General features: G+C 39.1%; 3 protein-coding genes across 5 annotated transcripts; 2 read left to right on the plus strand and 1 right to left on the minus strand.

The window, feature by feature from the left end:
* Window positions 1-25,006: 25,006 nt before the first annotated feature.
* On the plus strand, window positions 25,007-27,754 carry LOC121872903. Of its 3 annotated transcripts, none has more exons than XM_042376003.1 (4): window positions 25,007-25,320; window positions 26,172-26,328; window positions 26,668-26,732; window positions 27,438-27,754. In XM_042376003.1, exons 1-4 carry the CDS (start codon window positions 25,318-25,320, stop codon window positions 27,600-27,602), a joined length of 390 nt encoding a protein of 129 aa, XP_042231937.1. In that variant the 5' UTR covers window positions 25,007-25,317; the 3' UTR covers window positions 27,603-27,754. The 3 variants fall into 3 exon arrangements, with proteins under 3 accessions (XP_042231937.1, XP_042231939.1, XP_042231938.1); XM_042376005.1 differs by having other exon boundaries at window positions 25,014-25,320; window positions 26,090-26,328; XM_042376004.1 differs by having other exon boundaries at window positions 25,021-25,320; window positions 26,175-26,328.
* A 1,875-nt stretch (window positions 27,755-29,629) lies between these two features.
* LOC121872904 (meiosis-specific nuclear structural protein 1-like) lies at window positions 29,630-43,312 on the minus strand. Its single transcript, XM_042376006.1, has 10 exons — window positions 43,164-43,312; window positions 42,794-42,917; window positions 40,831-40,941; window positions 40,616-40,734; window positions 40,254-40,370; window positions 39,631-39,757; window positions 39,278-39,423; window positions 31,545-31,602; window positions 30,963-31,147; window positions 29,630-30,045 (listed from the first exon to the last, which is right to left on the minus strand). Exons 1-10 carry the CDS (start codon window positions 43,196-43,198, stop codon window positions 29,937-29,939), a joined length of 1,131 nt encoding a protein of 376 aa, XP_042231940.1. The 5' UTR covers window positions 43,199-43,312; the 3' UTR covers window positions 29,630-29,936.
* A 484-nt stretch (window positions 43,313-43,796) lies between these two features.
* On the plus strand, window positions 43,797-59,911 carry LOC121872905 (DNA excision repair protein ERCC-6-like). Its single transcript, XM_042376008.1, has 15 exons — window positions 43,797-43,942; window positions 44,659-44,731; window positions 44,916-45,264; window positions 46,201-46,330; window positions 49,954-50,099; window positions 50,878-51,218; window positions 51,731-52,942; window positions 53,519-53,694; window positions 53,966-54,111; window positions 54,746-54,862; window positions 55,340-55,435; window positions 55,579-55,680; window positions 56,104-56,282; window positions 56,929-57,150; window positions 57,725-59,911. The coding sequence occupies exons 3-15, from the start codon at window positions 44,923-44,925 to the stop codon at window positions 59,571-59,573; spliced, it is 5,058 nt and encodes a 1,685-aa protein (XP_042231942.1). The 5' UTR covers window positions 43,797-43,942; window positions 44,659-44,731; window positions 44,916-44,922; the 3' UTR covers window positions 59,574-59,911.
* The last annotated feature ends 10,371 nt before the right edge of the window (window positions 59,912-70,282 follow it).

The raw sequence follows: 70,282 nt of genomic DNA on the forward strand, positions 1-70,282 counted from the left end.
TCAAGGGAGACCTGAAGTTTAACCCCATTCCTTGTGTATGCTGTTCGGGGGAGCTGGGACTCCACTGTACTCGGGTCGACTTCACGCCACCATAAACTACTACTGCCAGACTCGTCGGAAGAGCTGCTATATTGTACCTGATGTTCAGGGGTTGACAGCTAATTATATTCTACTCGTAACTTGACAATAAAATTTATTTATATTTGCGTAATAATGTAAATTTTGTTTTTATGGATTTTTTTTCTTTAGCATCTCGGAATAGATTGGTCTACCATTATTAAAGATCCTGTTTGGTCTTAATTTACTATATAATGCATACTGGTTTACTTACAAGTGCACTAAAATGTTTAGATAAGAGAATGTTTTTACTGTGTTTGTAATATACTGCATTATCTATATTAATAAAACATTTTTCATAATACATTTAAAATATATTCTCTCCCTTTCTTGTTCATAAACCATTATTCATTATATAGTACTAAAACAACTTACCTTTCGACCACAGATCCTTAATCAGCGTGTCGAGGGCGACCTATGAAAGTTACTAGTGTTCCCTGAAGAATGCAGTGATGGGTAGGGAAACACTGTGTAACACTGAAGTCCGTTTATTATGGATGAGAGAAATACAAGTGGTGACTCGCGTGTGCCAAGCACGGTTCACACAGTCAGACTAAGGCTGCCTTGCCATATGGCAGCCTCGGGGCAATGTTGCCACATAACACGTGCAGTGTTGCCACGTGATAATATATATAAATGCTACTCGGCACAGTAGCTTATATACAGGGTTGCTACTCGGCACAGTAGCTTATATACAGGGTTGCTACTCGGCACAGTAGCTTATATACAGGGTTGCTACTCGGCACAGCTTATATACAGGGTTGCTACTCTGCACAGTAGCTTATATACAGGGTTGCTACTCGGCACAGTAGCTTATATACAGGGTTGCTACTCTGCACAGTAGCTTATATACAGGGTTGCTACTCTGCACAGTAGCTTATATACAGGGTTGCTACTCTGCACAGTAGCTTATATACAGGGTTGCTACTCTGCACAGTAGCTTATATACAGGGTTGCTACTCGGCACAGTAGCTTATATACAGGGTTGCTACTCTGCACAGTAGCTTATACTGTATACATAACCTACAACCTATACCGAAGTTCTGAAGAAATTAAATTTTGATCCAAAAAATCCAATTTGCTTTAAATCTCGGTTTATGTTATCGACGTACAGATTAAGGATCTGTGGTCAGAGATTGTGAAATAATGATTAAGTGTTCTCGGACCAATTGGCATAATTACCATAACTTGATTATCTAGGGTTCTATTCTTTGAGTGATTCATACACAACAGTTAAATTTTAGTAGTCAAGAGCAAGACGACGGTGTCCTGGCACCAAACAAGTGTTGACGTGTGAGAGAGCAGCGAGGCTGGTCAGTCTGGTGTGCTGAATGAGCGGCCACCAGTGGTAGTGGAGGTGGGCGGAGTATGGAGGATAACATGACACATATCCCTGGCGTCCAGACGTGTAGTTCTGGTGTGGGTGACGGTGGTTCATATTCTTCTTTGATGCTTTGCCAGATGTCACATGTCAGTTTATCAATGAAGCCTTGGAGAATGAACTGTGGAGTACAGGCTTCCAGAGACGATCATTTAAGTTGGGTGGTGAGATGACCAATAATGGCAAGTAGACATAGTCGCCGGCAATCCTATATGTCCGGTGCAGGTGTGCTGGTGCAGGTCTCTATAATGGCAGAAAAACATGTAATGACCTGGTCTATGAATTAGGCTTCTAAGAGTCCAGTGGGGCATCTGTGGTGGCAGCAGGAGTGGTATAGTTTGTGGTGGGGGCAGGTGTGGTATAGTCTGTGGTGGTGGCAAGAACGGTATAGTCTGTGGTGGCAGCAGGAGTGGTATAGTTTGTGGTGGTGGCAGGTGTGGTATAGTCTGTGGTGGTGGCAGGTGTGGTATAGTCTGAGGTGGTGGCAGGAGTAGTATAGTCTGTAGTGGCAGCAGGCGTGGTATAGTTTGTGGTGGTGGCAGGTGTGGTAGAGTCTGTAGTGGTGGCAGGAGTAGTATAGTCTGTAGTGGCAGCAGGCGTGGTATAGTCTGTGGTGGTGGCAGGCGTGGTATAGTCTGTGGTGGCAGCAGGAGTGGTATAGTCTGTAGTGGCAGCAGGGTGGTATAGTCTGTGGTGGCAGCAGGCGTGGTATAGTTGTGGTGGTGGCAGGTGTGGTATAGTCTGTGGTGGCAGCAGGCGTGGTATAGTCTGTGGTGGCAGAGGCGTGGTATAGTCTGTGGTGGCAGCAGGTGTGGTATAGTCTGTGGTGGCAGCAGGCGTGGTATAGTCTGTGTGGCAGGGAGTGGTATAGTCTGTGGTGGCAGCAAAGTGGTATAGTTGTGGTGGCAGCAGGAGTGGTATAGTCTGTGGGCAGCAGGGGTGGTATAGTTCTGGTGGCAGCAGGAGGTATAGTCTGTGGGGCAGCAGGTATAGTCTGTGGTGGCAGCAGGAGTGGTATAGTCTGTGGTGGCAGGAGGAGGTATAGTCTGTGGTGCAGCAGTGGTAGTCTGTGGCGGGGCAGAGGTATAGTCTGTGGTGGCAGCAGGAGTGGTATAGTCTGTAGTGGTGGCAGCAGGAGTGGTATAGTCTGTGGCGGCAGCAGAGTGGTATAGTCTGTGGTGGTGGCAGCAGGAGTGGTATAGTCTGTGGTGGCAGCAAGAGGCGTCTATGGTGGCAGCAAGAGTGGTATCGTCTGGTGTGGCAGCAGGAGTGGTATAGTCTGTGGTGGCAGCAGAGGGTATAGTCTGTGGCAGCAGGAGTGGTATTAGTCTGTGGTGCAAGAGTGGTATAGTCTGTGGTGGTAAGAGTGGTATAGTCTGTGCAGCAGGAGGTATAGTCTGTGGTGGCAGAGTGCAGGAGTCTGTGGTGGCAGGAGGTATAGTCTGTGGTGGCAGCAAGAGTGGTATAGTCTGTGGTGGGCAGGAGTGGTGTAGTCTGTGGTGGCAGGGGTGGGGTGGCAGTGCAGTGGTGGCAGGCAGCAGGAGAGGTATAGTCTGTGGTGGCAGCAGGAGTGGTATAGTCTGTGGTGGCAGCAGGAGTGGTATAGTCTGTGGGTGTAAGCAGGAGTGGTGGTAGTCTCGGCAGCAGGAGTGGTATAGTCTGTGGGCAGCAGGAGTGGTATAGTCTGTGTGGTGGCAGCAGGAGTGGTATGTCTGTGGTGGCGGCAAGTGGTATAGTCTGTGGGGCAGCAGGAGTGGTATAGTCTGTGTGGAAAGTGTGTCTGTATGCAGGAGTGGATAGTCTGTGGTATGCAGAAGTGGTAAGAGCTGGTGGCAGCAGGAGTGGATAGTCTGTGGTGGGCAGGAAGTCTGTGGTGGTGGCAGCAGGAGAGGTATAGTCTGTGGTGGCAGCAGGAGTGGTATAGTCTGTGGTGGCAGGAGTGGTATAGTCTGTGGTGGTGGCAGCAGGAGTGGTATAGTCTGTGGCGGGGCAGCAGGAGTGGGTATAGTCTGTGTGGTAAGCAGAGTGGTATAGTCTGTGGTGGCAGCAAGAGTGGTATATAGGCAGCAATGTCTGTGGCAGCAGAGTGGGTCTGTGGTGGCAGCAGGAGGGTATAGTCTGTGGTGGTGCAGGAGTGGTATTAGTCTGTGGTAGCAGAGTGGGTATAGTCTGTGGCAGCAGGAGTGGTATAGTCTGTGGTGGCAGCAGGAGTGGTAAGTCTGTGGTGGCAGCAGAGTGGTATAGTCTGTGGTGGCAGCAGGAGTGGTATAGTCTGTGGTGGGCAGAGTGGGTAGAGTCTGTGGTGGCAGCAGGAGGGTATAGTCTGTGGTGGCAGCAGGGTGGTAGTCTGTGGGGCAGGAGTGGTATAGTCTGTGGCAGCAGGAGAGTATAGTCTGGTGGTGGCAGCAGGAGTGGGGTATTGTGGCAGCAGAGTGGTAGATCTGGGTGCAGGAGTGGTATAGTCTGTGGTGGCAGCAGGAGTGGTATAGTCTGTGGTGGCAGCAGGAGTGCAGGAGTGGGGTCAGGCAGGAGTGGTGATAGTCTGTGGTGGCAGCAGGAGTGATAGTCTGTGTGGCAGCAGAGTGGTATAGTCTGTGGGGTGGTGGTGTGGTGCAGCAGGTGTGTATAGTCTGTGGTGGCAGCAGCAGTGGGTGAGTCTGTTGGTGGTGCGAGCACAGGGTATAGTCTGTGGTGGTGGCAGCAGGAGTGATAGTCTGCAGCAGAGTGGTATAGTCTGGTGGTGGCAGCAGAGTGGTATAGTCTGTGGTGGTGCAGGAGGTATAGTCTGGTGGTTGCAGCAGATAGTCTGGGCAGCAGGAGTATAGTCTGTGGTGGCAGCAGAGGTATAATCTGGGCAGCAGAAGTGGTACTGTAAGAGTGGTAGTCTGTAGGGTGGCAGCAGCAATGGTATAGTCTGTGTGGTGGCAGCAGGAGTGGCAGTCTGTGGTGGCAGCAGAGTGGTATAGTCTGTGATGGTAGCAGGAGTGGTATAGTCTGGGTGGTGGGGCAGCAGCAGTGGTATAGTCTGTGGTGGTGGCAGCAGGAGTGGTATAGTCTGTGGTGGCAGAGGAGTGGAATAGTCTGTGGTGGTGGCAGCAGGAGTGGTATTCTGAAGTCGGTGGTGTGCAGCAGGAGGTATAGTGTGGTGACAGCAGGAGTAGTATAGTCTGTGGCAGCAGAAGTGGTATAGTCTGTGGTGGCAGCAGGAGTGGTATAGTCTTTGGTGACAGCAGGAGTGGTATAGTCTATGGTGGGCAGCAGGAGTGGTATAGTCTGTGGTGGTGGCAGCAGGAGTGGTATAGTTTGTGGCAGCAGGAGTGGTATAGTTTGTGGCGGCAGCAGGAGTGGTATAGTTGTGGCGGCCTTCACCGGGGCTCCTTTGAACTCCTCAACACACCCAATTACACCGGACGCTCCCTGCCCAGGTCTGTATAGACGCCCTCCGGTTTGTCCTCAATCCTTTTCCAAGGAGTGGCAGGCCAAGACAGAGGATTGGATCGCCGAGCCGCCGAACGGTGTCAACGTCGTCGCCCGCTACAACGACCACGCCCGTCCTCTCCCCAGGTGGAGTGTCGGTACCCAAGTCCGGTCCAGGACCCGACCTCCCTACGTTGGGGACAAAGTGGTAGTCATGGGTCTCGGCAAGTCACGGGACTACCAGGTGCGGTTACCCAGTGGTCGTGTGGGAAAACCGCCGTTTTCTCCGCCCGTAACACCTTCCGCTCGTCACCAGTGCTGAGTCCCATTTCCCTCCGTGATCAAGACCTCGACGCTCATAACGGATCCACAGAAAGCAAAACAATAGGGGATATAGTCCGAGTTAGGTTGTGACTACGACAGTGGACGTAGCTGGCTGACGGATATAGTTCTCTGCACACCACGAATCTGACCAGACATAAATCGCTCTGTGTTGCTCACGTCAGCAGTCTCATCAGCCCAAGAAAGGTGTGTGTGAAGGTACTAGACATAATAACCAATTAAAACCTTGATAGCCTTACATGATCCCGAGACGTATATTAAGGCGGTGTTGGTGGTTAGGTTAGGTTAGGTTAGTTTAGGTTAGGTTAGGTTAAGGTAGGTTATGTGTGGTGAATTGATAAATAAAAAATACTCATATTTCGACCATTTTGTTACATATTACATTAAAATAAATATGGAAGGCGACAATGAATACGACACTGATATGGACCTAAATAAAGTGATATAGGCCTATGTTAATACTGTAAGCCTAAGTTAATAATGCAAGCCTAAGTTAATAATGTAGGCCTATGTTAATAATGTAGGCCTAAAATAATATTGTAGGCTCAAGTTAATACTGTAGGCCTAATTTAATACTGTAGGCCTAATTTAATACCGTAGGCCTAAGTTAATAATGTAGGCCTATGTTAATAATGAAGGCCAAACTTAATACTGTAGGCTCATTGTAGGCCTAATCTAATACTGTAGGCCAAAGTTAATACTGTAGGCCTAACTTAATATTGAAGGACTATACTGTAGGCCTAAGTTAATACTGTAGGCCCAACTTAATACTTTAGGCCCAACTTAATACTGTATGGGACTGCGTGTTGTCCTCACTCTGAACTCCCCAACACTAGGAAAACTTTACGTGTCACTAACTGGAGCGACGGCTCTCTGTCTCTCTCTCCACTAGATTAAGTGAATTTTCAGTGAAGGAGACAATAAATCAACCTAACTTAACCCAACCGAGTCATCGTTCTCAAGGGGTTGTCATCGTTCTTAAGGGGTCAAGTCATCGTTCTGGGGTTGTCATCGTTCTCAAGATGTTGTCATCGTTCTCTGGCGTTGGGTTATCGTTCTTAAGGGGTTGTCATCGTTCTCAAGATGTTGTCATCGTTCCCTGGGGTTAAGTCATCTTCTTGGGCGTCATCGTTCTCAAGATGTTAAGTCATCGTTCTCAAGATGTTAAGACATCGTTCGCAGGATGTTGTCATCGTTCCTGGCGTTGTCCATCGTTCCTGGCGTTGTCATCGTTCCTGGGCGTTGCTCATCGTTCCAAGGTTGTCATCATTCTCTGGCGGGTCATCGTTCTCAAAGGTTGTCATCGTCCTGGGGTTGTCATCGTCTTGGCGGCGTCATCGTTCTCAAGGGTTGTCATCGTCTGGCGTGTTTCATCATTCCGGGCGTTGTCATCGTTCTCAGGGTTGTCATCGTTCTCGCGTTGTCATCGTTCCGCGGTTTCGTCATCGTTCCCGGGCGTTGCATCATTCCGCTGTTGTCATCGTCTCAAAGGGTTGTCATCGTCTCGCGTTGTCATCGTTCCTGGCGTTGTCATCGCTCAAGGGTAATTCATCGTTCCCAAAGGGTTGTCGTTCTCGCGTTGTCATCATCGTTCTCGGGCGTTGTCATCGTTCCGGGGTTGTCATCGTTCCCAAGGGTTGTCATCGTTCTCAGCAATAATCCATCGTTCTCAAGGGTTGTCATCGTTCTCAGGGGTTGTCATCGTCTCAAGGGTTGTCGTTCGCGTTAATCATCGTTCCAAAGGGTTGTCATCGTACCCTGGGGTTGTCATCGTTCCTGCGGGTTGATTCATCGTTCTCAGGGTTGTCATCGTTCTCTGGGTTGTCATCGTTCTCTGGGCGTTGTCATCGTTCCTCAAGGGGTGTCATCGTCTGCGTTGTCATCGTTCTGCAGGTTAGGCCATCGTTCTCAAAGGTTGCTTCATCGTTCTCAGGGTTAAGGAGCATTCTCAAAGGGCTGTCATCGTTCTCAAAGAGTTATCATCGTTTAAGGGTGTCATCGTTCTGGGTTGGTCATCGTTCTCGAATAAGTGTTAAGCATTCTCAAAGGGTTGTCATCGTTCTCAAAGAGTCAAATGTTTTCAAGGGGTTGTCATCGTTCTTAAGGGGTTGTCGTTCTCGAAGGGTTAAGGAGCATTCTCAAAGGGCTGTCATCGTTCTCAAAGAGTTGTCATCGTTTTCGGGGTTGTCATCGTTCTGGAAGTTGTCATCGTTCTCGAAGGGTTAAGTGAGCATTCTCAAGGGCTGTCATCGTTCTCAAAGAGTTGTCATCGTTTTCGCGTTAAGTCATCGTTCTTAAGGGTTGTCATCGTTCTCGAAGGTTAAGTGAGCCTCAAAGGGCTAAGTCATCGTTCTCAATAAGTTATCATCGTTCTTAAGGGGTTGTCATCGTTCTCAAAGGGCTAAGTCATCATTCCTCAAAGAGTTAAGTCATCGTTCTAAGGGTAAGTCATCGTTCTAAGGGGTTGTCATCGTTCTCAAAGGCTGTCATCATTCTCAAAGAGTTGTCATCGTCTGGGGTTGTCATCGTTCTGGCGTTGTCATCGTTCTCAGGGCTGTCATCATTCTCAAAGAGTTGTCATCGTTCTCTCAAGGTTGTCATCGTTCTTAAGTTGTCATCGTTCTCAAAGGGCTGTCATCATTCTCAAAGAGTTGTCATCGTTTCGGGGTTGTCATCGTTCTATAAGGGTCATCTCTCGAAGGGTTGGAGAGCATTCTCAAAGGGCTAAGTCATCGTTCTCAGAGTTGTCATCGTTTTCTAAGGGTTGTCATCGTTCTTAAGGAGTTGTCATCGTTCTCGAAGGCCAAGTGGAGCATTCTCGGGCTGTCATCGTCTCAAGGGGTTAAGTCATCGTTCTGGGGTTGTCATCGTTCTCAAAGGGCTAGTCATCATTCTCAAAGAGTTGTCATCGTTCTCAAGGGGTTAATTCATCGTTCTTAAGGGGTTGTCATCGTTCTCAAAGGGCTAGTCATCATTCTCAAAGAGTTGTCATCGTTCTCGGGTTAAATCATCGTTCTGGGGTTGTCATCGTTCTCAAAGGGCTGCTCATCATTCTCAAAGAGTTGTCATCGTTCTCAAGGGTTGTCATCGTTCTAAGGGTTGTCATCGTTCTCAAAGGGCTGTCATCATTCTCAAAGAGTTGTCATCGTTTTCAAGGGTTGTCATCGTTCTGGGGTTGTCATCGTTCTCGAAGGGTTAGTGAGCATCAAAGGGCTAAGTCATCGTTCTCAAAGAGTTGTCATCGTTCTGGGGTTGTCATCGTTCTAAGGGGTGTCATCGTTCTCAAAGGCTGTCATCATTCTCAAGATGCTAAGTCATCTTCTTTGATGTTGTCATCGTTCGGGCGTTGTCATCGTTCTCAAGGCTGTCATCGTTCTCAAGGTTGTCATCGTTCTTATATGGTCATCGTTCTCAAAGGGCTAAGTCATCGTTCTCAAGATGCTGTCATCTCTTTGATGTTGTCATCGTTCCCGAGCGTTGTCATCGTTCCAGGGGTTGTCATCGTTCTCAAGGGGTTGTCATCGTTCCGGGTTGTCATCGTTCTCAAAGGGTTGTCATCGTTCCAGGGTTGTCATCGTTCCAAGGGTTGTCATCGTTCCTCAAGGGGTTGTCATCGTTCTTGGGGTTGTCATCGTTCTCAGGGCTGTCATCATTCCAAGATGCTAAGTCATCGTTTTCAAGATGCTGTCATCTTTCTTTGATGTTGTCATCGTCTGGGTTACCATGTTCTGGGGTTGTCATCGTTCCTAGGGTTGTCATCGTCTCGGGTTGTCATCGTTCCCGCGTTGTCATCGTTCCTGGGGTTGTCATCGTTCTCAGGGTTGTCATCGTCTTGCGTTGTCATCGTTCCTGGCAAGGTGTCTGCGTTTCAATGTCCGGTTGTCATCGTTCTCAAGGGGTTAAGTCATCGTTCTCAAAGGGTTAAGTCATCGTTCTCAAAGGGTTAAGTCATCGTTCTGGAGGGGTTAAGTCATCGTTCTCAAGGGGTTAAGTCATCGTTCTCAAAGGGTTAAGTCATCGTTCTGGAGGGGTTAAGTCATCGTTCTGGAGGGGTTAAGTCATCGTTCTGGAGGGGTTAAGGGACTACTACTATTACAACCACCACCATATTAACGTCAGGAGAATCGTGTTTTTTAGACGGTGAACGTGTCATGTCCCACAAAAGCCAAAGTCCCCAGTTAAAAATTACGCCCCTCGTCCAACCTGCGGGGTAAGTTTGTTTAGGCCGACGTGACCTGCACCGCTCAAGGAGGAGCTTGCTCGGAGTACACTTGGTGAAAGCCGAACTAAACCCGGGTCACAGGCGAGAGGACTTAACCAACCGACCATGGAGCTGGTCTTGTCTTTAGGCTGTACAGTACTCCAGTTTCTTCCTGTAATAAAAACTAACCTAACTTGACTTAAACCCCTAGTTGAATTACATTAACTAAACCTCCAGATAAATATAACACGTGTCTAATCTTCAAGAAATCCCAAGTTTGGCGTTAAAAAATAAATAACAATATAGAAAGCCAGTGGCCGGCAGTTGAAGTTCCCAGAATTACTTGGGGGCGTGGAACACCTTGACGGAGAGGTCAAGGGAGTGAAATAGTTTTGAGGACGCTACTCCCGGGAAGAGTAAGTGGAATCATAACACTTGAGGTGTGACTGGGTGAGTGACTCTTAGCCTTCTGTTCCTCCCCACCTCATCCCCACCTCGATAATCCCCCTCCCCTCACCTCGATAGCCCCCCTCCCCTACCTCGATAATCCCCCATCCCTACCTCTATAATCCTTCTCCCCTACCTCCATAATCCCCCTCCCCTACCTCCAGGTGGGGGATGGGGGTGTTCAGATTGGAGAGGGGTGTTCAGGAGGGGGGAAGGGGGACTAGAAATACCCTCCAGATATAACTTTACAAGCCCCCAGTTAACAAGAGTTGCAGCAGCCATACGAGTGATAAATGTACATAGACAGAACAGGTATGCAAACAATGTACAAATATGAAACTTTACACACAAACTAAACTGCCAAGGCCACCACACCTAATTCCATACCGATAGGCAAAGTAGGAAAGGAGGCGGAGTAACAATCTATGTCAGGGATAATCTGAAGTGTGAAATAAATATGGAAATAAAAACTGAGCGGAATACAGAAACAATTTGGATAGAATTAATCGATGCTAGGGAAGAAATAATCACAGGAGTAATATATAGACCTCCTAATCTTGATAGAGTTAATGAGCGACTTATTTTGGATGAAATGTGCAGGGCTTCCATACACAGCAAAGTCTATTTAGTAGGCGACTTTAACTTTAGCCAAATAGATTGGATTGACCTTACGGGTAACTCAGAATCAGAGGATTTTCTTGAAACAATCCAGGACTGTTTCCTTAGCCAACATATAACCGAACCCACCCGGGGTAATAATATACTCGATTTAGTTCTGTCAAACAGAGAAAACCCCATTAGTAATGTCGAGGTAGGGAACGAACCTGCTAACAGCAATCATAAAGAAATATGATTTCAATTAGAATTTCAGGGCAGCCTCAAGGAAAATTCCACTAAACTCCCAGATTTCAGAAGGGCCAACTTCCATAGTTTGAAGAGGCGGCTGAGAGAAGGGGTATCATGCTTAGGGGTGAATTACATGACCTCAAAAATGTACCTGGAGACCTGACGGTTGAGGATGACCTGATCACGAGATCTGAGGTTGACGAGTTCCACAACACTTTAAATAATGAGTTACTTAATACATAAAGGCAGAACATACCATACAGAAAACTCAGATCAAACAAAAATGACCCTAAATGGATAAATAATTATTTAAAGAATATTATTGGACAAAGGAAGGCAATAGGTAGGAGAATAAATCGTGGTGAAGTTATTGGCCAGTGGGTTTAAGACCGAGATAAGAAAAGCAAAGAGGAATAATGAACTGAAGGTAGCAAGGGAGGCGAAGTCAAATCCCAAGGGATTCTATAAAATGTATAAAACTAAAACACGAGAAAAGATTGGACCAATACAGTCAGATACCGGCGAGCTAACTGGTAACGACGGATAAATAAGCAATAATCTGATTAAATATTTTTCAACAGTTTTCATCACCGAAAATTTAAACATGATACCCGAGGCACCGACTCTATACAGAGATAGTGAAGAAAATAAATTAAGCGAGATAGCAGTGACTAGTAACGATGTTAGTAAGCAAATAGACAAACTAAAGCCTAATGAGTCACCAGGTCCCGATGAGATATTTGCCAGAGTATTAAAGGAATGTAAGGAAGAGCTTAGTACGCCCTTAGCAAAGTTGTTTAACATGTCCTTAAAAACAGGTGTAGTACCAGAATCCTGGAGGATAGCAAACGAATACCGATTTTCAAGAAGGGAGTTAGATCACTATCCTCTAACTATCGTCCAATCAGTCTAACATCAATTGTAGGCAAATTACTGGAAGCAATCATTTCAAACTCTATTCGAAATCACCTGGAGAAGCACAAGTTGATCAATGATTCCCAACATGGCTTCACAAGGGGGCGTTCATGTCTAACTAATCTATTAACATTCTTTTCATCTGTTTTCGAATCAGTGGACGAGGGGCACAATTATGATATGGTATATCTCGACTTTAATAAAGCCTTTGACAGTGTCCCCCTTCGAAAGACTAATAAGAAAAGTGGAGGCTCATGGCATTAAAGGAGATATTCTAAAATGGATTAGGGCGTGGTTGCAGGACAGGAAACAGCGAGTGAGCATTAACGGCACTAAATCCGATTGGAGCTACGTCACTAGTGGAGTTCCCCAATGCTCAGTACTTGGACCATTATTATTTATTATATACATAAACGACATAGATATCAGCGTAGACAGCAACATAAGTAAATTTGCTGATGACACTAAAATAGGGCGTGTAATTAATCTGACGAGGACTCTGCAAAACAACAGGAAGATCTAAAAAAAATTTGGACTGGTCTGAAAAATGGCAGATGAAATTCAATGTGGACAAATCTAAAGTACTCAGTATAGGAGATGTAAACAGGGAAACCAGTTACCAGATGAACAAGGATGTTATTGAGAAATCCGACTGCGATAAAGATTTAGGAGTAATGATAAGTAGGAATCTTAAACCAAGTAAACAATGTGTATTTGCTCGAAACAAAGCTAATAAAGTAATTGGGTCCATACAAAGTAGTGTTAGTTACAAGACTAGCGAGGTCATCCTAAAACTATATCTTGCTCTTGTGAGACCTCACTTGGATTACTCAATTCAGTTCTGGTCACAGTATTACAGAATGGATATAGAATCCTTGGAAAGAATTCAGAGGAGAATGACAAGACTAATCCCGGGCATTAGGAACCTTGAGTACAGAGACAGGTTAAAGCATCTTAATTTGCACTCCCTCGAGAGACGTAGAGTGAGGGGCGATATGATAGAGGTGTGTAAATGGAAGTCAGGGCTAAACAAAGGGGACATTACAGAGGTACTCAAACTATCCAACCAGGAGCGAACTCGTAACAATGGTTTTAGATTAGACAAATTTAGATTTAGGCGCGAAATAGGTCAATATTGGTTTGGAAATAGCGTAGTGGACGAGTGGAACAAGTTGCCAAATATCATCACTAACTCGAAGACGCTGGATAGCTTCAAACATAGGTTGGGTGGATATATGAGCGATAGGGGTTGGGTGTAAATGGGACTGCCCAGTATGGGCCATTAGGCCCGCTGCAGTTTCCTACATTCTTATGTTCTTAGAAGACCAGATCTCACCTGTAAAACAAAAAAATAATTGTTTCTTCAAAATATAATTCACTTAAACTACAGATCCTCCAACCTTGGGGCAAAGTACCTTAGCAGGAGAAGAATGAAGGAAGAGGACTAGAGGAGGAGGGGGGGGGGAGATTTACGACACTTCAACCATAAACAAACACATCTGATGGCTCCATATTTAACCTTTCTTCACGGTAGAGGAGAGACGGCTAGATCAGAGTCAGGTGTGGTAGAAAAACAACTTGATAACTCGTTGACACCTTATCAGACTTTGTTTCCCCGTCAGGTTAGATTTAATAGGAAAACAAACCCTAAAATAAGCCTGACCTAGAGATGATAATGGCTCACGCTCTTGAAATAAACAGGAAACTCACCTCTCTCTCTCTCTCTCTCTCTCTCTCTCTCTCTCTATAAAGGATATTACGGTGTAAGAAGGGTGGGGGGAGGGGGGAGCAAAATTTGACCCTTCAGTACGTCAGGTCACCTGGGATAGAATAGATTAACCTAATCGTGTTTTGAGGAGGTGGGAGGCCAGGTGTCATCTATCATAGGCGGACAGGTATACAGTATTCAGCTCAACCGTAACAACAAGGTGTATCGTGGCCAGTTGTGGGAAGGTTAGTGTTGGGTACGTTGTCACCTGAAGATTAGACACCCTTATTATTTCCCTTGAAGAGTAACTAACCTAACCTAACCTAACCTAACCTAATCCCCCCTGGTAGGATTAAAGTGGTTAATCTTCAGGTGAAATAAGAAGAGGTGACTAAAGTTCAGGTGAATTTTCCAGGATTCAGCAAATTACACACATACACACACACACACATGTCTTTAAACACTTTTATTTTATGGAGAAAGAGGGAGAATAAAAAGGCTAATAATTCTGAAATTAAAGAAGGGATGAAAAAGATATATGAAGAGACAAAGCTGAACTGACTGAAGGGCGAGGGGGGACTGACTCGAGGATGAGGAGTGGATGTGGTGTGAGGAGGGGGGCATGGGGTGAGGAGGGGGGGCATGGGGTGAGGAGGGTGCATGGGGTGAGGAGGGGGGCTGAGGAGAGGACATGGGTTCGAACAGTGTTGTTGTTAGGGGGAGGTGTTGCCATTTTTCATGACCCTGACTTATCGTGTCCTTTAACTGATCTCTGGCATATATATATAAACAATGTATTAATTGTGTTCCAAGTGTGTTATATGAGACGTGTTTACCTTCATTCACCTGTAATATGGGTGTTGGTGTACAGGTGCCTCAGGTACACCTGTTGAAACGTAAAGAAAAAGTGATTCATATGTATTAACACCAATGACCCGACAACAATACTAATAACAACAATAATAACAACAACAATAATAACAACAACAATAATAATAACAATAATAACAACAACAATAATAACAACAACAATAATAATAACAATAATAACAACAATAATAATGATAACAGCAATAATAATGAAAACAGTAATAATAACAACACCAACAACACAATAATAACACCGCCACCGACAACAGCACCAGTATTGCCTAACTAAAAGATCTACACTGTGTAAACTGGAACTAAACCCACCTCTGAAGGATTAACTTAATACCGTATTACATAACAGAGAAAATCACAATCAAATAAAAAATTATACACTTAAAAAATGCAACACAATAATAGAACACAGGACAGATGAGTATAAAATGGTATATATAAATAGTCTGTAACCTGAATTATATGTTTATTATACAGTTTTTACCATCCCTGTTAGGTGACTCCATTACACGCGGTTCCTGGATTTTTTTTTGTTTTAGTTTTGTTTTGAGTCATGGTTGAAATTTTCCTAGTGTGCAGGTGATCATAGTGTGGGGAAAGCCAAGGGGTGTGTGTGCAGGCAGGTGAAAATTTACTTGCCTGATATTCTGTTGTAATATGAGACCAAGGTTATCAAACTGAAGGTTCCAGGAGTGATTTTTTTTCAGTTCAATTGAGGATGAAAAAAACTTGCTGGACACTGAGTTATGACGGGCATTTGGTGTCGAAATCGGCAAACGACGACTCTTTGTGACATTCTGAAGTAAAGGCCTGTAGTTCTTATTTCACCTTAACATTAATCACCCTAACGCTAACGCCATATTAACCTAACCTAACGTTAACCTAACGTTAACCCAACCTAACCTAACGTTCACCTAACCTAACCTAACCTAATCAAAGTAAACAGGAATTTTCGTCTTCCGGACGAACCTATGAATTCAAGTCTTGAGTCACTTGTGGTCGGCCTGGCAGAATGCAGAGGCAACACTCCACTAGTCTCGACCGGTTCTTGTGGGCGTTCTTAAGCTTTACAGGACTTCCCAACTGACCTTCAATCTCACCACACACGCCCACAAGCGAGGTTTTTGTCTTTACCGTGTAGCAAGAACGATGATTATATTGAAATGTCTTCCTGTTGTCCTTTGATTCGAGCAGAACCTACTCTCTCTCTCTCTCTCTCTCTCTCATATGTCTCTCTCTCTCTCTCTCTCTCTCTCTCTAATCTTTGTCCCTATATATATATATTTTAACCATAAATATACAGAAAAGTTGTGTCATGATTTTTGAAGCGTAGCAATAACAGTATAACAAGTTTTGATAGTTATATACAGTACTGACACACACAATGTTAATACCGTACTTGTATTCATATATTTATAACCCATACCATCTACTTCTACACCATTTAATCTACTACCACCCATACGATCTACTACCCCCCCATCTACCACCATACGATCTACCACCATACGATCTACTACCCCCCATCTACCACCCGTACCATCTACCACCATACGATCTACTACCCCCCATCTACCACCCGTACCATCTACCACCATACGATCTACTACCCCCCATCTACCACCCATACCATCTACCACCAAATTACATTACCTAAATTTCATACTTCTTTTGATAGTCATAAGTATCAAGTGTAGTACAGGGAATAAAACTAAGTACTGTATTAATACACATCATTCATTATACAGTTCTTCATTCATAGTTTATTGAATATTATACATAGGAAGATTATATACTGTATTTATTATAGATATATTAATACATGTTGAGGAAGTGAGTCAATACTTCATTATGTTGAAGCGTCTTGAAAGTGATCAGAGTGTGCCGGCGAGCCACTCTTCCCCCGAGTTCACCTTACACTTGTTGTGGTTAGGAAGTAGTGATGATGATGATGATGATGATAATGATGAAGATAGTTGTGATGATGATGATGATGATTGCCCGGTGAGGTGGGTGAATAAGTGAGAGACAGACAAACAGACACTACAAAAGTAAGATAGATTAATGTGTGTAAATAAAGTGGGAGGGAGATTAAAAAAAAATGAAACGTAGTAAAACCATAATAACCTCAAGGCTTCCATCATGCAAGAATATAAATTCGTCCAGTTTTTCAATCGTAATTTCTTTCAATAAATGCCACCCCTACCTAAAGCAACTGCCAGCTTAAACTATTCAATAAGGATTAAGCTGTGATTGTGATGTGGAGTAGTATTAAGCTTTAGGCGTATAACATGGCATGATACAAATTAAATTCTCTTATACATGTTGAAAATTCACACGGGTTCAATCACAAAAACAGAGAGCCAATGGGAAAGCATGAAGAATTATAGATAAATCGCGTTTCCTGTGAAAATAAATCGCGCTACCCCGTCAAAATAAATCGAATTCCCAAGTCATAATAAATAGCGTTTCCCGTAAAAATAAATCCCGCTCTTTCTTAAAGACAGCAACCCTCTAGCGCAGGACTTCCCAATAGACTCCTAAAGGGTTCATGTCCTCAATTATTCAGGGCGCCCGTAACCGTCCTTCCGACACGCATAACGTTAACTTCTCGGAAAGGTATTACGTCGTCCTGAATAGAAAATACAGGGTGAGCATAAAGTCTTTCCCTGATTATGAAAAATCATATCTCGAAGACTATTCTAGATAGAAACATGAATGTTGTAACATTGTGTAGACGAATTCATAGATTTGTTTTCATGCATATTTTAAGCTGCAAAAAACTGTATGTTTGTACCTAGCATATGTTTTGTGCAAAAAATGTTTGTAATCAGGGAAAGACTTTATACTCACCCTGTATAACTATTTGAATATATATATATATATATATATATATATATATATATATATATATATATATATATATATATATATATATATATAATAAATTTCGGCCAGATTAGAATAGAGTTTGGTGATGATAAGGGTATGTCTCTCAGTCCAATGTACAATGTCGTCGTCTCAGTCAGTTTACCGCTTCAGGAAGAACCAGGATGCAGCTTCGTCCGTTCCTGTTTGCTCGCCTGGGTCACACAGCAACGTTTCTATTCTGTTTTACAATAATAATAATAATAATAATAATAATGATAATAATAATAATAATAATAATAATAATAATAATAATAATAAAAGCTTAAGTGGTTGCCCCTTGTACAATGAGGATACCCGGCCCAAGGGCCACCTAGGCGTGAATTTGTTTAAGTTGTAGATGCTGTCCCCAACACAACAACCACACCCTAAGGTAACGAGCTGCATGACCCAGTGTTTAAGGTGTAGAAGCTGTCCCCAACACAACAACCACACCCTGAGTTAACGAGCTGCATGACCCAGTGTTTAAGGTGTAGAAGCTGTCACCAACACAACAACCACCCTGAGTTAACGAGCTGCATGACCCAGTGTTTAAGGTGTAGAAGCTGTCACCAACACAACAACCACACCCTGAGTTAACGAGCTGCATGACCCAGTGTTTAAGGTGTAGAAGCTGTCCCCAACACAACAACCACACCCTGAGTTAACGAGCTGCATGACCCAGTGTTTAAGGTGTAGAAGCTGTCCCCAACACAACAACCACACCCTGAGTTAACGAGCTGCATGACCCAGTGTTTAAGGTGTAGAAGCTGTCACCAACACAACAAACCACCCTGAGTTAACGAGCTGCATGACCCAGTGTTTAAGGTGTAGAAGCTGTCACCAACACAACAACCACACCCTGAGTTAACGAGCTGCATGACTCAGTGTTTAAAGTGTAGAAGCTGTCCCCAACACAACCACCTCACCCTGAGTTAACGAGCTGCATGACCCAATGTTTAAGGTGTAGAAGCTGTCACCAACACAACAACCACACCCTGAGTTAACGAGCTGCATGACCCAATGTTTAAGGTGTAGAAGCTGTCACCAACACAACAACCACACCCTGAGTTAACGAGCTGCATGACCCAGTGTTTAAAGTGTAGAAGCTGTCCCCAACACAACCACCTCACCCTGAGTTAACGAGCTGCATGACCCAGTGTTTAAGGTGTAGAAGCTGTCACCAACTCAACAACCACACTCTGAGTTAACGAGCTGCATGACCCAGTGTTTAAGGTGTAGAAGCTGTCGCCAACACAACAACCACACCCCAAGTTAACGAGCTGCATGACCCAGTGTCAAGGAATAGTCCGAGAAGACCGGACAACTCGCCAACTGCACTGGCTAACCATTACCCCGGAACACGGTCCGCAAATTGATTAACATCCAGGGCCGGTATACACAAAACTTTTATGCTAATGACAAAATAGTACTGTTAGCTAGCAGTAAAATTTAAAAGTTATACACAAAGCTTAACTAGCAAACTTGTACCGCACAAATAGTTGTTTGCTAAGTACCGCTAAACAGCGCTAAAGATAGCAGTTCATCATATAAAATGGTCTTATGGCTGAATAGCCTCAATAACACTATGAAGATTAATTTGAATATGTACATTTATATACATTATGATCATCAAAATAAAAACAATCTGATCTTTGCTGTTTGAAGGAGGCTTTATTAACCAAGGATAGTGATCGGTGGCGTTTCCTTGCCGTGCTGTCTGTAAACAAACGTGTTATTGAGGAAATGGAAGTCTCAACCCCACGAAAGAAAAGGAAGCCCAACTGGACAGCAGACCAGACTTATTATTGGTGGATGCCACTGAAGAGAAAGGGTTAATATTGAATGACCGCTTGAAGACTTTCCTGAATAATGAAGACAAAAGAGGGGGGTATTTTTCGTTATCAACCCATCACCTTTTTACATTTTTTTTACTTACCATTTAGTAGATCTCATCGAGTAACGAAAAAATATATGATTAATTAAGCAGCGCATTCCAAAAATAAGCGCGATATTCGCGATTTATTACATGTAAAAATCACGAATTTTTCTAAGTCCCAATTTGATGTTATAGTGACACTTAGCGTCGCTCTCGTTTTGTTTTCCACCCATCACCTTTTTTAGTTAGGTTCGGTTACATGACCTAACAGGCCACGTCCTAACCTAACCCAATCTGACCTAACTATAAAAAAGTTAGGTTGGGTTACCTGACCTAACAAGCCACGTCCTAACCTAACTAAAAAGAGTGATTTGCCCCAAAGATAAATGTCAGAATCCTCTAAATCAGCAAGAAAACTTGCGATAAAATATATTTTTCCGGTGAAAAAAGGTGATGGGTGGTTAACAATAAATAACCAAAGAGGGTATGGCTGGAAATCATCATGAGAGTTAATGCTGCATTTCCTGGTGTGGCGAGGTCAGTGGCAGTGTGAGACACGCTGATTGTCAGTCTTGTCCAAGTCAAAAAAGGTCTCGGCTATAAAGAGGGAATACACACAATATATTCACACTATATTTAATATATCTCTCCTTTCCGATAAATGCCTTGCCGCTGTTGTTGGTTCTCCTTGGTATCAACTAACAAACGACTATTATGGGACTTAAAAGTGCTCTCGAGGTCTTTTAACTTAACAGAACTATTAAGGCCCCTAAAAGTTTTGTGTATGTACTATTAGTACTTAAGAGAAAAATGTCAGCCTTAACAACTGTTTGCTAGCACTTAAAAGTTTTGTGTATACCGGCCCTGGTTCCCAATTACTGCTGGGATGACAGTGACAAATGGATTAAAGAAACTTGTCTATAGTTTCACCCTACCCGGGGATCGAACCCGGGTCCACTCTCTTGCGAGGCGAGCAAGCTCACTGTTAACTGGATTATGAAACCAATTTTTAATAACGCCTTAAAGAAACAGAGTTAGGCAGTATGGTAAACGAAGACAATTCATTGAAATCTCCACCTGTCTTGGCCGCAGCTAACTGGTTCCTGGCCCCGCAACAGCGGCTTGCCAGGATCTGTGCAAGACAAAAAAAAAAAAAAAAAAAAAAATATATATATATATATATATATATATATATATATATATATATATATATATATATATATATATATATATATATATATATATATATATATATATATATATATATATATATATATATATATATACAATCATCAGACTGTCCCTGAAGATGTGAATTACACGAAAGCGCTTGGGAACTTGTGGTTATCAGCATATACCTAGATCACGCGCACCTACAGTGATTTACTTGTGTATATATATATATATATATATATATATATATATATATATATATATATATATATATATATATATATATATATATAAACACTTGAGTAGGTAATCCTAGTCTGGCTCAGGGAAGTACTAGGCATGCATTGGCTCCTGAATGTATCTGAATCTGCTCCAGTGTTGGTCAAGCCTGGTCTTGAAAGAGCTCACACTCGGTGTCGTCACAACACTCTCTGGCAGATTTTTCCAAGAGTTCACAATTCTCACTCCAAAAAAGTTACCCCTCACAGTTTTGTGGACACGTGACTTCTTCAACCTTGAGCTGTGACCGCCTTGTGGGGCGAGCGTCCGCCAGTTCCAGGCAAGGGCACTCGACTGAGTAGTGCTCTTTGAGATGTTTATACACCTCAATTAGGTCCCCCCTTGCCCGTCTGTAGTATAAATTAGGCAGTTGTAGGCGCTCTAATCTCTCAGGATAGCTGAGTTGCCGAAGTGGTGGCACCAGTCTGGTGGCCCTCCTTAGGAGATTTTCAAAGGTGTACCTAGGTAATCGTAGTCTTGGCCAGGTAACTCAAATGGTGTGGCCCGGTAATCCTAGTGTCTTGACCAGGTAACCCAAATGGTGCTGCCAAGTAATCCTAGTATCTTCATCAGGTAACCCAAGCCTTTCTACGTATTACCAGAAGATTGGGTCAGGTGTTGCAGCACTAATAAGGAGTTCCCAGAAGAGATTGCCTCATGTTTACTAGGTAGCCTCGACGCCTCAGGTGCCACAACATAACATCCGGCCACCATTGGACAGGTGTTTCCACAATAGCTCACTTGTCCGGATATAGTCTATGTTTACAAGCACGTTGAGTGAAGAGATCCCGTGTGGTGGCGGGTATTTCTGTAACACACCACTTCCTGTTGTTCTATAATACGATATATAAAAGTCTAAACACCTGGGAAGATACAATGTTATTTTATTTTCCATTAGAAATGATTTATGGGTGAATAAACTGTCTAGAAAGAAGTTTTATTTCAAAATTATATGACTTGGATCCAATGAAATGTCACTATTATTATTACACTACTTGGCTCCTGTACAAATATTGCTTGGGACTGTACCTTCAAACACGTTTTCTCACCGTTAAAATAGTCTGGCCAGACGTCCTGCTTTTGAGCACTCAGTCCTCCGTCCTGCGCCACCTCAAGCAGGACGTTAATTTGTCCTTCTCTTTTGGGCCTGTCTAAAAAGAATTATATAAATTACCTATACTAAAGCAGTGGGAACTGAAGGCCACATTGGTAAATAGGCTACTTCCTTAAGTTTGTGAAGTAAGTTAATTTGGTTAGCGTACAGTATGTTGTTCCAGCAGGAGTAAAAATGAATATTCATTTCTTTCAGTTCTTTATTTATACTGTATGAATGCATATATCATGTATGTAACATATACAGTGCGTTTAAAAAAATTTAATTTTAGAAAACCACAAAATAGCCTTCATTACATTATAGTAATACTGTATGTGACAAATCAACACTTCTAAGTATATTTTATACAACTTTTTATATTTCAACTCACCATTAAACATGTTTAATTTAGGTTAAAAATAATTGTCGTAAAAATTTAAAAAATTTCCTTTTGGAAATTTGGAAATGGCCACCCTACCTTAAAATGAAGAAAATTTGGTTTAATACAACGGCAAGTTTTCTTGGAATATTGTATATTTATTCATTTTACCGAAACAAAAAGTATTTTTATCTGATTTAATGTAATTACTTGCTAGTGTTCATTAGTGATCATGTTAAGTCAGCCGGCCTGGAAGTCCCACACTCTGGGAAAATTTTACGTTACATCATATGGAGATAATGGAGTGATTCCAGTTACCTTACCTGCTGTCTTGTTTATCTTCCTACGTCTTCCCCGGACAGAGTGAAACTATGGACAAGTTTCTTTACACCATTAGCCAGTGCAGTTGGGGAGTTGTCCGGTCTTCTCGGACTATTCCTTGACACTGAGCCATGCAGCTTGTTAACTCAGGGTGTGGTTGTTGTATTGGCGACAGCTTCTACACCTTAAATAAATTCACGCCTGAGTGGCCCTTGTGCCGGCAATCCTCGTTACACGAGGGGCAACCATTATGTGTGTGCACCAGTGTGTGTGTGTGTGTGCGTGTTTGGTGTGTGTGTGTGTGTGCATGTTTGCGTGCGTGTGTGCGTTGGACCAGTCAGACAGCCTAACATGAACGGGTTCATGAAGACTAGTTTGACTCGCCGACTAGATTTCCCCCGCATCACAAAACCAGCATGAGAGACTTCTTATTGCGCCGTAACTAGAAAAATGTTCAAGAATACAATATTAACCGGTTTGAAGAACAGCAATTTAAGGGAATTTGTGTTTTGTTTGGGGTATTGACGTCATACACTAACATGCTCTCTATGTTGGATGCTACAATGTATTAATTAGACTGCACTAACTACTATGGTCGTGTTGATGTTATAAATCGGTTGATTTTTAGTTCATATTAGGCTCCATGCTCAGTGTATTAATAAACATCTTTGCATAACTATACAAAAATATCCTCATGTATTATTTCAAAGTTCTAAACAAGATTAATTTGTATTTTTTTTTCAAGCGTTAAAAATCCCTCAAAAGATTCACTGATTATTTTACCCGGTATTAAATAGGCGTCGGGTTCTTTTAAATAGCCTCATATGGACCTTCACCTTACATAATGGAAATTTCAAAACACTCAGGTTGACTGATGCACTATAGGTGTTTATTTGATCACTAAATCTGACCAGGTAGGCATTCAGTAGTCAGAATTCTTCAAACCAAAGTTTCTTGTGTAAAGCCTAACCAAATTTTCTTGGTTAATGGCTAATCAAAATTTCTTGCGTAATAGCCAACGAAAGTATTTTAAATTACTCCTCTTGGTGATAAACATTGGACTCATCAGTAAGTCTAAATATTCACCATGTAATTTGTGTTCACCTTTACATTATAATGCAAAGATGTTAAGTTATTGATAGTATTTACAAGTCGTCCGTAGTTGTGTGTTGTGAAATAGCTGGGATGAACTTGTCGACGGTATTGTTAATATACAAATAACCAAGTTCTCCTTTCCACTCTTATCTTCCCGTTTCCTATAAGGGGGACTATGAAAGATGAGATTCTGGTAATCGATATATAGCGTGTAATCTATGATATCTATTTAAACTAAGATTAAACTTTAAGGGAAAATCGAGTTTTTTGGTTGAAAATGTTCAAAGGAGGGCCACCAGACTGGTGCCTGCACTTCGGCACCTCAACTACCCTGAGCAATTGGAGCGCCTGAACTTGCCTAGCTTATACTACAGACGGGCAAGGGGCGACCTAATTGAGGTGTATAAGCATCTCAAGGGGCACTACTCAGTCGAGTGTCCTTACTTGGAGCTGGCGGACGCTCGCCCCACAAGGGGTCACAGCTCAAGATTGAAGAAGCCGCAGGTCCAGAAAACTGTGAGGGCAAACTTTTTCGGAGTGAGAGTTGTGAACTCTTGGAACAATCTACCAGAGAGTGTTGTGACGGCACCGAGTGTGAGCTCTTTCAAGACCAGACTTGACCAACACTGGAGTAGGTTCAGGTACATTCAGGAGCCGGTGCATGCCCAGTACTTGCTAACAGTGAGTAACAGAGACGTGACCGATCGCCCAAACGGCTAACGAGCCGATCAATTGGTGAAGAGGATAAAAAAAAAAAAAAGAATTGTACAGGTTCGTTTAGGGATTTTTTTTTTTTTTGTGGAACTTTATAACAGTGATAAGGACGTGCCGTCCTTATCACTGTTATAAAGTGACTTGCCCATGACGGCAGCAGACTAATAATACAGTATAGTTATGATGTAGTAGGAAGAGAGAGAGGGGGGGGGGGGCACTGAAGCGACACAAGGCCTTCATTTGTACGCTTGCCTGGAGGAGTCAGAAAGCGTAATGATAAATGCAGGGAAATCCTATATTTCAACAACGTAAACTCAATTTTGTGCGAATACTAATTTCCTGTAGTCGTAGTTTAGTGGTGATTCAGCCCAAAGAGGAAGTGGACCATGTGTCATTATATCAGTACTGTATTATGAATTTAAAGGTCAATGTGTTGAGCTGTGCGTGTTTACAGTATGTGCTTGCTTGCGTGCGTGAGTATTTGTGTATTTTATCTATCTGTACAAAGTCGCGTGATTGTGTGTACTGTACGTGTTATGAGGTGCATATGTGTAAATACGGCATATATTGCTGTATGTCCTCACGCAAACAATAAGATATACCTTATAAACGATAAATATCACCATCCTAACCAAAGACTATCATATAATAGTCTTTGATCCTAACAACAAAGAGAGCGAGGGAGAGAGTCGTCCTTCGTTGGTTGTGAGATCACAAGGGAAATCCCCACACACACACACACTGCTGGCACCAGACTAGGTGAGCTACTGAGGCTCTTCGCTGCCAGTTCACCTCTTTACCAAAATATATAAATATTAATTCATAGCTGATGATAACTAAATAAAATACGATACTGAGTAAAAATAATATATAAATAGCTAGTTATTTAGGTTTTATGACCAAAACTAAACCTAATTATTTTAATCTTAAGGTATTAGAACAAGACAGAATATTATGACTTGTGTTTTTTGGTCTTGGGATTTTGTCTGATATGATTTGCTGGTATACTCGAACCACATCTACTGAATGAGCCAATCACCAATTTTCTCAAACACAAAAAACAAAACAGGTAAGTTTAAACTTCCCGGATGATGCAACAGATGGATGTAACACAGCACAAGGGCACTGGGGCAGGTGATCAGTATCCCTTGCTCACCTGTACTAAGTGTGCGTCTGACTATTACTCTCATCTGCGTGACTTCCCAGCAGCACATCACAACAATGGTAAGTTCTAAATCAAACCATTCTTTAGTGTTTACAGTATATATTATCTTTTTAAATAAGATAATAATTATCCACAAGAGAATTGTATATTAGGAGTCGTGTACATTGAACGATTAAGGCTTACGCCAAGTATGCCATTTTCTTTCTCTACCAATGGGCAGGATTAAGATCTGTATGAGGGCATGGCTCTCAGACAATAAGTTAAGCAATCTCTGTATTCTCTCAACAGTTTGATCTCACACGATCATTAAATTTCAAAGATGATCTGATGATGTGAATAACTTGGCAACAAGGAAGAAAACTTTTGTGTTAATGTTTGAGTTCTATCTCCTTGTACTTCTTTTGTGAAATATTTGCTACAATGACTAAAGCTATTATTATATGCGTTATGTGAAGTAACTTTTGTCATCATGAATAAAGCTATTATAATACTGTGTTCACATTAAGTGTATTTATTTATTATCATGTGCTCAATTCTAAATTATAAATAAATAAATGTTTGTAGTAGATAAATTCCAATCATATTTTAATTTACTGAGACTTAAAAAATATACAGTTGATAATGAAGAATACATGAGCCCCCCAACCTTAACAAGGCCCTGGTCATGTATTGAATTATTAGGTTTATAGACGAAGTATTAATTCTTTTCTTTCAATCATGTCCGCCTCTATATATTTGATTCTGTCGTTCGTTTTTAATACTATCAATATCTTTGAATCCGCCGTAATTATAGAAACTAAAACTACCATTTTTCGTAACTACAACTAGTGTTTATGAAGCAAGGATTGGCAGCTTCTCTCTCTCATCTTGAAAATCACTACACGTATATCTAACCATGACTCTGGGTTAGCAGCACCAGTTGGAGAAGAGAGTGTTGGTGGTGGTGATGGCGGTGATGGGGGCAGCGAGTATCAGCGAGTCCTGCCAGTACTACTGTCTTACTCCTAAACCCAATAGAACGTCCTACTGTTGTGGTCTGGCTGGGGTGGACTATGGAATTCCTAGCTGTGAGTATCTTAGATTATGGACAATTTAATTTAAGGGAAGGTTAGAGTAAGTTAAGATTAAGTTTAGGTTTGTGTTACATCAAGTTAAGGTATGGCTGAATTAGGTTAGTTCAGGTTAAGGTAAGGCTTGATTAATGTACCGTGTATGTTGTTTTATAAGACAGATAACAGCTCATGTTCTGAAGTAATAGTCATGGTCGGTCCCACTAATTACCCAAATGTAGCCACAATGAAGTCAAATGATGGTCATACAAGCGTAAATCAGGCATTTGGGTAATTAGTCGGACCCGTCATGGTATATATCTATAAGTGAAATGACATTAAAATTTTTTCGGGCAGACCACACCGGAAGTTGCCCTCCCATACGCTCTCACTGTCCAAGAGGTACTAGCCAGGCCCCTGAAGTAAGTATAAACCTTTTACTTTATCCTCTACTAAAAATGGTTTTATTATGTCCCTCACACTAGGTCAGGTTTTTAGAACATTTTAGAATCACTTGCAGATTATCCCCCAGTGTAATTCACCTCAAGATTAACTCCCATAATGTTAACTTAACCTAACCCTCCCAAGAAAAGTTAGGGTGTTTAATCATCTCATGAAATAAGTGGGGTGGGGAGGGGAATAATTTTTAAGAGATTTTTTTTAACTTTGTTTTTCTTGACCAACTAATCATTAAAACCAACTCTCTTTACACCTTCCCATAAGAATAACATCAGTTTAGAGAGAATTTTTTGTGGAATCTGGTCCTCTTAAACACCCTTCTTCAGAAACATTATTACCCTGAGCCACAAACACCCCTGACACACGACTCTTCAACCCTAATGAAGACATGTCCTTTACCCCTTGTGTATGAAATCCTCTCTGTGCTAAATAAAGTCGCCTGGTGCTAGCCAAATAAAATCTTATACCTGTAGTAGCAATCTGAAGTGAAGGAGTTAAGGACAACTTTGTAAAATGATTTTTTGGTTACAGATCATATGAACATTAACACCCCAGCTTATTTCACGTGATGATTATACCATAACATTAATTTAACCTGACCAAGCCCAATTTAATTTAACATATCCTAAAATTCTTACCAATTAAATTAACTTTGGGTATTTCTGTAGATGTGCCCTCATGATGGAGCCTGTCCTCTAGATAACAAGTGTTGCTGGGACACTTGTCTCAAATTCCACACCTGTAAAGCCGCACTCAACACTACCCTGGAATTTCCTGACAAACCCAGTTTCCCTGATGTGTCGATCCACGCCCGAGCAGATGTTAACGAGTAAAACCACGCCCGAAGAGGTGATCACAAGTGAGGCTGCGATTCTTCCATTCAGTGATGTAAAATAAAACATGTACAGAAGATACTTTATGTTATGCACATATGGTCTTAGAGTTAACTGATACATCATAAACACAATAAAATACCCTTGACTAAGTCATGTTTTCATATCCTTGTCATATAATAATAAAAATTTCCATATCAACATTATCTTAATCTATTTATGTTATCTCTGCGTCTTGTGGAGGAAGGTAACGGGGCTGTGTCCAGACTTTTATCAGTTTGTGTGAAGTGGGTCAGTGGTGCTGTGTGTTACCAGTTACAGATCTCCGCTAAAGTATTCTGTACTCCGGACTTTGTAATGATAAGCAACTTCTTAATCTGTCCAGTGCTTGTCCAGGAGTCTGTCAAAGATCAACACATTATGGAGATCTTAACATAGGTACCGTAAACTTGTTTTGCTTCAGTGTTGTCTGTCTGTATATGTGTATTATGCTGTCACTGTTGGATCCAGACTTTATCACTGGAGGACCATTCATAGATCCAGGTGGCAGTTTTAGAAGAAGAATATTGGTCAAAATTTACCATGAGTCAAGGATGATTCAGTGTTTATTGCACCTTTAATCAACCTAGTCATGATACGACTGTTTCCTGTTGTCTTCTTACACCCTTCAAGGTCCTTATCACACACACACTATCAGGCCACAATTTACACCATTTTAACTGTAGTGTTTAACTTAGGCCTACAGTGTCATAACATAATTTCTTAGGATCATTGAAAGCATCACATATAAAAATGTATAAAAAGACTTTTATTAATTTCCTTTGTTACAAATATTACAGCGTGTAATCTTAATTACTTTATTTTTCTTCTTTGGTACACAACTTCTATAAACCTTTCTGGGAACCTACTTGGGATGGGCCAAAGGCATATACAGTGGTCCCTCGGTTAACGAACTCAATCCGTTCCAACAGGTTGTTCGTTAACCGAAAAGTTCGTTAACCGAAACCTTTGTTTCAATGGGTTTTTGGGTAATTGGTTCCAGCTCACCGAAAATTTCCTAAATTCAACAAAAATGGTAGAAAAGTTCACTTACTTTGAGGTGTGTATGTAAAGGCTCCTGGATGATGATGATGATGATGATGATGATGGGAATTAGAATGGGGGTGGAGGAGAAGGAAGAAGAGAAGGCATTGGGGTGGAGGAGAAGTCACCCCATGGCACCATTTCACCCATAAAATTTTAGTTCTCTTGGTGTATTTCAAGATTATTTTCTTTAAATTAACACTGCACTGCATTATATATTGTCAATATGTAAAATATATTTCAAAATGACCAATAATTTGCTTGGAAACACAGAAAAAAGCATTTAGTTGAAGAGAGTCTCAAGCAAGATGTTACCTCCAGTGAAAACAGAGAGAGACTTAACGCCTGTTTGCTGTGTTAAGAGGCTGGATGCTGCGCATTAAACTAGTCACTTTACCTTCAATTATGTTCAATAATTGTTAAAATGACTAAAAAATTGAATATTAAACTTTTAAAATTATTGAATAGTATAAACTTATTGATATTTACTAAAACAGTAAGGAATTTAAGCCCTAGAACCGATTAATGTATTGGCGGACTGATACTAAAGCTGGTTGCCCGGCCAGTGCAAGCGAAAACATGTTGAGGTCGGTTAGTAAGAAGTTCGTTAACCGAATTGAAGATTCTTATGGAAGGCAGTTCGTTAACCGAAATTTCGTTAACCGAGGCGTTCGTTAACCAAGGGATCACTGTATACCTACATGTGGAAACTAAAGATAAGCTGAGTGAACACTGGATACAAATGCCTCTACCTGACAGTTAAATGCAGTAGACTTCAGGTGTAAAATTGATGTGAGTAGATAAGAGACACTTACAGTAGTGGCCAACTTGAAACAAAAACTTCTGATGAGTTGAGTACTGTACTGTAAAAAATTTTATGGAGAATCCTTTTGGTCTATTGCTCAGGCATTTGAAGAATGTTGGCCTCAGGTAGTCATTTTGAGCTTATAAGAACAATTTTGAATGAAATGTCTTTGTTACAGAAGAATACTTAAATTATCTGCATCCTGTCTCACAGTTGGTATGATATTGTCTCAAGGATTGGAGGGAACTTCCAGGGGGTGGGGGTCACTGAGGAACTCCCAAGGATCTGTATAAACCAGAATTTAACTTATCTAAGTAAATTTCTGCACAGACAGAGGCTAAAGTTCTAGGGTTCAGGTCTACAGTACTCAGAGTCATATGACTGTCCCACAAATACAGTATGACTTCAGTAGGTGTTCCAGTATGTATGGATGCAGCAGTAGTCCTTCACAACAGCTGCCTGAGTCTAGCCAGCAGCTGCGGTGTGAAATGTGGCATCAGCTGGGGGGCGTGTCTCAGAAGCAGCTGTTTCTCTTCTTCTTCCAAGATACTCTTCCTTTTGGTAAAGAAAGAGTAGAATGCAATTTTTCAAAATGTAATAACATAATACAAACAGTTGATAACCTCATACCTGTTAAGAATGACTTATGAGTATTCCCACTAATGTGAAGATCAGACCAACTACAGTACTCACAGCAGCCCAGGCACTTGATAAGATGTGTGTAAAGATAAAATTTCTGACTGGGGACGGAAGCTAATGAATCATGCAACTGAAGTGAACTATGCCAGCCTCACACTTCTTAGAGGAATTGACATAAGTGGTGTAGGGTGTTCTGTTAGTACTGGTGTCATCTTGGAATAGACTAGGAGTTTCTCTTGTGTTTTCCCACTTGGAGGTTAACTGAGGCTGTCAATATTTCCTCTTTCTGATGTTATTGTTTACTTTTATATTGTTATAACTTCAGAGAACATGGATGGTTGCTTCAGAAGGGGTTTAATAACTAGTTAATTCAAGTAAGATTGTTTATAATGATCAGCCTAATAAGTGTCATTACTCACACATACAAGCAGCTTCAAAACTCCATCCCAAGATACACTTCAGAAAGATGATAAAGGTTTTCATCTTTGTTTACACCACTCACTTTGACATGGGACAAGTGATTAGTTTCTCTCACTTCACTCTACTACAATACAAAGAATCATCAACAATATGTCCCAGAAGCAAATGTAACTATGAAATGTTAATAATTCTTAACAGTGATGAAGCCAAGACCAAAGAAGAGGCCTGAAGAAAGTTTAACCTTTACTGATCACGTGAAGATTAAACCCCAAAATATTTAACCAGCTTAAAGTTTAACCACCCAAAACTATCTGGGAGGTGGGGAGCCATTGTTCATGAGATACATATAGGCTAAGTTTACAGAAGGTCAGGTCTGTGGTGTCAGTCTCACTACATCGCTGATTCTTACACACCTGAGCTGCTGGTACTGGTGTTCATACAGGTCCTCCTCTTGCTGCTGCCTCATGATGGTGGCTCTCATGGTTCGCCTCTCCTCCAGCAGCTGATCCACGAGGAACCTGTGATCCAGCTGCCGGCGCCTCCGAGCCTCTGAGACCAACTGATCGAGTCGCGCCTCTTCAGCTAACACCTCAAGAAGCTGTGAAAACCCAATGAGAATTATTCTGTTACATCAACTCAACACCAATAGATCTCATGGACAACCAATGGTGTAGTTGTGGCCATGAACGAGACCATTCATAACGTTTGTCTTTGTGGATCACTTGAACATTAGCCTTTCCAGATAATTTTGGGGTGGTACAACTTCAGGCTGGTTAAGCTGAGGGGTGAAACATCAGGTGAGCACTTAGGAGGGGGTCAATCTTCAGGTGATCCATATAGGCTCACAAAACAGACACACACACATTTTGACCACAGACTAAAGGATATTTGTCAGATGAGGCTCCGTTCAAGAGAAATACCAGTAGTTTAAAAAAATGGCCAATAAAGACGGCATCTTGATCATGACGAGAAATATCTGTAATGCCGTCACTTACCATTTTCCTGTACTCTTCTTCTTTTGCTTGTTCTCTTGCTAGTTGTTCTTGTTTATATCTGAAATAAAGATCAGAGGATAAGTACCATAGCAGAAAGAGATTAAGGAAGATTTAGATCATGCAAAGATTAGCCCCTTACAGCTTTCACCTGCTATATGCAGGGGTGCAGTGCTGCCGGAGCTCACCGGGGCGCCGCTCCGGCACCTCTGTTTTGATCAATCAATCATTATTGCCAACGCCTTGTTCCCTCCCGGGAACTCCCCAACAGGGGGTGGCCATGGCAGAAGTGTCTCCAGGTGAGTTTATCCTTGCACACCTCACTTGCTCTCTCAAACACTCTTCCTCACCTTCCTGCTCTCTCTTCAACAAACTCTCTAACTCTTTTCTCCCAGGTGGCTTTACCCCTCCCAACATTCCCCTCTCTCTTGCTATCATAAACTTTTTTGTCAGCCTGTCTTCATGCATCTTCGGCACATGTCCATACCACCTTAGTGTATTCCTCTTCATCCACTCCACCACACCACACATAAGTTATAGTAAGCTCTATATCTTACTATAAATCTATATCAATCAAGCAATCAACTTTATTTTGCATTAATAATACAAAACCCAATATATCCTCATATAATTAATCTCTCCTACAGATCAACTTACATTTATGACTTATCAATATTGTAGAAAGACTTTGATAACAGGTGCACTTATAAACACTTAAAAACAGTACTTTTTCAAAAGTAGGTATGTAATTCCTCGCATAAGAGCTATAGATGTGTGAAAGTCATTGTTTTCGTCACGATTTTATCCCACTTTCCACTGTAAAACATACGTCATTTCAGCAAAAATATTACATTTCCGTGAATGCATTATATCAAGCACAGTATGAATAGAATACCATTGTAATATAACAGTATTTTAACCAAAAACTATGAAAAAAACGAGTAACTTCTCTAGAACATCGGAAGGTTAGGTAAAATGTTTTGTTTTCCTCATGTATTTTATCCTATTTCACATTAAAATACATCACGTTTCAGCAAAACTACTATTTATTTCCGAGAATATATTCATTCAGACACAGTTAAGGTAAAATATACATGTGATGTAACAGTTTTTTAACTGAAAACGATTCGAAAAACACGTGTACCATTTCACAAAAATTTCTCACACATTCCTTTACAACTAAAAACCTGAAATGTCCATGTGGCATTTAAAATCTCATGCACTGTTAAACAAATGTTAATCAAGAACTCCCCCAACAACACAATTGGTTGCATTTATAAAGTTCCTTGCAAGGAATGTAATATGTTTTACTTAGGCCAGACAGGTAATGATCTTGTAACTAGACTTAAACAACATAAATATAGTGTTAGGACAGGCCAGGAATCCAATGCTCTGTTTGTTCATTTGAGGGATAACAAGCATTGCATTGACTGGGATAATGCCTCCTCAATATTACCTTGTATTTCAATTGACAGTAGGAACATCATAGAATCTAGTCTCATTAAACATACCGAAGCATTCAACATGAATTTGAGTAATGGCATGTACAAACTGGACAATTTTGTAATTAAGAAGATTTGTAACCAGGTGAGAAGGTTGTGTCACCTTACCCTCTGACCTGATCAGCCCCATTATGGTTTAAAGACAGTAGGGCTACCTAACACCTGACCTGCTGTGGACCTGGTCTCCCACCCCTCCTCTGTATATATACACCTGCTTTTGTACTTTTAGTCTGTACTCTCACCCCTTGAAGATGTGAATTGCACCAGCGCTTGGGAATCCCCTGTTTTCTTTCTCAGGTTATCACATATACCTAGATCACGCCAGCACTTCCACAGTGATTATATATATATATATATATATATATATATATATATATATATATATATATATATATATATATATATATATATATATATATATATATATATATATATATAGAGTATATATATATATATATATATATATATATATATATATATATATAGACCTCACACTAACACTCTGGTTAACTGCATCATTAACGAACTGCCTTCCATAAGGATCTTCAATTCGGTTAACGAAAAAAAATTCGCTTAACGAACTTCTTACGAACCGACCTCAACATGTTTTCGCTTGCACTGACCGGGCAACCAGCTTTAGTATCAGTCCGCTAATACATTAATCGGTTCTAGGGCTTAAATTCCTTACTATTTTTGTAAATATCAAGAAGTTTATACTATTCAATAATTTTAAAAGTTTAATATTCAATTTTTTAGTCATTTTAACAATTATTGAACGAAATTGAAGGTAAAGTGACTAGTTTAATGCGCGGCATCCAGCCTCTTAACACAGCAAACAGGCGTCAGTCTCTCTCTGTTTTCACTGGAGGTAACATCTTGCTTGAGACTCTTCAACTAAACGCTTTTTTTCTGTGTTTCCAAGCAAATTATTGGTCATTTTGAAATATATTTTATATATTGACAATATATAATGCAGTGCAGCGTTGATTTAAAGAAAATAATCTTGAATTAAACCAGAGAGCTAAAATTTTATGGGTGAAATGGCACCATGGGGTGACTTCTCTTCCACCCCAATCCCTTCTCTCCACCCCATTCTAACCGCATCATCATCATCATCCAGGAGCCTTTCTACATACACACACACCTCAAAGTAAGTGAATCCTTTCGCACCATTTTGTTGAATTTAGGAAATTTCAAGAGCTGAACCAATTACTCCAAAACCCATTGAAACAATGGTTTCGTTATCTAACGTTTCGTTAACGAACGACCTTCTGGAACGGATTGAGTTCGTTAACCGAGGGCCACTGTATATATATATATATATATATATATATATATATATATATATATATATATATATATATATATATATATATATATATATATATATATATATATATATATATATATATATATATATATATATATATATATATATATATATATATATATATATATATATATATATATATATATATATATATATATATATATATATATATATATTATATATATATATATATATATATATATATATATATATATATATATATATATATATATATATATATATTCAGAAATTCAGTGTAATTTCTAACGCCGCACCATGGGCGATACTGAGTTTTCAAGGTCGACTGAGGAAGATAGCGCTCCTGCATGTAGTGAGAGATTTTGGAACTAGGCCTATACGATATTGAATGTAGTTTGCCAAATTAATAATGATGCGACTCATGAAGTTAAGGGACTATTATTAAATTTGAAATTATTTATTATAGATCGTTTATCAGTCTGAATAATATTACGGGTGTCCCAAGAAAGTTATTAGTTAGGCGGAAAATATGTCAAGTACGCCTAAGCTAACGCCTTGGGGAGATGCGAGGCTAGTTGGTCCTCAGTCACGAAAAGCAATCGGACAGACAGGACGTCCCTGCGCGTCCATCCACAAAAAAAGTCACGTGGTCTAGTTACCTCTGTTGCGCTATTGCAGTATAACAAGTAAGTCTCATTCGATCTCAGATAGGGGTTAGATACGGCAGTGATAAAGTTATTAAGAGCTAACAGTGAGTTAATTTCAGGGTTTCCGTCAGAACCCACTTGATTGCAAGAGATTGACGGTGGGAGATTGACTGCCGTTTGAGACTGCCGTTGATGATTGATGATTAGTGATTGTCGCAGCTGGAACGATCAGTGCAGGCTTGTCACTGGTCAGCGGGGATATCAAGGGATCTCTTGAGTGAATAAGTGCTCCCGACAACTAAAACGACACGGGACCAGCAATAGCATTGGGTGATCAGTTCTTCCACGGGTGCACAGCACCACGTGTCCTCGGTCAGCTAGAAGTATTACCTACTGGCCATAGTCACCTGCTGGCATTCTCTCTTCCTGCCCATGGATGCACTGGGAGTACACTGAGGCTATCTGAGTAAATTAATGGTCACACACTGAGACCAGGAGTCTAGGGGATACCTAGAAACTTCTTATCTCCCTTATTACAGGTGTATGTTGAGTTGGGTGGAGCATAGTTCACAAGTATTGGTGGACCCAGTAACATCTCAATAATAGTGATAATATTTTTGTGTGTAGTTAATAAAACCTTTTGAGTTACCGATATTATCTTGACGTGTGTAGTTTAATATTTCTTAAATAATTTTGATCGTATTGTTTTTTAAATGTTGTGTCACTAATTGAAACCAGAGAATGAAGGAACTGTTTTTCAGATGAGTTTTCTCCCTTATGTTGTAAGTGACACTGTGATTTAGTTCCTTTAATGCATTAAATATTTCTTTATAATTCTGATCTCAGGTATAACCGTTGTTCCCCAGAGTAGTGTTTAAGTTAGGTTAGGAAGTGCATCTGTTGGGGTAATATAATTCTATTGAGTGCCCTGAAGGCCTATTCAGGGTGGAGTTAATAAGTTCTTGTTTTTTATACCATTTTCTCAGTGCTGGATATAATTTTGGTGAGTGCCCTTAAGGCCTATTCATTGTAGAGTTATTAACTTCTTATTTTATTAATACCACTTTCTCAGTGGTTGATATTATTTTATTGAAAGCCCTTAAGGCCTGTTTCATGTGTGCAAGCAACACTTCTTAATACTTGAGTTTATTGTTGTTTAATGAGGCATTGTATGAGTTTCTAATAATTGCAATATCATGTATAACTTTTATTCCCCAGAGTAGTGTTTTAAGTTCAGGTTAGGAGGTGCGCATATGCTGGTGTACCATTACGGTACTTGATTGTGTCTGTAGTGTTGGAGGGAATATAAGTGTCAAAATTTTACAGTGTGTCTCATTCAACCCAGTCACAGATGCTATCTTTCCACGGGTCACAGACAATTCATTTTGTTTAGTAAATTTAAGTGTTCTTGTGCTGGTTCGGGATTTTTCTCAAAGGGGCGCTTCCACTGCAATTACCTTCTAATAATCTTCAATAAACCCCAAGTCAAATGAGAAATTAAAAGTCCAGAAAAATTCAATCAAGTTATATTTGCTGTATAAGTTTAACAGAAAATGACTACCTGTACAGTCCTTTAAACAAAGAAAATTAAACACTTAAGTTAAGATAATATAATTGACATTGCTGGATTCCTTGTAAGACCAGGAATATTTTGAATATAAATGTCATATATTTTACACAAAAGATAACATATTTACTCAGAGTAAACATTAGCTCTAAAATTTGTATGTCTAATGCAAAGTCTATGATGTTTATATTCAAAATGATCATCAAGCTGTAAGAATTCCAGCAATGTAAATTATATTCTGGCCGGGTAATTTGTATGAATTTTATGAGCTAAAACAAATATCTTCAGTTAATAAAAAAAAAATATTCTTCACGACACTATCTGTCAATCAAAGTACCCCAACTTGCCTCCCCCCCTCTTCCAACCGTGCCAGATGGTCGGTCGGTCCCAACCCTCCCCCCACCCCCCACCTTCCATCCCTACCAGAGAAATGTTGGGTGAAAAAACTAATTTTAACTTTTAGTAATAAATAATACCTCAAACTAAAGTTAGGATAATATAATTGACATTGCTGGATTCCTTGTAAGACCAGGAATATTTTGAATATAAATGTCATATATTTTGCACAAACATATTTATTCACAGAGTAAACATTATATCTAAATTTGTATAAGTCTAATGCAAAAATCTATGATGTTTATATTCAAATGATCATCAAATTGTAAGAATTCCAGCAATGTAAATTATATTCTGTCAGTAATTTGTATGAATTTTACAAGCTAAACAAATATCTTCAGTTAATAAAAAAAAAAAAAAATTTCTTCAACTTGCCTCCCCCCTCTTCCAACTGGGCCAGATGGTCGGTCGGTCCCAACCCTCCCCCCACCCCCCCCCTTCCATCCCTACCAGAGAAATGTTGGGTGAAAAAACTAATTTTAATCTTTAATAATAAATAATAACTCAAACTAAAGTTAGGATAATATAATTGACATTGCTGGATTCCTTGTAAGACCAGGAATATTTTGAATATAAATGTCATATATTTTGCACAAAAGATGACATATTTATTCCGAGTAAACATTATATCTAAAATTTGTATGTCTAATGCAAAATCTATGATGTTTATATTCAAAATGATCATCAAATTGTAAGAATTCCAGCAATGTAAATTATATTCTGGCCGGGTAATTTGTATAAATTTTATGAGCTAAAACAAATATATTCAGTTAATAAAAAAAAAAATATTCTTCACACCGTGCCAGATGGTCAGACGGTCCCTCCCTCCCCCACCAACCCTCCCTACCAGATAAATGTGTGGGAAAAACAGACTATTTACCTTTTTAGTAATAAATAATACTTCAGACTGAAGTTAGGATAATATAATGGACATTGCTGGATTCCTTGTAAGACCAGGAATATTTTGAATATAAATGTAATATATTTTGCACAAAAGATGACATATTTACTCAGAGTAAACATTATATCTAAAATTTGTATGTCTAATGCAAAATCTATGATGTTTATATTCAAAATGACCATCAAATTGTAAGAATTCCAGCAATGTAAATTATATTCTGGCCGGGTAATTTGAATGAATTTTATGAGCTAAAACATATATCTTCATTAAATAAACAAAGAAATATTTGAAAATACACTCCAAAATCCATGCCGGAAAACTGAAGGTTCCGGTTTATCGGTTGCCGGATTTTATATATATATATATATATATATATATATATATATATATATATATATATATATATATATATATATATATATATATATATATATATATATATATATATATATATATATATATATATATATATATATATATATATATATATATATATATATATATATATATATAGTGGGGTATGCTATAACGAATCTAATTGGTTCTAGAACCTTGTTCGTTATAGCATTCGTTCGTTATAGGATTAATCCGTTCCAGGCCCCCAAATACAACCACTTAACACTGAAAAATATAATATAAAATTGTAAAAATTGTAAAAAAGTGCATAAATATGCATCTAAACCCCTGAAATAATGAGTATCATTAATACTTGTAATAAAAAAACAATAAATTAGTAAAAAATAAATAAATAAATAAAATAAATAAATAAATAAATAATGTTCGTTGTAGGAGTTTCGTTCGTTATAGCATTCTCAATTTTATAGGTAACACCGTTCGTTATAGGAATATTCGTAGTGGGATCCGTTCGTTATAGCATACCCCACTGTATATATACAGTATATATATCTATATATATATATATATATATATATATATATATATATATATATATATATATATATATATATATATATATATATATATATATATATATATATATATATATATATATATATATATATATATACGGTTTAGGAAACGGAAATTATTTTGACAGCTCCGGCACCTTAAAAATTGGCACTGCAACACTGGCTATATGTACGGAAGGTGTGGTTAAGTTAGGATTATGTCTGGTTATGTTATTTTACGTTAGGTAAGGTTTAGTTATGTTAGGATAGATTAGGTTAGGTTAGTGTGAGGGAGTTTAATCAACTGGTGAAATATGCTACATATATCCACACTTTCAGCCAGGCTCGTACTTCATAACATATATAACGGACTAAAAATTTCCCTTAAAAGAGTGAAAAATATCTCAAAAGATCCATCATTAAGGATATTTTGCCAGTCACATGAGGGTTTAAGTACTGGTAACATAAAGCACACATAACAACACAACACAAATGCCTCCACTTACTGCAGTTGGCTATCCCATCCGTTCTTCAGGTTAATTCTCGATGCTTCCTCCCGCCGTTGCTTTTCTTCCGCGAGTTTCCTCTCCTCGACTTGCTTCTCCAGCAGCTCCACTTCCAGACGTGTGTGACGAAGAACCTCTTTCTCTTGCTGTTAGTTAAAAGTGATATAAAAACTTAAATCCCCCAAAACAACAGCAGATTATTCTTTACGCTGCACCAATGGCAAAAAATAAATCATGAACGAATCATAATATTTTTCCCAGCTGTATATATAAATAATTTAAACCCTGCTTATTAATACTGATTATCTGACGCATTAATATAAACACATAAGATGCCAGGTGTCGTAACAGACCTGCTCCATCTCGAGTTGCTTCACGAGGGCCAGCTCTCGTTGGTTCTGTTGCAGCCTCACCATCTCTTCCTCTTGTCTTCCCAACTCCTTCTTCAGCTCAGCTCTCAAGTTATATTCCTCTGTTGCCCTGAAGAACCAAATATATAATTTAAGGGAGTTTGGTGTATTCATTTAAATACTGTAATGTATACTCTCTCTCTCTCTATAATGTAATTTCCCTCCTGTCTCACTTAACCCTTAATTACTAGCTAAGTTTTGCCTACTCTTCTCCACATGTTCGAAAATGGAATGCAAGGAACATGAAACACCACTGATTAATGTCTGTTGCTTGAAGGTTATATATAAGGTGCTTGAGGGTTAAATTTGACCACCTCAAGAGAACTTTTAGCCACTGATAAGTTGTTCTACCACCAGCAGCATACTCACTATACAGTACACTAGTTAGCATACAAGGCGTGAACCCAATCCTTTACTCAAATCAGGGATCAAACCCATGGCCGCCACATGTGAGATGAACACTGAGCTATGGAACCACACTTATTATTCATAAAATAATTGAGTGAATAATTTAAATCATACATTATAGATATATATAAATATGACTGATCATCCTTCATGCCAACCTTGTCAGCTTCCTGTCATCAAGATCTCGCTCTTCCTGCTGAAGTTGTTTTAGCCGACTCTGCGTCAACAGGAACTGACGACTGAGTGTGTGAGACTTGTGCTTCTTTTTCAACTGCCTTGAGAGGGAGAGAATTACTACTGGTAAATGCTGAATCATGGACAGCAGTAAGCATTTAATTATTCTATAAACATTCAAAATCTAAAGACAAATGACACAACAAAACATTTAAGTTTACCATTATATAATAGCTCCTTACAGATTAGTTTCATTTACAAATAATTAAGTAAAATAATACACTATGTATGAGTTATCTGGTTCAAGTTGGTCAGTGAGGCTGATGAACAGTGCTGTGCAACTCACTCTTCTCTCTCCTGATTCATGACTCTGACTTCGTCTACCTCAGACATCATGGCTATGGTCTTCTCAGCTTCTGCCTTTGCCTTACTTGCAGCTTTCTCAGCAATTTGTTCCTTTAGTACCTAATTAAAATAACAATATCAGTTAGAATGTCTATCAGGACCTATACATTTCAACACCTGTCACTCAAACAATTTCTGAAACAATACACAACTTGCCCTTTGTGTCTCCAACCTCCTGGCTCGTATTTCAGTGTCTGTGATGGCTGCAGACATAACTTCTTCACAGTCCAATTTCTCCAAGAGTTCAGCATATTGTTTGTCCTTAGCCTGAAGAAAAAGAGGAAAAAATCGATATTATATACTTTATTAATTAACAACTATGTTTTCAGACCAGGATGCTGAAGATAATGAGGTAATTTTGTTTCCTCTTGTGGGGTCATCTGAAAATTAGCCCCAGCTTATATCACCTGAAGTTTCACCACCCCTAATGTTATCTGGTGGAGTTAGGTTAGGTTGGTTTATGTTAGGTTAAGTTAATAAATGGTTTAGTTAGTATTAGGTTAGATTAAGAAGGGTTAGGTTAGGGTGGATTAGGCTAAGTTTGTTAAATTAGTATTGGGTGAGTTTAAGTTAACATTAGGGTAGTTAATCTTCAGGTGAATTAAGCTAGAGGGTTAATCTTCAGGTGAATTAAGCTGGAGGGTTAATTTTCAGGTGATCCGTCTTCTGTTTTAGAGAAAGAATAGACCGGTCATTTTCCAACAGTGAGAGTCTACTGTACATAGTGGACGAGGGGCACAAATATGATGTGGTATATCTCGACTTTAGCAAAGCCTTCGACAGTCCCCCACGAAAGACTAATTAGAAAGGTAGAAGCACATGGTATCAAAGGTAATATCCTTAAATGGATCAGGGCGTGGTTACGGGACAGGAAACAGCGAGTGAGCATAAACGGCACTAAATCGCATTGGAGCAACGTCACTAGTGGAGTTCCCCAAGGCTCAGTACTTGGACCATTATTATTTATTATACTGTATACATAAACGACATAGATATCGGCATAGACAGCAACATAAGTAAATTTGCTGATGACACTAAAATAGGACGTGCAATTAAATCTGACGAGGACTCTGCAAAAGTACAGGAAGATCTAAACAAATTTTTTGAATGGTCAGAATAATGGCAGATGAAATTTAATGTGGACAAATGTAAAGTACTCAGTATAGGAGATGTAAACAGGGAAACCAGTTACCAGATGAACAACGATGCCATTGTGGAATCCGACTGCGAGAGAGATTTAGGAGTAATGATAAGTAAAAATCTTAAGCCAAGTAAACAATGTGTTTTTGCTCGTAACAAGGCTAATAAAGTACTTGGGTTCATACAAAGGAGTGTTAGTTACAAGAGTAGCGAGGTCATCCTAAAACTGTATCTTGCTCTTGTGAGACCTCACCTGGATTACGCAGTTCAGTTCTGGTCACCGTATTACAGAATGGATATAGAATCCTTGGAAAGAGTTCAGAGGAGAATGACAAGACTAATCCCGGGCATTAGGAACTTTGAGTACAGAGACAGGTTAAAGCATCTTAATTTGCACTCCCTCGAGAGACGTAGAGTGAGGGGCGATATGATAGAGGTGCATAAATGGAAGTCAGGGTTAAGCAGAGGGGACATTACAAAGGTACTCAAACTATCCAACCAGGAGCAAACTCGTAACAATGGTTTTAAATTGGACAAATTTAGATTTCGGTGTGAAATAGGTAAACAGAGTAGTGGACGAGTGGAACAAGTTACCAAATATCATCATTAACTCGAATACGCTGGATAGCTTCAAACATAGGTTGGATGGATATATGAGCAACAGGGGTTGGGTATAAACTGGACTGCCCAGTATGGGTCAATAGGCCCACTGCAGTTTCCTCCATTCTTATGTTCTTATGTTTTATATAATTTTCTCTTACTATCACAAGTATTATAAGTCAAGCTACAGTGCATATAAATGCATCCAAAGTGAGAGCCAAATTAAGTGAAACCTCTATTTAACAGACTATATGGAACGGAAAGTCCACTATATCGAGGGTCCGTTAGTTGTAAAAATCCCTGAATAACAGATTATATGGAGAAAGAAGTATATTATATGGAGGTTTCATTGTAATAAGAAAGAAGAAATGGGTCTTACATTTGATAGTTTCCGCTGGGCATCCTTCTCGGCAATGGCTGCACTGTTGTCACGGGTCAAGGCACATGCATGGATTTTGGCTTCTAGTGCTCTCAGCTCAGGACTCGAGGACATGATCTGTCGCCTGGGGGAGAAAATAATTTTTATCAAAGTTAACATCTACCTTTACTAACACCTTCGACAAAAAGCCACATATGAAGCAACAGAGAGATGGTTTAAGGTGAAATGAGATGGCGTTCACCTCCATGATCTTAACCCAATAAAGAAGTTATAGAACAAAAACATATAAGTGAATTATTGTATTATCATTAACTACCTGGCATTACATTACTTAAAGTAACCTACAATATAATCATCATAGTTCGTTTACCTTAAGACAGCTGCATTCCACATGTTCTTCTCCATAATTCGTAGTAAATCACGAGTGTGTTAAGTAAGTCGTAGTTCCTCATGTTCTTTGTTTGCTTGACGCCCTTTAAATTTGTTGACGCCAGGCAAATATTACACTGTTAAAATAGTACCACGAACATTACCAAACATATATTTTTTCTTGACAATATTAGTCACCATATATAAGATCCTTAAAATAAAACTAAATTTAATTATTTAGGAATTTAAGTTTAGTTAGGTTCTCTAAGGTCTGGTAATTTAATGTTTTTTTTTAATTGTTTAGTGCGTTAACTAGTATGTCGTGAAGTATTGTTAACATCTAGTTATCGTTTTCCAAGAGAAGATTATGTTTCGGTGCTATCTTAACTACGGGTTGTGTAACATACTTTAAAGAACAATTTATTTCGAAATATATTGTTTAAGGACTAAATTAGCTCATATATTAAATAAAAAATTGCATTACATCATAAATAAATTGATAAATTAGAAACTGTCGCTATAAATAAACCAAAGACTATATACGGCTTTGTGAATAAACAAACAACACTAACACTCCTGCCATCTAGTGTCATAATTAATAACTAAAACAAGCGTCACTGTCAGGAACAACTTACACCTCTTGGTTAACAACACAATGTTTACCTTAGGAGGAGAGTAGTAACCCTGAGAGGAATAGTTATAGCCATCTACTATGGTGTTCTCGTCGTAAATAATCACCGTATGGATGGAAAATTGTAGCTGTTAAACTATTAATAAAGTGTAAGTAGAGATGATAGTAGGAGGAGGTAGTTAAGATGATACAGTGTGTTGCCATCTCAATAATGGGATGTGTTGCACCACTTGAAGTAACAAAGACCGAATAAAAGAGCATTGAGAATATATATTGTGGTGAAAAGTTTCAGAAAGTTTTATGGGTTGTTTTTGGTATTAGTTGAGAATTGAAGGCTTAAGTGCACGTTATAATGAAATTTTGTAGAAGGAAAATCAAGATTGATTGTTATGATATTTTTCTTGAAGTATTCTAAGTAACTTTATCATCAAAAATATAATCTATAGAGATTATCTTGATATATATATTACAAGTTATTTAGATCTTGGGAAGGCTGAAGCAGTAATATTTCGACTTGAAAAAATAAATTAAGCACATAGATTCCTCATTGCAAAGTTTTTAATCCTTTTCTTGGGCTATACTTTGTTGATGTACTGTTTACCAATGTTTGTATACATCTGTCGGTGTATATCTTGAAGCAATACTGACAACTTGTATGACAGTAACTTTAATTTTAGTTATTTGAATATATTAAGGAATCTGTGTTCATCTCTTCAGTGAATTCACAGAAACCATCTCGTAATTCTCAAATTTTAACAGGATTGAACTTCTGACTATTGAACTGCTAAACTTGAGTGACTTGTTCTTGCTAAACTCAGGAGAAAGATAAACAATAGTTTAATAATATATTGTCTTTATTCCTTAGAGTTCTTGATTCTGTGGAAGCTCCTTTGGCTGAGAACTAAACACCTGTATTGTGGGAGGTGGAAAAATATTGAGTAAGTGTGATGATTTTTTACCCCAAGAGATTTGAAACATTTACGTAAAGTTCAGGTAAAATATTCATTCAAGTGTTTTGTTTATCTACTAGACTGTGATGCTGTACTTCATAGTTTTTATCACTGGTTTAGAAAATTGGAATAGAACTCCATTAATTGATATAGCTTTATCATTATTTCACAGATCCATCATGGAAACCCAAGTGATAGAAAGGCATCCTTCATGGCAGACTGAAGGCACAAGTGGTGACAATACAAGTGGTGACAGTAACTTACAGGCAGTTGCTGATGATCCTGTATCAGATGAAGGACATGTCTCTGGTCCTGACATGGAGAACACAATGCCTGTGATGTCTTCCTCCTCCTCCTCAAGCATCCTCCACAGTCTGTTGAGTGGAGACAATAAGACCGTGACAGGCGACAGTAGTACTCGCTCTATAGCTCAGGACCTACAAGACCAGGACGATGAACTTAGAGCTCTCGGGATCTCGGTGGTTGATCAGCTGTCTCTGGAACGTGATGTTGAAGCTGCAGTGAGTTACCATCCTTGCCTTTTGTTTTGGGGATCGTGTTAGTCGTGAGTTATTTCTTTTACATGGAATTCTTGTCTTATGGGGGAAAAGGGGGATATATTCATGGTTCTGAAACCTTTGGTACTGGCCTTCCCAAAATTCCACTTTTTACTAGAAATAAATGCTTTAAAGGGTCGTAGAATCTTAGATGATTATTTAACATTACTCAACTTTCTTATGCCATTGCACTCGACTAAACACAGGTATATGTACAGTCACTCAAAACCTATCTGTACTTGGGGTGACCGATGAATTTCAGAATGAACACTACAGCTCCTGTTGTCTCGGTAGGGTTGTCAAAATCCTTCATCCGTTGTCATATTTTCTCAACACAGTTTTTTAAAGATAGTTTTTTGAGTGACTGTATGAGCATTCCTTGATTTACAAAAAGGTTCTGTTGCTGTAAAACTCATTGCGAGTTGATGTATGCCGATATAGTTAATATATACTCATAATTGAAAACTATACACAGTACTGTACTCAGTCTGTTAACACACCTCGGGCAGTATGTGTACAAAGACAAACTTTTTAAGATTTAGAAAAATTTATGCTCAAGTTCTCAATATACAGTCCCTTTTCCTATCATGCTGCCAGTTCAAGGTGGCCACATATCATTCCACTTTCTTGTCTCATCTTGTCAAATGAGTGTTTGGTTACCATCCAGGAAAGTGTGTTGTTACTTGTCATTTATCTCCAGTTTTGATCACATATTAGTCTTTCTAGTACAGTATTTTGCTTTATGATAAAGATAACAAGATTCATTCCAGCCAATTATATATATATATATTTTTTCAGTATAATAATAACTTGTGTAGCTAACTAATAAATTTGATATAATTTTATCTTATGTTTATGTATTGTAGTATTGCAGGAAGTAAGTTCAACATCTTTTGGCAGGTTGACAAAGCAGTAGCCAAGCACACACGCAAACAGCGACTACAGATTCTGAAGAAGGAAATCAAAGACATCAAGACCAACATCAAACAGGGAGAGAACAAGTTAAATGACCTAAAGAACAGGCTGTCAGGTAGAGTGGACTGCTAAGGCCTGGAGAACCTCATTAGTTGTCTCTGTGTACATGTGGTTTTATTGACTGTCCTATTGTTATATTTGGATAATTTGAAGGAATTTTTTGTTGTTGCTCATCTTTCTCAACAGTTGTGTCCTTCCTCCGAGTTGAGCTGCTTAGGTAATTTTCATCAGACTGTCTTACAGTCTGCGCGGAATGTTAGTTCATGTGCCGAAAAAATATTGATATTTACGATTATGTTATATAAATAAAGTCAAGTAACACTTACCACTTCAATTAATACTTTGTAGTGTTTCCTCTGCGCTTCAGACAGTCTTTTAGCCTTCGAGGAACACTGTCAGCAAGGTTTTGCAAGAAGTCAGGTGGCAAGTTAGCCCAGGTATCCTTGATGGCTGCCTCTAGCTTCGGGATTGATGATGTGTCAGCGTCGCGCAGACGACACTTAACAATGGACCACAAATTTTCTATTGGGTTAAGATCTGGGCTACTGCCAGGCCAGTCATTAAGGAAAGGTACCTCAGTCTTTGAGCCACTGTATGACACTTTTAGCAGTGTGGCATGGGGCACCGTCCTGCATGAAAAGGCTTGCCTTAGCTTTATCAAATGATTCAGGTAAGAAATCACTGAGCAGTTCAAGATAGTTGTACTGATTCATCATCTGGTTCTTAGGGAGGATTACTAGTTCACCAACACCATAATACGTAAAGGAAGCCCAAATCATAAGCGAGGCAGGGTGCTTAACAGTGTACTGTGGGAGGTGCGCGTCTGAGTGGGGGGGACGGTACACCCTCCTTCCATTACTCCCAGTCACAGAAAACGTAGCCTCATCCGACCATAATACACTCCTCCATGTCTCTAAATCCCACACTTCATATTTCTTGCAAAATTTCACTCTATTTTCCTTCTGTCTCTTTGTCAACAGAGGTTTACGGCGGGCACGAAAGCTCTTAAATCCCAGGTCATCGTGCAGGGCTTGTTGAACACAACGTAACGAGACGTGACTCAAAAGACGGGTGTTTCTCTCTTTCACTTCATGTGCTGTGAGTGAGGGATTGGACCGAACTTGTCGAGAAATAACCTTAAGTGTCCGTGGAGACAATAATTTAGGCCTACCAGACTTAGGTAATGGAGCTGGTAACTCGTCCTCTCCAAGGTCACGGAAACGTTTGACAAGATTTTGAACAACTCGTAATGCCACACCAGTCTGAGCCGATATTTCTCTCAGTACATGGTTCGCTTTGTACAATGCAATCACTGCTGCAATATCGTCTCTTGTAGTAACCCTCCTGGACATCTCTGATGGCCACTATGTTGGGTTAATGCACCTTAAACTAGACAAAACATGGCCACCTGGCGCGGGAACCCGCACTTGCCAACAAACCAAGCGTTTTGGCATTCGCATCCCAGGACAGGCTTCACAACATATGATCTTATTTTTGCGAGAACTTAGTTCGTCGGCCCTATCGCGACTTAACATTCCGCGCAGACTGTATATGTGCCTTGTGACTGTTTCATCAGTATCAGTCTGTAAGTGTTCAACCTAACCATGCTAGGTTAGGTTAAAGTTTGATTAGAGTTAGGTAAAATTAGGTTAGGTTAGAATTAGATTAGAATTTGGGTAGGTTATACAGTCTGACCTCGCAAATTCGTGTCTCAGAAGTCCGTTTTTCTGCAAATCCGTGCATTTTCATGAGTGTTCCCTAATTACCGTGTTTATCGCTTGTCCGTGCTCGTTTGAGAACAAAATCAAATCAAATCATTACAATACTGTACTCTACTGTGGCTTAGAAATAAAGAAAATATAAAATAAAACTATAAAATAAGAACAATGGAGATCATGAGTGTGTACAGTATGTGTGGGAAGTGAATGTACTGTATGTATTGAGGCAGTGGGCTGTAACTGTTTTGCTGACTTGCCAGCCCAGAAGCTAGCTGCCGCTGAGCCGCAATGCCTTCCCCGTGTGACGTCATGGCATACACATAGCGCAGCATGACTGCAGCCACACCTCTCTGAATTAGCTGGGTCGCGCATCACCAGTCGTAAAAAGTACCAGACTTCGTTACTTAAGAAAAAGTATTGTTGCATTGGTAAAATGTTACTCAAGTAGAAGTAAATTATTAATTGTCTCAAATATTAAAGTAAATCCACAATACGTAAATTAAAGAAAAAACTAGTTAACTAAATATGAAAATAAAAGACAGCATTACGAGTGTTTATTTGCAAATCTTTCTATTGAGGTTAATCAGTAACTGATTCTCAAAATTATGGCTGTCCAATTGAGATCTTTTAGGCCTAAATATAAGCCCAGCATGACTAAACAAGTGCTCACAAGCAGCAGACGTGAAGAAACGCTTGTGATTGGTTAGCTTCCAAGTTTGTCCTGTGTCCTGTGATTGGCTATTTTAAAATTCCATTGTTTGGGGCATGTAACGATTAACGATTTTTGTTTTTTCTATTATATTGGTGTAAAAGTATTAAAATACCCTACTTAAGAAGTAAAAGTACCCAAAAATGTTACTTGAGTACAGCACAGCTCCTCCCCGACTTACGACCACCCGCACTTACGACCTGCTTCAGTCGTACCAAAATCTGGTCAAATTACGTATTTTCGAGTCCCAAAGTCAGTACACAGACAAAATTTTTGTTTGTAATTCACTTTAAAATGGCTGGCAAGCTTAAAAGTGAGAGTTTTGTGCTGCTGAGAAGAAAAAGACACATACCCATTTTATATTTTCTATGTATTATTTAAGCATTTCCGACTTACGACCTGGATTTGGGTCCCTCACCCCATCTTAAGTCGGGGAGGAGCTGTACTTAAGAAAATTTACTTACTCTGCACATCACCCAGAGGATGGTTTGAGTGTAGAAGGAACTATTTTTTTAACATAAAATATGTACTATTGTATTTTATGGTATGCTATGAATCAATTGTTTATCATAGCAATCTTTTAAATTTTTGATGTACTGTATGCAATTCTAAATTTGTTCAAATAAAGCTAACCTTGGGCTCACTAAATCATTGAACTGTGAACCATATAGTTAATATAGAGTGGAATAAGTGTTAACAAACTGTCTCATGAATATGGTATTGGAGTCTAAGTTTGAAACAATAACGATTTATTATACAATTAAATTTAGTTTCTTAGCATTTGATTCAAAAATTTTCCTGTGCTTTTAATGTTTATTCCGCAAATCGGTGCCTTTCGGAAATTCAGCCACAGTACGAAACCAATTAGCATGAATTTGTGAAGCCTACCTGGAGTTAGATTATGTTAGGGTAGATTAGTGTAGGTCACGTCAGATTTGGTGAGGTTAGGTTAGGGTTTGACTAGAGTTAGGTAATGTTAGGTTAAGTTCGAGTTAAAATAGAATTTGGTTAAGTTAGGGTAGATTATGTTAGACATGTACCTTGCAGCCAGTTAGGTCTCATAATACAGAGTGCTTTATGAGGGATTTTCCATTCTTAAATAACCCAAGAGATAAGATTTTAGGATCATTCTTCGATTTTATTGTTGTGATAGAATGCAACATGATTTTTAAATGTGTGTGTGTTTGTGTGTAAATCGAGAGGTCTTCGCCATCAGTTCATCTATGAAAAGTTTCTGTGTTTATCACGAAGGAATGCGGCAGCGAGTGGTCGACCCCCGGATGGCCATTGGTGTTGAGGTGGAAGTTCGGGATAAAACTCAGCAACTTAAAACCCTCACGACACGAGAGAGAATCCTACAGCAGAAACTCGAGTCGGCTGAAGTGAACGAGGCAGAGGTAATATGAGCAAGTTATTGTCACTACATCTTCTGTATCTAAGGCTCTTTATTCTTTAACCCCTTCACCAAGGGGACGCCAGCTTTAATATTTAATTTGACTAATGCCAGGTGACTTCGCCCAGCTCAAAGGCGACACCCCGTACATAAGGGGTTCGTGGTATATTGTGGTTGTTTCTTGAGGGTTGTAGAAAGGCTGAAGGTATTCATGGTAAGGAGTCTGGAGGTGTTAATGCCTTGTACAGTCTTGCAAAATTTTAGGTTTTAGTCTTTAAGGTGTTTCATTGTTACTAAAACTGCTGATTTTACACAACTTATGGTGTGGTCGCTTAAGTTTGTCCACCAGTTGGCAGATTGAGCTTTATCTGGAAGCATATTCCGGTGTATATATTTCAATAATCTTAAGTACTGGAGTCTGTGTACACAACATCTTTGGTGAGTTTCTAAAGGTAAGGTCCTGCTGTTTATACTTTATCATAAGTGTGCACCGGCTAGACTTCTCAGATAGGCCTTATTGATGACCTATTCTTGAGGGTATTTGTGAACCTCTTTATAAAGGACATTTAAAGCTGTACCATTGAGTGACTTGGTGGGTGACATGCATTAAGCAGTTTAGTATGAAGGTCATGAGCTTTTTTGGCAACACTTTAGAAGTTTTTAAAACTTTCTCTAGATTTTGCTGTTGGAAGCTGCTGAGTATATGGGTAATGTAATTCTTTACTTGAAGCTTATTAGTGTAGTGAGCAGCAGCGGTACAAGACAGTGATTACTACTTTCAGCTTGACAATTTGGACCTGGAGGATGGAGAGATTCTGGACGACGAGAGCGAGGACGGTGAAAGGGATCAAAATGTACCCAAATTGTCGGAGAATGAAAGAGACAGACTCATTCGTAATGGTCAGATGACGCCCTTTGGAACAGCTATGACCTCCACGGCCAGCAGGACGGTATCTGTGCGGCCGACTCACAGACCACTGGAGAAGCGGCCGGTGGTTGGAGCTGTGCAGGAGCAGTCAATCAAAAAAAGACCAACTAGAGCAGAAATGATCAGTTCTGGAGACATGACTCCATTTGGCTCAGTTGTCAAGATGGCTGAGAGCAGCTCTACAACAACCATCAGGTTTGTTGTCATTTTTCTCTAATTGCTCTTGTTTTGCATTAATTATTCCTTATCAGTTCACTAGAAATTTTAATTAACCATGTTAGTGGACAAATACTGGGCTAGAACAGAAAGATTAAGGATGAACTTTAGATCACCAGACGATTAACCCTCCTAGCTAATTGTTCTTGATGTTTAACCATCCTAGCACTACCAGGCAGGTTAGGTTAGGTTAGCATTATGGTGTTTAAATGGTCAGGTGAAATAAACTAGGGAGGCTAAGCTTCATGTGATCCAAAACCTTTATAGTCATCTCCTGTTTAAGTAAAGTGATTTGGTCAGACTCCTGTAGTTTGGTGGTCGTCGAGGTGACTGATGTGAGTTGAGAGTTAGTTACCATTAGTAATTAGTATAACCAAACCTAAGCCTCCCAGGTAACATGAAGGTGGTGTCTAATCTTCAGGTAGTCTGTTTTATTTCTGTTGTTGCTATGGAGTACAACGCCAAAAACTTAAAAAATATATATTTTCCAGATCATCAGACAAACCTCAGGGAGTTTTTAGTGACTTTGAAAAATACCTCAAGGATCAGATCGATCGACAGAAGCAACACAGCGAAGTTAATAAGGGAATCAAGCGCAAGAAAACGTCAGGAGACCCAACGTATGGTATAGCAAGGAAGAGAAAAAGAAAAATCAAAGAATATGTCAGTGAGTTTGATGACGTGGGGAATGATGATGATACATCGCTCTCATCGATAAAATCACAAGTCAAGGCAGGATTAGAGGCAAAGATGGACAAAACTCAGGATGCTGAAGGAGGGAAGAAAAAATCAAGAAAAGATCCACTAAAGGTGAGAATATTACATCCCAAGAAGAAGAAGAAGACGGAAACGGTGTCTGGGAGCGTCACCAGCCACCGTGAAGCTGACCAGTATAAAGAGACGCCTCGTAGGATCTTATCTGAGAGAGTTTGTTTTCAAGGGAGCGACTCTGAAGACTTCGATGCTGGAAGTGGGTCTGAATATGTGCCGTCAGATCCTGATGATGTTGATGATCTTGACGATGAAGTTTGTGATGACTCTAATGACGAAAATGCCAACTCCAAGGCGTTGAAAGGTAATCGCGTGGAGAAGATGGATAAAGCTGTGAAAAGGCAAAGAAAGAAGAAAGATAAGCTCGAAGAAGATAATTGGTCAGACGATGATGTGACGAAAAGTAAAGGACGAAAGTCTTTAAAGTCCAGAGACGATGGAAATATAGATGACTATGTTAAAAGGATTGAAAATTGGAAGGAAGAAAGACTTAAGAGGAAACAGAGGAAGATAATAGAAGGGGAAGATTTAGACTCGGAGGAGGAAGAGGAAGAAGGATATGAAGAATTTGACGGAGGTTTCAAAATTCCTCTAGTAATCTGGAACAAGTTGTACAAGTATCAGCGGACTTGTGTCAAGTGGCTGTGGGAACTTCACAGTCAGGGATGTGGCGGGATCCTCGGCGATGAGATGGGACTGGGAAAGACAATTATGATAATATCCTTTTTAGTGGGGCTGTCGTATTCTCGTCTGAGCAGTCGTCGGCAGCCGTGGAAGGGTCTGGGGCCCGTGTTGATCGTGTGCCCAGCGACAGTCCTGCACCAGTGGGTGAAGGAGTTCCACAAGTGGTGGCCACCGTTCAGAATTGCTGTCCTGCACGAGTCTGGCACTTTTACTGGGAAAAGACCTGCTCTTATCCATAATATTAATAAGTAAGTAAATGTTGGTGTTTTCTTATGATCTTAATAATTTTAATTGTAGATACGTCAGAATATTGTTATGTAGTCTTGTATTTTATATTTCTGTTTAGGGACTGGATTATCAGTTTGTGGGAAGGGAGGTTTCTCTCATCACCACTCCACCTCCTCCTCCCTGCTGGGCCTGGGTCGTGTGACATGCTGCTTGTAGTTCAACCCTTTGGTTACGAATTAACGTTAAGTGAATTAAAGCTGAAGGATGATTAGCTATAAAGCAATACCACAAACTGAGGCTTTGTGTGTCCTTATGGTGTCTGTAACAGTCATTTTTTAAAGTTTTTAGTTTATAAATCTTTAGTCATTACAGTAACTTACTTAAGTGTTCAGAGGGTAAATTATTATTATTATTTTTTTTTAATTAAGTTTCCATTGAGATCATGCCCCTTAGATCCTTACAAAGATACTCCTGATATTTAAGGAGTAAATTATTTGAGAATAGTTAAGGGTATTGATGCAGTTGTTCAATTATTTTAGTATAGTGAGTGTGAAAAGTTTAATAATCAATAATAAACTCCTTTTCCAACACCTGAGGTACTGCGGCATCCTAGTCACCTCATACACAGGAGCGCGCGACCAGTTTGAGACACTGCGTCAGTATGATTGGCATTACATCATTCTTGACGAGGGACACAAGATTCGTAACCCTCAAGCACAAATTACTCTCGCACTCAAGAGGTTTCAGAGCCCACATAGACTGATCCTCTCTGGTATGTTTCAAACTGTGTAAATAACTTTTGTATGGAACCAGGTGAAGATTAGACAGCCAGGCTTCTTTAACATTACCTGGACCAGTTAGGTTAGGTTAGCATTAGGTTAAGTTAGGCTAGCATAAGGGTATTTAATCATCAGGTGAAATAAACTGGGTGTCTTAATCTTCATGTGATCCTACTTTTCTTGTTAATATATTCCTCGGTGAAACATTATAGTGAAGGATTGTTGTCATTTCACTTTGCCTCACTAACACATATCATTGCATAGGTTCACCAATCCAGAACAGCCTGAAGGAGCTGTGGTCGCTGTTTGACTTTGTGTTTCCTGGTAAACTGGGAACACTGCCGGTCTTCTTGCAGCAGTTTGCCGTGCCCATCACTCAAGGGGGATATGCCAATGCTTCCAAATTAGAGGTAGACATCACACCAGATCTCTTGTTTTATTTGTTTATTTTAGTAGTTTAATTGATGTATGGAAGTAGTGGTATTGGCTATAAGACTTTGGAATAACCTGAAAATTAGTCCTACCTCCCATATATTGCCTTAAAATTAATCACCCTAATGCTAACCTAACCTAATCCTCCCCAGATAGCATGAAGGTGTTTAATCATCAGGTGAAATAAGCTGTGGGGGGCTAATCTTCAGGTGATCTGAGGTGGTGTAGATGATGACAGACAAGTGATGGCCTCACCGCACAAAGCTGCCATAACACCAAGACTTGTAGCTCCCAGCCATGAGCGGTAATGATAGTTGCCTCCAGACATCTTTTTTTATGGGAGAGTCATAGTAATTGTTGTATTAGTATCATTTGTTAGTGCTGGAGGAGTCTGGGTGATGAACCATACTCTCTGTCCTCACTTAACTGTGGAAGAGGATTTTCATGATCAGTCAATTTCTAGAGGAAGGTATTGAAATTCTTGGGTAGATTCTTTAAATATTGTTTTGCTTTTTGTGTGAGAAATTGCTGATGTGAACATTGAAGTTAGTGGGTACTAAATAAAATAAGTAATGTCTTGATTTGAAATACATGTTGTGTTGTACATTATAGGTACAGACTGCATTCAAGTGTGCCTCTGTGCTCCGTGACACCATCAACCCTTTCCTACTACGCAGAATGAAAAATGATGTGAGGAATCATCTTAATTTACCTGATAAAAATGAACAGGTAAAATAATTATGAGTGTAATGCATTGTAGCATATCTAATAAGAAAATCTTACATATTGACACTGGAGTAGAATGGTACAGGTGGTCTGTATATCATTTTGTCACTGAAATCTGTTTTAGTGTTTGTCTCTTCAGATTTTCCAAGAAGTTCTGAAATTTATCATGATAGTATGCCAGTAATATTACTACCTCTACTACTACTCCTATTCTGTAATTGGTTGTTTTGGTTCTTATAATCAAGTCATCCCTGCATCCTGAAGTCTGTTTCAGTTTTTTTGTCATTGTAGATAATGTGACAAGTGCAAACAGCACAAATTGGTATGTTAATCTTCGACATGTGCAGTACTTTGGTCATAGTGGATGGCTAGCAAATGGAATCTTTCACTAATGAGGTACACTTCAGTTTGTGTTGGTAGATAGATTCCCTGAGTAAGTTGAGAAGTAGTTAATGATGTTGTGTTTATTACCATTCCCAGGTGCTGTTCTGTGGGCTAACTGAAGACCAGAGGAAAGTTTACAGGGATTATATTGAAGGAGACCAAGTGAAGTGGATCATGGGTGGTCGGATGAAGGTAACACACTGAGGAACATGTACTTACTTGAAGGAATCTTGGACATTGTAGTATGAAATTGTTGGAACACAGTCAGATTTGTTTTACTGTGATAAGACCTTCGGAAACACACCTAAAGTTGTTATTAAACCTTGACATTACAGGTTTTTGTTGGACTAATTAATCTTCGTAAGATTTGTAACCATCCGGACCTGTACACAGGCGGACCAAATACTGATAATGGTGACTGGAATTCTGGCCTTCAGGTTAGTGTGAGTTTGTAAGTCTACATTATGTTGAGTCTTTCTTTTGTGCTTCTTGTTAATATTATCATTACCTTGATAAGTCCAGAACAGGATTTTGGAATCACTGTAGCTTAGTCCCTCAGCTTGTTTCACACAATGATTAAACACCATAATATACTGATCTCACCTAATTTTATGTACCTTAACCTAATCTTGAGGAGAAATAAGCTGGGGGCTAATCTTTAGGTGATCCCTTATTTGTCTAGTAATTATGTTAATGGTTGATATTAAAATCTAGAAGAAGCTACTGCTGTGCTGTACTGTACATGGTCACAAACAGAACAGGTTGTGTCTTACAGTACTGTATAAGAGGTACTCAAAATCATATACAGAGTATATGTAATAAAATTGACTAAGGTGCATGTCCTCTTGATGATCTAACAGCCAGAGTTGAAGTATGGGTGGTGGAGTCGGTCTGGCAAGATGCACGTGTTGCACGCCATCCTGCATCTGTGGTCACGTCAGGGTCATCGCGTCTTACTCTTCACTCAGTCCCGTCAAATGATGTGTATCCTCGAGAAATTCCTCGTGGAGGAGCACTACACCTATCTGAAGATGGATGGGTGAGACTTCTGTTGTGTATCTTGGCTAATGAGTTGAAGGAAGGATGAGTGCATTGCTTATCATGGTTTGAGAGTTAGTTGATGGATGAGTGTATTGCTTACCTTGATTTGTGAGTTGCTGGTGGTGTGAACATTGTTATAACTACTTGAGGTATCTTAATAAGGTTTTTAATGATACTTACCAAGAGCAAGACAAGCGACAAAGTGACTCGAGTTGTTTTTATGATACCGTTATAATCTTCATTTTTATTATTATTATTTACTTTCATCACTGGTCTGCCTCTCATACAGAATACCCTACATTACTGTTATTAGCCTAAGCATAAATTTTTTGGTGTTGAATGTATACCACTAATATTCTCACTCATTAAAGTGTGCTCTGTCTTATTTGGTTGTAATGTCTTTGATAGGTTGGTGTTGTGTAATATTTTCTTTGAATGTTTGTGTTATTATATCTTCTTTGAATGATGCAGTATTAATTCTTCATCAGTTGTAGTCTGTTGGTAGAGTTGCTTGTGAGTCTCTTTTTAAGTGGTTGAAGTATTCATGGCTGTTCGTTCATTATCAGAGATCATACTTTTTGTTCTCTTAGATAGAAAAACTGAATTATAGACAGTGATGGAACTACCTGTACTACTGCTTTCAGAACCACAGCGGTGTCCTCTCGTCAACCTTTAATCGAGAAATTCAACAACGATACATCCTGTTTTGTGTTTCTCCTGACAACCCGTGTGGGTGGGCTTGGAATCAACCTCACTGGAGCGGATCGAGTCGTTATATTTGATCCGGACTGGAACCCTTCAACAGACTCTCAAGCCAGGGAACGAGCTTGGAGGATTGGACAGCTGCGTCATGTCACTATATACAGGTGTGATGATAGTCAGATGTTTTAATTGTTAGGCTATATTCCTTACGGTATACAGTAAATCATCACAATATCAGACAAGTTGGTGGGGGGGGGGCTAGACCAAAAAGGTAAAATATCAGGGAATACAAAAGAACTCTTTTGAGTAACCATTTCTCTAACTGGTGCAAGGTTACTCATCTCACACCCACACTATGAACAAATATCTGACGAGTAACCTTTATATCTTCCTTTAGACAAATTACTGATTAGCATTGATGAAGTCCAGTATATTTACCCAATATTTAGCTTCTCCTTCCTCTCCCTAGAAATTAGTTAGTATCTCACTTCAGCTAAACTGTAATTCTTAAACAGAGGCTAAGAGCTAGGGTTCCCTGCCTGCTGTGGTATTGTGATTCTACTCCATGATGTAAAATTCCCAAACATTGTTAGAGTGTACAAACTGTCCCCAGTAGGCAGTTTAACATAATGCCCACATATTGTACATGCACAGTGAAGTTTCTTGTACTTGGAAGAGTAATGTGTAGTATTATAAAATATCTCTGATCCTGATATTTTTTATTTTCTTGATTTTCAGGTTACTGACATCTGGTACTATTGAGGAGAAGATCTACCACCGACAAATATTTAAGCAGTTCTTAACCAATCGTGTTCTGAAGGACCCCAAGCAACAGCGGTTCTTTAAGACGAATGACCTTTATGAACTTTTCTCGTTAAATGAGGGTGACAAGGAGAAATCAGAATCTTCTGCGATATTTGCTGGCACAGAGTCGGAGATCACCGTACAGGTTAAAGGTAAAACTAAAGATGATAACAGATGGGCTCAAGTACCCAGCAAACCTTCTACAAGTCAACAGAAAATTGAAGCCAGAACTGGGGGAGAGTCTTCAAAAAAGCATCAAGATATTAAAACTTCAATGTCGAAAGAAAGAAAGAAAATTAAGAAATCAGAAGATATATCAAGTGAGAAAAAGGAAGAAGATAATGATGTTTTAAAGGATAACAGCAAGATGGAGCGAATGAGAGAACTTGCTCGACGTTTGAGCCAGAAAATTGGAGTTAAATGTCCATCTAAAGATGAACCCAAGAAAACACTGGAAGTAAAGAAAACTAGTGAAAAAGTCAAAGTAGAAGATGACAGTGAAAGTAATGAAAATAGTGGTACTGATAAAATAGAGGCAGTTATAGAAGTAAAACAAGAAAATCCATTAGTGATAAAGGAAGAACAAGATGAAGGAGAAGAGGAGGTACCACTCCACACACAAGATCCACCTCAGGTTGATGCAGGTCATACAGAAGACAGTGCTATTAAATGTGAGGGGAAGGAAAGTGAGGACTTGGACATTGTGCAAGAGAATCCAAATGATGGTGAGATTAAAGCTAGTGAGGCAGTTGAGGGTAAGATACATCAACCCACAAATAAAGTTGAGCTGTCAGTGTCAGATGAGTCTAAGAAACATAAAAGGAAGCATAAGAAAAAAGATAAACACAGAGAGAAAGAGAGGACGAATAAATCTAAAAGGAAGGGTCGTAAGTTTGAAGGAGAACGCATAGAGTTTTTGGTGAAGAAGAGGAACTACCGTAAAACAGAGGAAGAAGAAGAGGCAGAAAAGGAAACTGCAAAATCCCAGGATCAATATGTGTTAGAGAAGCTATTCCAGAAGTCAGGAGTCCACACAGCACTAAGTCATGATGCCATCATGAGTAACAGTGATCCTGACTATTTGCTCATGGAGGGAGAGGCAGAGAGAGTGGCCAAGGAAGCAGTGAAGGCCGTGAGGGCGTCTCGTGCACAGTGCTTCAGACCTCGACTCTCGGATGGGTCATCGGGATCGAACAAGCGTAAAACCATATTTGGCAGCAAGAAAAATAAGTTGTTTGATGACACAACTGAGAAGTCTAATAGCAAGGTGAAGGAAACCAAGAAAAAGGATATTAAACCACGTATGTTCAACGGAGGTATTGAAGAGGACGATGACAGTCCTCCCAATGCAAATGAAGGAAAGGACTTCATATCCTTTGGTAAAAGTATATTTGGCAGCTCAGGGTCAAGTAGTAGTTTGCTCTCTTCGTCACAACTTCTGTCCCGCATGCGTGAGAGAAACAAGGGCATTACCGAGGACTGTGAAAATGAAGATAGTGATGATTATGACCCGGATTATCCTTCGACGGCCGCAATTGAAACGGAAGACGTTGAACCGGAGGTACAGGATAACATAGACTTGTTGGCCGATATTCGTAATTTTGTAGCATTTCAAGCCAAGGTTGATGGACGAGCCTCAACGCAGGAAGTTATAGAAAGATTTCGAGATCGTTTACCCTCAGAACAAACTTCATTTTTCAAGGCTCTGTTGACGCAAATATGTGATTTTCACAGAGAGACAAATGGAAAAGGAATGTGGTCACTTAAAGGAGATTTTAGATAGTCACGTTAACCTGGATATGATATGGTATAGAAATAATCAGGTAATTGCTGGTTAGTTAATTTATTCTTTATTCTTCCCTTAGTCAATCCTAAAGGTTAGGTAAGGTAAGGTTGGTTTCTGGTATCTACCTCAGTCATCTTCCTTTCTTGACCTTCTATGATCTTGGCCAGATGCTTTTTTCTGTACATTTCTCACTCTACCACCTCCCTCTTACACGCTCCTCGCATTGGCTCTCATATACTCCTCCAAAGTCTGTACTGTACTGTATTATACTGTACTGTACCGTATTAGACTGTACTGTACTATACTGTACTGTAGTGTACTGAATTATACTGTACTGTACTACACTGTACTGTACTGTATTATACTGTACTGTATTATACTGTACTGTACTGTACTGTATTATACTGTACTATACTATACTGTACTGTATTATACTGTACTGTACTGTATTTTACTATACTGTACTGTATTATGCTGTACTGTATTATACTGCCTGTATTATACTGTACTGTATTATACTGTACTATATTATGCTGTACTGTATTATACTGTACTGTATTATACTGTACTATATTATGCTGTACTGTATTATACTGTACTGTACTATACTGTACTGTATTTTACTGTACAGTGGTCCCACGGTTAACGAGCACAATTCGTTCCAGAAGGTTGCTCGTTAACCGAAACCATTGTTTCAATGGGTTTTTGGGTAGTTGGTTCCAGCTCACCGAAAATTACATACAAAGTAAAAATAAATGCAGTAAAGTACACTTACTTTGAGGTGTGCATGTAGAAGGCTTCTGGTTGATGATGATGATGATGGGAATTAGAATGGGGGCTGGAGGAGAAGGGAGAAGAGAAGGCATTGGGGTGGAAGAGAAGTCACCCCATGCGCCATTTCACCCATAAAATTTTAGTTCACTTGGTGTAATTCAAGATTATTTTCTTTAAATCAACACTGCGCTATATATTATCAATATGTAAAATATATTTCAAAATGACCAATAATTTGACTGGAAACACAGAAAAAAAGGGTTTATGTTGAAGAGTCTCAAACAAGATTTTCCTTCCTCTGAACTGGTAAACAAACTGACGCCAAGCTTGGTGTGTTGAGTGGCTGTTTGGCGTGCATAAAACTAGTTTCCTGTACTTCAATTATTTTCAATAATTGTTAAAATGACTAAAAAATTTAATACTGTATAAAACTTTTAAAATGATTGAATAGTACAACCTTCTTGATATTTACTAAAATGGTAAGGAATTTAAGCCCTAGAACCGATTACTGTATTGGCGGACTAATAAGACAGCTAGTGAGCAAGCAAAAACATGTTGAGGGGCGCTCTTAAGGAATTCGTTAATCGAGGGATTGCTCACATTAACCGAAGTGAAGAATCTTATGGAAGGTAATTCGTTAACCGAGGGATCACTGTACTGTACTGTACTATACTGTACTGTACTGTACTATACTATACTATACTGTATTATACTGTACTGTATTATACTGTATTATATGATACTGCACTGTACTGTATTATATTTACTGCACTGTACTATAGTTTACTAAACTACAGTAAAGCCTCCTATAACGACGGTTCTACTAACAACGATTCATATTTAAGTTCCTGGTTAATATAGGACCCAATTCAATTGACGTCATTATTTTCTTAATATTTATGACGAAATAAGGAAAAAAATACATAAATAATAACTAAATCCTGATATGTATTATACAAACCACCTTGCGCACTGAGGCTGCTGGGCTTGTTAGTGGTGACGCCAGCATCACTAGTATGAACAATCGCAGCTGGCGGTCCCTTTGTTTTCATGCATCTGAGCAAGAAAAGGAGAAAATTCTCAGGTTTCTTAAGGCTTTTTTGTGTCCCTATTCAACATGAGCAAGAGAGCAAGTGATGGTAGTGCTGGTTCAAAAGCTAATAGAAAGTGTATAAGCTTAGCCGAGAAACTAGATGTGTTAAAACGTTATGAAAAAGGTGAGAGGTCTGTGGATATTATATAGAGCAAAAATTGAACATATTTTCTGAAGTGGATCCATTAACAGAACAAAGCATTAAAATTAACAGGGACATGAAAACGCAATCGACCTCCACGTCAAGATGTATAATGAGAAAAGAAAGCAGCTGTGCAAGGTTCTTTCGACAGGTTTATTATTCGAAGGCCTAAACCAGGGGTTCCCAAGCTTTTTCTAGCTTGACCCAATCCAGTGTTGTCAACTATCCAGTGCGACCCCAAATTATTTCACTGGCAGACCCAAAGGACCCCACCGACCCCATGACCTCTTTGCGACCCTACCTAATGAGCCTTCCGACCCCATTTGGGGTCGTGACCCCAGGTTTGGGAACCCCTGGCCTAAACCATCAACTTCAGCTACACCATCAAATTCAGCATCATAAGCAGTTTCAACAACAACTTCAGGTTCAGTAACAGTTTCAGCAACAGCTTCAGCCAGAGTTGAACCTACAGCTTCAGCCAGAGTTGAACCTCCTGATGACTTCGTCATCTGAGTAAAAACTCGCACAACATTATTGGCTGTCCTATGTTTTAGACTTTACCACTATTGGTGAGTAGAATTTTTGTTTTACATTCATAAGTATTATTTAAAACATATATGAACAGTAAAAAAGTGTTGCTTTCATATTCTTATGTAGATAAATGACAATAAGTTTTCACATGTACGCACTTAAATACGTTGGCGTTCTCAATCGTCTCGCTTTATTTCTTTACCATTAGTGGTTAGCTACTTCTATTGTTCCATTTATTAACATTAAATAACATTACTTAAAACATACATACAGGTATTCCTTTTTTTACATTAGGTTCACTACATCTACAACCAGGGTCTTATTTCTTCAGTTTCTGATGTAAAACCATTGTCACTCACGAAAAACAATGCCGTCTTGTCTCTTCTTGTATGTTATAACATTCTACGTATTATTAATGAATTGTATTGTTCATTTCACATTAATTCAATCAAATACATATTCAGTAATAACAATGATCAATCTTTTGTACATATTCTTAAGATAAATGACTATGTTTCCTTGAGTGCGCACGTACTGTATACATTGGCGTTCCACTATCAGTCTCACTTTTTTCTTTAATATCATTGGTTACTTCCACTGTACATTAAATAACATTAATTAAAACATACATATTTTTTACATAAATTTTACTACAACAACAACCAGGGTTTTATTTTCTCCAGTTTCAGATGGATAACTGACATTATGGGTGTGAATACTGACAACAATGCCGTCTCTTATCCTCTTGTGTATTTTAATATTCTACGTATTATTAAGAATTGTATTGTTCATTTCACATATACAGTATAAAGATTAATTCAATCAAATACATATTCAGTAATAAACAATAATGAATCTTTTGTACATACAGTGTACAGTATTTTTAAGATAAATGCGCACGTATATTTTGGCGTTCCTAATCCATCTCACTTTTTTTCTTTGCCATTAGTGGTTAGCTACTTCTATTGCTCCATTTAATTAACATTACTTAAAACATATACAGTATATTCATTTTTTTACATTAATTTTACTACAGCTACAACCAGGATCATATTATACTGTACTGTACTATTGTATAGAGTACATTCATAAACATTATTTAAAGAATATAGTTTGCATTTTTCATTAATTGTATTGTTTTGGGGGAAAAGAGGGCAAAGCGCCACACAAAAGATATGAAAAGGTCACACTTGGGAGTGCATTTCATTATTTTTGCTTTATTTTAATGGTAATTAAGATTCACAATATGATGATACACCTTACACTGCAATATTGGTGGACACATTACTGTTGTTATTCGAGGCTTTACTGTATATTATACTGCACTGTATTATACTATAATGTATTATACTGTGCTGTATTATATTATACAGTACTGTATTATACTGTTACTGTATTATACTGGACTGTATTATACTATACTGTATTTTATTGAACTGTACTGTACTATATTATACTGTATTGTATTATACTGTACTGTATTATATTGAACTGTACTGTACTATATTATACTGTACTGTATTATACTGTACTGTATCATAATGCACTGTACGGTACTATATTATACTGTACTGCATTATGCTGTACTATATTATACTGTACTGCATTATACTGTACTATATTATACTGTACAGTATAGTCTGGATTTACGCGGTCAATTGAGCCCATGGAGGTCCGTGTAAAACGAGAAACGCGTAAACGAAATAACAGAACATATGGGATTAATTGAAATAGAGACTGGGCCGACCCCCAAACTCCACTTTTTCCGACACAATACTTATGTTGTAGTAAAAATAACATCTTAATTTTATGATGGTATACACACACAATTAATATTTAAGAGAAATATCAATAATATTAGGTTTTTTAACACTTACGTTAGTAGAAAAGATGGCTGGGCACACAGGGATGGGGGGTTGGTTCCGAGGCAGAGGGCAGATTATGGCCCTCACCTGTATCACTTGTATCACTATTCACCACAGAGGCTTGCAGGGCCTCTTTGTCAAACCCCTCAAAGTTCATATCCTCACTATCACTGACTTGGGCTGGCTGTGGTGGGTGGCGGGTAAAGAACTCGGTAATGTTTTGATGACTGGGCGACCTTGTGCGCACCCTGCCAGCGCCGCTTCCTGCGTAAATGATGAAATTTACCGCGTAATTAAAACATTTCATTCTTGCAAGGTGCCGCGTAAATGACCAAACTCGTAAACAAAAACCGCGTAAATCCAGACTATACTGTACTATATTATACAGTTGTACCCCACTTAACGCGGTCAATTGAACCCAGAGGGTCCCGCGTTAAGTGAACAACAGAACATATGGGATTAATTCCAATAGAAACCGGCCCGACCCCCAAACTCCACTTTTTGAAGGCACATACCTATGTTGTAGTAAAAATAACATCTTAATTTTATGATGGTACATGCACACAATTAATACTTAAGAGAAATAGAGAAATACAGTCGCCAAGTTAATGTCCATTCAAATAATGGACTCAACTCCCTCCCCCTCTCACACTACACTGCCGGCTCTTCCCTCTCAGAGAAATTTTTGGGGGAAAACCACTAAATTTTAATAAATAATACCTCAAACTAAAGTTAGGATAATACAATTGACATTGCTGGATTCCTTGTAAGACCAGGAATATTTTGAATATAAATGTCATATATTTTGCACAAAAGATAACATAGTTACCTAGAGAAAATTTTTTATCTAAAATTTGTATGTTTAATGCAAAATATATGATGTTTATATTCAAAATGATCACCAAATTATAAGAATTCCAGCAATGTAAATTATATTCTGACCGGGTAATTTGTATGAATTTTATGAGCTAAAACAAATATCTTCAGTTAATAAAAAAAAAAAATCTTCACGACACTATCTGTCAATCAAAGTACCCCACCTTGCCTCCCCCCCTCTTCCAACCGCGCGGTCAGTCCCAACCCTCCCCCCCACCCCCCACCAATCCTCCCTTCCAGAGTTTTTAACATTTAGTATTAAATAATACCTCAGATTAAAGTTAGGATAATATAATTGACATTGCTGGATTCCTTGTAAGACCAGGAATATTTTGAATATAAATGTCATATATTTTGCACAAAAGATAACATAGTTAATTTGAGAAAATTTTTTATCTAAAATTTGTATGTCTAATGCAAAAATATGATGTTTATATTCAAAATGATCATCAAATTATAAGAATTCCAGCAATGTAAATTATATTCAGACCGGGTAATTTGTATGAATTTTATGAGCTAAAACAAATATCTTCAGTTAATAAAAAAAAATAATTCTTCACGGGTAACAGATGGTCGGTCGGTCCCTCCCTCCCCCCCACCCCCCACCAACCGTCCCAAGGAGATGTGTGGGATAACCACTAAATTTTAATAAATAATACCTCAAACTAAAGTTAGGATAATATAATTGACATTGCTGGATTCCTTGTAAGACCAGGAATATTTTGAATATAAATGTCATATATTTTGCACAAAAGATAACATAGTTACTCTGAGAAAATTTTTTATCTAAAATTTGTATGTCTAATGCAAAATATATGATGTTTATATTCAAAATGATCACCAAATTATAAGAATTCCAGCAATGTAAATTATATTCTGGCCGGGTAATTTGTATGAATTTTATGAGCTAAAACAGGCAGTCAGGCAGGGTGGCGGGTGGGGCAAATCTAAAAATAGCGTCTCGAGCCGGACACTCACCGCGTATATGTGGAAAAAATCCGTGTTAAGTGAAAGTTCAGCTCTGGCGAGGCACCGCGTATATGATAAAACGCGTTAAGTGAAACCGCGTTAGGCGGGGTAATACTGTACTGTGTTGTATTATACTGTACTTTATTATACTGTATGTACTGTATTATACTGCACTGTATTATACTGTCCTATATTATACTGTACATGTACTGTATTATACTGTTTTGTATTATACTGTACTGTACTATCCTGCACTGTATTATACTGTACTGTACTATCCTGCACTGTATTATACTGTACTGTATCATACTGCACTGCACTATACAGTGGTCCCTTGGTTAACGAACACAATTCGTTCATACAAAGTATAAACAAAATGCAATACAATACACTTACTTTGAGGTGTGTTTGTAGAAGGTTCCTGGTTGATGATAACGGGAATTTGAACATAAGAACATAAGAAAATAAGGAGTCTGCAATAGGCCGGTTGGCCTGTGCATGGCAGCTCCTGTCGAGAGTTACTACCACTCTATCATCCATGGATCTATCCAGGCTCTTTTTGAAACTTTCCAGCATTCCAGCACTTACTACAAAGTTGGTAAGCTTGTTCCACTCGTCCACCACCCTATTTGTGAACCAGTTCCTTCCTATCTCCCTCCTAAACCTAAACTTATCCAACTTAAATCCGTTGCTACGAGTCCTATCCTGCTCGGATATTATAAGAACTTTATCTATATCCCCTTTATTGAAGGGGGTGGAGGAGGAGGAGAAGGGAGAAGAGAAGCATTTTAATGTTTCTTGGAAGGCCAGCCACCTTCCATAATATTGTCAGTATCCTCTGGGCTGACAGATTCTCTAACATGAAAATCCTCTCTCCTTTTTGAAGAGGAACACTGAGGGGAAGCATCTTTCTCACGCTGCCTTTTAGAGAAGAAGCTGTCAGGTATTAGTTGTGTGGCATTTCTCCTGATCATTAGCTGGTTCTTGAAGGAGACCACTTTGTCCTCCACGGCACACAATATCGGTTCTGTTGTTTCCACATCAGGGTGCCTTGAAGCCAGTTTCCTAAACATCTCAAACACATTTTTTCTTAACTGAGAAAAATGCACCTCTATATATATATATATATATATATATATATATATATATATATATATATATATATATATATATATATATATATATATATATATATATATATATATATATATATATATATATATATATATATATATATATATATATATATATATATATATATATATATATATATATATATATATATATATATTTTACATACCGGTAAATTTATTGGTCAGTGGCCCAAGGTTAAAAATGTTTTGAAAAACTTTGATCTAGATGTAGGATAGTTATTTAGTAGGTCCCTTGTTTTTGACCTGACCTGACTAGTCACTTCACCCCCTTCTCTTAAGCTCCTCTACGTGTGTGTTGTTTTGGAAATTAGTGGATGACATCATTGTGACCTGACCTCATGTTTAATAAGGTCACCCTGTATATTTAAGCCTCTCTCTGTCCATGTAATCCAGTTGCCTCTGAAGATGTCTTGAATAAAGACGAAAGCTAAGGTGCTCCGTTGTTTCCCTTTTCCCGTGTGATTTTATAAAGATATATATATATATATATATACAGTAGTACCCCGCTTAACGCGGTCAATTGAACCCACAGGGTACCGCGTTAAGTGAAAACCGCGTTAAGTGAACAACAGAACATATGGGATTAATTCCAATAGAGACTGGCCCGACCCCCAAACTCCACTTTTTGACGACACACAACTATGTTGTAGTAAAAATTTTATCTTAACTTTATGATGGTATGCACACACAATTAATAATTAAGAGAAATATCAATAATATTAGGTTTTTTAACACTTGCATTAGTAGAAAAGATGGCTGGGCACACGGGGATGGGGGGTTGGTTCCGAGGCAGGGGGCAGATTATTGGCCCTCACCTGTGTCACTTGTATCAATTGTATCACTATCCACCACAGAGGCTTGCAGGGCCTCTTTGTCAAACCCCTCAAAGGCCATATAAGTCCATATCCTCACTATAATTATCACTATCACTGACTTGGGCCGGCTGTGGTGGGTGGCGGGTGAAGAACTCGGTAATGTTTTGATGACTGGGCGAATTTTAGAGCTATAGTCGCTACCGCTTCGTTAAGATATGATAAAACGTTAAGTGAAACCGTTAAGAGGGTATTAATGTATATATATATAATATATATATATATATATATATATATATATATATAATATATATATATATATATATATATATATATATATATATATATATATAATATATATATATATATATATATATATATATATATATATATATATATATATATATAATATATATATATATATATATATATATATATATATATATATATATATATATATATATATATATATATATATATATATATATATATATATATATATATATATATATATATTATATATATATAATATATATATATATATATATATATATATATATATATATATATATATATATATATATATATATATATATATATATATATATATATATATATACATACCCTTTATCGACGGGTTACGCTTCTGTAACGTCGCGATAAGAAACCGATATACATATTATTAATTTTTCTAACTATTATTAGCATATGTTGAATAAATGTACCTTAAGCATTAATGCGTTTCTTTACACATAACCTTAAATAATAGTGTATAAATAATAATATAATAAGTGGACAAAATATAGCAACCTACGGTTTCATTTAGAAGTGAACATCGTCCTTAAAGTAAATACAGTGCAATATACAGTATATACAAGGATGATTGAGGCTTATAAAGCCTGACCAGTCAGATGAGTATGATTAGTCAAGGTCTGCATCTTCTTGAGGGTGTGTGGGCAGGTACTGGGCCTTGTTGTTGTGAGGTGCCGGCAGCCCACGCCTTGTTGTTGTGAGGTGTCGGCAGGTTCGAGCGGCAGGCACTGCGATCTAAGAAGTTGGTGATGGTGGTCTGTGCTTGCTTCTATTTCCTCTTGAAGTTCTATATATAGCAACATAACATTTTCAATAGCTCTTTTTGCTTTAAGGACCTATCAAGGAGGGATCAATGCTGTCAGAGACGTTATGAGAGGGCCTTACTCATTCTTATTACTTCACCAAGATTATCTAAAGTTAAGTTCTTATTTTCATCATCACTCACTTCATCTTCTGTTTCCATCCTGCAAGCCCACTATTATTGTTCTAGTTCATCACTTGTAATGGATCCCCAACATTCTAATAATTTTCTTGTGACCTCTGCCGCTGTTAGTCAGAGGAACCCTTCACCTCCAACTTCATCTATAGGAAGTTATTGCAAGGAATTGAGGCTCAGGTGTTGGGAACCTGTGAATGGCAATTTCAGGCCAATTTTTCCAACATGATCGTGGACACAGTTCTGCACATGTTCATTGTGGCTTTCAGCTTGTGAAGTTTATGCACTGTGCAAGGTCAATTTCTTCCACATTTCTCTGGGTGTCACATCAGCATCCTTATCGATGCACTCACGAATCATGCTGAAAGTCTTCTGCATATTTAGCCTAAATACGACAATGACTCCCTGGTCCATTGGTTGGATGATGGGGTGGTGTTTTTGGTGTCTGCACCTCAATGTTGGGGGTGGGTAGTCTGAGTTCTTCTAGAGTGGCCAGGCAATTCATATATAATACTCCTTTGAACTCCATGCCAAGTTCATCCAGATAATTTTTCACCTTCTAGCAGCAGTTTTCAGCCAATCCACGCAGCAAATCAGATGTCATCCACGCTTGTTGTTCTTGTAGAAACTGGTAGTGTTATGTTTTATTTTTGAGAGTCTTTAGTGTCGTATGCAGTGGTATAACAACATGGGCTTAATCATATGCTCCTGTCGATTCCCACATAGCATCACTGTCACCGGTCCTTAGGAACTTTTGAAACCAGCAATTTTTTCCTTAGAGATGTAGGTTTGGTGGCATCTTCTTCCAATTAGGGCTGTCTCATCAGCATTAAAAACTTGTTCCGGCTCTATAACCCTTTGTTATGGTTATGAAACTGCAGGGTATGCTTCTCGCCACAGTGTTCGGCTGATGCTGCTTCGCCAGTCACTTTTTTATATTATGCAGCCCATAATGATGTCTGAATTTCTAACCATCCTTTGTTAGCTGCAAATTTTTTCAAATTGTCACTATCACCCTATTGTCACTTCATCACTCTGATCATCACTCATCGCTATCACCATGATTATCACCTTTTAGAAAACTTATCATAAAGTTCTTAGCTTTCGCCTGGTTAATTTTGTAGTCAAGTGGCGCGGTTTAGGTCCTCTATCCAAATGTTCAGTGTTTTTCCATTTTAATGAGGGCATCATCGTTATTACGGCTTGGTCACTTTCGGATGATAAATACGTAACTGGAACGA

Source organism: Homarus americanus, unplaced genomic scaffold (genome assembly GCF_018991925.1).
Source record: "Homarus americanus isolate GMGI-L3 unplaced genomic scaffold, GMGI_Hamer_2.0 scaffold11022, whole genome shotgun sequence".
Taxonomy (NCBI): Eukaryota; Metazoa; Arthropoda; class Malacostraca; order Decapoda; family Nephropidae; genus Homarus; species Homarus americanus.

What these genes read in the sequence shown, in the direction of transcription:
- LOC121872904 (XM_042376006.1), bottom strand. Translation starts at nt 43,198, where the DNA reads ATGGAGAAGAACATGTGGAATGCAGCTGTCTTAAG. An exon ending in GATGACAGGAAGCTGACAAG is followed by an intron (nt 39,758 to 40,253) that starts GTTGGCATGAAG and finishes TTGGTTCTTCAG; the next exon opens with GGCAACAGAGGAATATAACT. An exon ending in AAGAAGAGTACAGGAAAATG is followed by an intron (nt 31,148 to 31,544) that starts GTAAGTGACGGC and finishes GGGTTTTCACAG; the next exon opens with CTTCTTGAGGTGTTAGCTGA.
- LOC121872905 (XM_042376008.1), top strand. Translation starts at nt 44,923, where the DNA reads ATGGAAACCCAAGTGATAGAAAGGCATCCTTCATGGCAGACTGAAGGC. An exon ending in CTGAAGTGAACGAGGCAGAG is followed by an intron (nt 50,100 to 50,877) that starts GTAATATGAGCA and finishes TACTACTTTCAG; the next exon opens with CTTGACAATTTGGACCTGGA. An exon ending in CCAATGCTTCCAAATTAGAG is followed by an intron (nt 54,112 to 54,745) that starts GTAGACATCACA and finishes TGTACATTATAG; the next exon opens with GTACAGACTGCATTCAAGTG.
- LOC121872903 (XM_042376003.1), top strand. An exon ending in GGACTATGGAATTCCTAGCT is followed by an intron (nt 26,329 to 26,667) that starts GTGAGTATCTTA and finishes TTTTTCGGGCAG; the next exon opens with ACCACACCGGAAGTTGCCCT. An exon ending in GTACTAGCCAGGCCCCTGAA is followed by an intron (nt 26,733 to 27,437) that starts GTAAGTATAAAC and finishes GTATTTCTGTAG; the next exon opens with ATGTGCCCTCATGATGGAGC.